This window comes from Euprymna scolopes, chromosome 41, assembly GCF_053919585.1.
Source record: "Euprymna scolopes isolate OS-2025 chromosome 41, ASM5391958v1, whole genome shotgun sequence".
NCBI classification, from domain to species: domain Eukaryota; kingdom Metazoa; phylum Mollusca; class Cephalopoda; order Sepiida; family Sepiolidae; genus Euprymna; species Euprymna scolopes.
The window spans coordinates 45,665,983-45,738,071 of record NC_136522.1 but is presented as its reverse complement, the minus strand read 5'-3'; the positions used below and the strand labels follow the sequence as shown (position 1 = coordinate 45,738,071).

The window sequence follows — 72,089 nt, the reverse complement described above, 5'->3', positions numbered from 1 at the left end:
TTAAATTCTGAAATGTTTTTGGGGTGTTCACACGTACTCGCCTTAAAAAAGTATGATCGCATTTTTGGAGGGGATAGCTAAGTATCCTCATCTACTTTTAAATATAGATAGAATTTATTTTTTTAATTTGACAAACTTTATATATTTTTGCCAAGATTTTTATAAACTCTGAAGATTTTCATCTTTTGTGATTTTTTTTTTTTCTCATCCATACACTTGTGCCATTTTTACATACCCTCCCCAATACCTTTTTCAGAACGGTTCTGAAATAACAATTAATTCACATGTAAGTTTGTTGCAGAGAACTCCTTTGACAATATTCAATATTTAGATGCGCCATTACTGTAATGCTTAATTTGTAACATGTTTTGATTAATTTTTAATAAACATTTTTTTTTTTGTTTATTGCAAAACAGAATATACTCTTCTACAAAAACTGATACAATTTGGCAGCCATATTGAGAGCTAGCCGCTTCAATATAATCCTAAAAAAATAGAGAAAGCACTGGATATTTTGTATCTTCATATCTTTATGTAAGGCATGAAGTTAAAAGTGTTTTTTTTTTTCTTTGTTTTTTTTTTTGTGGTGGTGGTGGGGAGATTATTTTTGAAAATCTCAGTTGGCAAGACTGATCAAAGTGTGGTCATTCACATGTGAGCAGTTAAGTGTTGACCTCATCTAGAGAGTTTCATCTGAAACAAGGACTCCTGTTGACCCTAACTTTAAGAACAATTTATCTTACATTTATGAAAAATAAACTGGAGATAACCCCACCCCCCACCCCGGCCATAAATGTCCCAGGGGATTAATAACTAATTAAATAAATTTAAAAAAGGTTAGTGTCTCACACACATACACATTCTGTCTGTCTCTTTCTCTCTCTCAGGCACACACTGCATTTCCAATATATCACTTTTATCAACTGAACATAAATATGGAGAGCTGATGAACTTTGACAAACAAAAAAGTGATTTTGCTTTTATGAAATTCATGAATTTAAAAGTAAATAAATTTGTTTATCAACAAATTGAATAATTATTTTCTGTATTTTTTGTTTATTATTGATTTATTTATTTTTAATTGTTTTTGTTTTGTTTATTCAATAATGAAACAAACATTACTCTAACACTGTAATTTCTTTTAGTCCCCACAATCCACCTAACATTCATTGTCTTTAATCCAAATGTGTAGCATGCGCTCCTTCCATCAGCCATAAAATCGCAATTGTCTGTACTGACGATTGAACCTTCGAGAAGATTGTCATTTTTAACTGAATTTTATCCGTTACGCCATTGGTCCTTGTGTACAATTTTAGTATTTATTTTGTAAGAAATAAATGCTCCCTAACTGCTTAATATATCATGCCCACATTTATAAGTGCTAATTCCCCTTGATTCTTGTCAAAATTGCTGATAGCTTAAAGGTCCTAGTCAATGGAGTCAAAGGTTGACTTTATGACTGGATTTGAATCTCTTGATTAGCAGTAATTATCATTTCCTACACTGATTATGAAAGTATGAAACAATAGTGTTGTAGGTATTAAATTATATATTTATGTGTGTGTGTGTGTGTGTGTGTGTGTGTGTGTGTGATAGGTAGTTGAAATGCATTTTATCTCACAATTCCTTACTTGGATGAAATGTGAAAGATTTTGTGTAGCTTAATTGCTATATATTTTCATAACCCTCTCTTTCTCTCTCTATATATATATTAGTATAGGTTTTGTGAAAACGTACACTCTTGTGATTATTTTTTACTCTTTTTGGGTACCAATCCCCCCTTTTTTAAATCAGAAGTTCTATGTTTGTTAAATATAACAGCATATATAAATGAACAATTTTGTTATAACCCATTATTATAATGATCATCGAAAGCAAGACTAGATCAAAGGAAGGTCACGCTAATATTATTGTCCAGATTTGCCAGACTGGCTTTTTAAAGCCAAATTTCATGAATTTTGCCTTTTTTTTTTAACGTAAGAACTAATCAAAGAAGGAACACAGATTATTACATAGATAATATTATATAGATGATAATATGTATGTGGGATAGTGCACCTTATCTCTAAGAGAGACTATCATGGGTGCCCGGCATTGCCCGGGTGTTTGGAGGTGTGTTGAGCAAAAAAAAAAAAAAAAAAAAAAAAAAAAAAGGTAGTAGTCAGGCAGGCTTGAATCTGTATGATGAAGAAAAAAAAAATGTGACGTCTTTGCCATTGCGTCCATTGCCAAACCAGAAGTGGCGAAGGTTTAAATTAAGGCTAGTCAATCGAAAAGAGGGGATGACTTTCGAAATTATCGGCGAAAAAAAAAAAAAAAACGACCCCTCCTTGTAGACAAGTGCCCAGTTGAGGGTGAAGGAATTGATGTTTTTAGTCAATTTTTTTCAATATTTGTCATCTATTTTTTAAAAATAAAACTACTCGATCATTTTTTTTTATTGTAATTTTTGGAATATTATATTTGTTTCGTCACAAGATTTTTCTTGTAGTTTTTTCCTAACATTAAAAACTAACCTTGTGTTTAATACTGGCCGTGTGTGAAAGCAATTAAATAGGAACTATAATTTTAAAAAATTCATTAAGAGAAATCGAAGCACGACAGAAGGAGTAATTGTATTCAATTACTTCTTCCTTTGTGCTTCGATTTCTCTTAATGGGAAAGTGGGGGGGGGGAGGGGGGTAGTTGGCGAGGTAGAGATTTAGTCGGAAGTAGAGGTGTGTTAAAAAGGGAAGGGACAGGTCCTCTATTTTGATATCAATGAACCCCCACCCACCGCTCCAGCTGGCGTGGTCTTCGTAAAGCACTTTAAGAAGGGCATGCCTTGAGAGCGTCCCCCCCCCTAGATCTGGAGAGTTCGTTTGAAATCTACCGTGTAAATTTTGGATCTAGCTGCTAGTGGTTTTTTCCTCTAAAATCTGGAGATTTCGTTTTGAAGAAATTGAAATTGGCTTATATCATTTTTTTAACTAGCATTTTTTATTTTTAGCTAAATTATTATTTTTTTTTTTTTTAAACAAGATTTTAAAAGTTAAATTACCTTGGGGGGTAATCATGAAGAAAGAGAGAGCCTGTTTCCTCCCTTTAACTATAGGTGGCGTTACTGTCTATCCACCCAGTTACGGAAGCACAAAATGTATATAATGGCAACCTTGAAATAAAAATAAATGTTTTTGTTATATTTTAATTTTAAACTTTTTTTTTTTTTTTTTTTGCAAGCATAAACTAAATGTTTTTGCTATATTTTTCTTTTAAACATATTTATGGGTACAACCGTTTTTCCGCGAGTATTTTTTACGCTGTTATAATAATAAAAAAAAAAAATCAACGTTTTTTTCTTTTTTTTTTTTTATTGACACCCCCCTTTTTCTTAATTTTTCTACACTTATTTTACCTTTTCCGCGAGTTACATATATATATATATATATATATATATATATATATAAAATAGAGTAGAACATTACGATTACAAGAAAAAAAAATCTGTCGAAAAATGCAGTTTTATGTTTCTTTTATTGGAGTCAATACCGACTGATTTTTTTTTTTTTGTTTTAGTAAAAAAAAAAAAAAAAAAAAAAATGCTTAAAAAGATCTAAAAGTTTTAGATCTTTTTAAGCATTTCTTTTTTTTGTCATTTTTACTAATTTCGACATGACATGTAATTAGGTAATGTTTTTAGTTAAAATGTATTTTTGAGTTTTATTTGATTTTTTTTTTTTTTGTTATTTTTATTATGCAAATATTTATTTGAATTGTATTTTGCAATTTCTCCGGTGATATTATGATCTTAAATTTGTAATTTAATTTTTTATAAAAGTTGTGATTTCATAATTTGTTTCTTACACAAGCAAAACCTCTCACTAACCAAATAGCAACACATTAATATTTGTGAAAAAGTAATATTTATTTGCAAAAGTCAGATACATTAATATTCGCAAAATGATAAATAAAACAGACAAATTCATATCTGCACATATTTCCATAATTAATATTTTATCCTGTTACTGCTGTGAAAAAAGTTATTGGTAAAATCTGACAATCATTTTGGGAGCTAATTAAAACTTGTTTCTTTTTTCTTTTTTTTAAAAAAATCTTAAACTCTGTAAATTAGAATTTACAATTTATTATTCAACAAGGAATATAATTTGAAACTTATAATTTAGTGTGTGTGTGTGTGTGTGTGTGTGTGTGTGTGTGTGTGTGTGTGTGTGTGTGTGTGTGTGTGTGTGTGTGTGTGTGTGTGTAAGTAAGTAAAAGGGAGCTTCCATTCTGTCTCCACTTGGATCTTCTGACCACTCTGTTGTATCAATTAGGATAAAAATGAAATGTAAAAAGTCTTCAAACGTACCTCTTCATCGTACAGTATATCGATACTCTATGCCAGACTGGGATAGCTTCTGTACATTTATATCAGATCTACCTCTGCATTCCATGTTTAAAAAGGATGTGTCCTCTATAGTATCAGTCCTGATAGAACGGTTAATTGTAGGTATTGACAGTTTCATACCCTCAAAAGTTCCAGCAAAAAACCTAACAGCCAGCCGTGTTTCTCTCCAGAATGTGCTGCTGCCATTGCGCACAGAAATCACTTTTTCCATTGTTTCAAACGTAATAGATGTACTGAGACTAAAGCTGCTTTCAGAACTGCCACCAACCATTGTAAAAAAAGTAATAAAGTACGCAAAGAGTTGTATGCTCAGTCCATCAAGTCCAAAGTAGCTGAGCAGTGGCTTGGTTCCCACTAGTTTTGGCAAATAGCAAACAGAATCCTAAACAGAAACGTGTGCTCTATCACAACTATCATCAATGGACCTGAGGTAATCTCGTCAGCATCATACAAAGCCAAACTCTTTGCCAAGAACTTTGCAGCTAATTCACAGTATTCAGGGTTCCATCTTGGGCCCAACTCTCTTCCTGATTTACATTAATAATCTTCCAAATCACATCCTTACATCATTCGTAGACATTTATACTGATGACACTACCATCTATGGTAGCACATCTAAGACGGTAAATGACCACGTTCTCTCCAATTCTCTCTCCTCTGATCTTGAGCACGTGATACAATGGGGAAACGAGTGGCTGGTTACTTTTAATGCATCTAAAACCAAGCTTATATCTTTACATCATCAACGCTCTGATCCCCCATCAGGCATCAGTTGAAATGAATGGGTCTCATGTTTTGACAAGCTTCTGGGCTTGACCTTTACTCCTGATCTGAAATGGATCATGTACATCAAATCTGTTGCCAAGGCCGCTGGAAAAATGGTGGGATCCTTCTATTGACCCAGTAAATACCTCACTGCTGATGCAATTCTCTATCTATATAAGAGCCAACTTCGTCCAAGGATCAAGTACTGTTGCCACATCTGAGCAGGAGCTGCTAGAAAGGATTTATCCTGCCTTGAACTTCAATCTATGCCCCCCCCCTGTCAAACTTTCACAAGAAACACTCGTCTACCTGAAAACACTATCAATAATCCCCCCCCCACTCTTTATCTGTGTCTAAACCTAAACGTAGATTCCATGAACAAATCTTCTTTCTTAGAACTGCACGCCTGTGAAACTATCTTCCGTTTTCCTGCTGGCAACAGTATGGTTGTCTTCAAGTCCAATGTAAACAAGTTCTTGATAAGCCGTTCACCTAAAGTTAACAAATTTACTGAATTTCCATTACTGACAATTACTATATTGTCCAATTGACTACTGTACACTATTTAACCCTTATCCTCGAGTGGCCCCTGGGCTTGGATAAATGGTGATGCCTATGAAAAAAAACGAAAAAATGTATGGTACTTATGCAGAATACTGATTGAACAATAACTTTATTATTTAGAAACCTATTCTTAATGTGGGAGGATGGGCTTTTTTGTTAATTATTCTGAACTTTTACCTAACAATTTAATAAACAAAAGCTACCGTAAAAATTGAATTTAACTTGAAATTTATGTCTAAAAAAGCACGCTCCGTACTCTGCATAAATTAAACTACATTGATCGCTTTCACACATTCATTGTAAAGCTTCCTTCCGCGAATAACCAAGATCGACTCGTCTTTTTATTTATTCGTCTAATTCTTATGTGAGTATATATTGTTTAAACCCCCTTTTTGTTTTAATACTGTTTTGTTACCTTTAAATTCTCGGCATTGCTTGGGGTATTTTAACTCTTATTTTCCTTTTTGCAATTCTTTTTTAAATATGAATTTTTGAAAACGAAATTTAATTATCTTTTTTTTTTTTTTTTTATTAAATTATAAATTGAATGAAATTGTTGCAATTAATACTTTTTTTTTTTTTAATAAATATTGATTTAATGTTCATTTATAAAATTATTGGATAAAAACACTGTCTGCGGTTTGTAAACTACACAGATTCAAATAGCGGAGATGGGTCTAAAATTCGAGCCTTGATCACATACCATTGACGGTATCACAGTAACTAACATAACCTCCTCTGTGTGCGGATTTTCAGCCCCCCCCCCCCTTTCTTCCTGTTATTATTTTTTTCGTATTTATTTATCCATTTTTGAACGATTTCGGGAATCGCTCAAAAATGAACCAGAAATGAGAATGGCACTATTTTTTTACCCCCTCCCCATCTCTTTCTCTCTCACACACAAGCACGTGCGCACTCGCAAAACAGTTCAAAGAATTTTCGAGCAATTATTATTATAGATAACAAACTGAAAAAGTGGTAAAAAACAAATATCTAAAAATAAATGCCAAAGTCAAGATAAGTTACTGTTTTCCCTACCTGGATGAGTTTTTAGAGTGCTTAACATGTAGGTACGTGAAAGAAAAATTCAGAGTTAACATATCTCAAAATGGAACAGCTCAGCAGAAAGAGTATGCAGAGACCATTCTAATGATACTTGAACCATCTCTGTAGGACAAATAATAAAGTTACAATTCTAAAGGTGAAATTTGAGGCTAATTTTGGACAATAGAATCAATGGATTTCCTTAACAAAGTTGTGACCGATATCAAGATTTTTCTCAGTTATTTTGTCATAACTTTCTTATTTCTTGTCAGATTTAAAAAAAAAACAAATATCACTGGAGAGCTTATTGAATGGAGAACAAGAAAAATATATTTTGAAAGTTTATTAATCAATTATTTACAAGATTAAGAGGTGAAGGGAGATGCTGGGGCGGAAGATACAGTCAATTTCTAAGGCAATATTACATACCCGTGTTGCAGGGCCGATCGTCCGGAGACAGTCGACCCAACAACTAGAAGATAGACACGGGTAAAGAAAACGGTGAACAAGGCAAAGAAAGAATGACTGACAAGGGATGCTCGTTTTTAAAGGACAAAAATCGTCCTTTTATTTGTTAAAAAAAAGTGTTTTTATATATGCAAGGTAAGTGTTGTTCTCATTAGTTGGATGTTGGTGTGCTCGGGACTGCTGGACGTCAGGAACCGGACCGGTTAGATGGCGGAAACGCAATGCAGGAACAAAATGGACCAACAGGAAAGTTGGATGTCAGGAACCAGAGCCGCAGCAAACTGTAGCAGGAAATGCAAGAAAAAAAGGACCGCTGACAGGTGTCGCAGGCTGCTGGCAGGCGTCACAGGCAGGAAAAGGTGCTGGCAGGCATCGCAAGCAGGAAAGGCCGGGCCGCAGGAAACTCTGGGAGAGCAGGAGGCGACAAGCAGTAAATCAAAGGGGAAAGGTCTTTCGAAGTACCTAGCCCTGAAAAGGGCTCTTTGAGTTGCTGCTGCATGAGATCCTTCGGCAAGTGAAGTGGATCTCCGATTTGGGGGACTCTTAGCCCTCTGCCGAAGTTGGAGATTTTTGGTCAAAAAGACGCTGGCTTCATAACGAAAGTGTCTTATCAGTGACGTCGCTCCCGAAAATGAGATAGACGAAGGTCATTAAGTTCTAGGCGAAATCCCTACAATCGAATTACGTTTTTGGGTACAACGATTGTATTTACATGGATTTCGCCTGATACAGAAAAACCATCGTTCATTTAGTTTGTGTTTATTTGTCAAAAACACAAACAAGAAAGTTGTAAATAAAAGGAAGTTGTAGAAAGAGAAACCGAAGTAGGTCAAACAAAGCCTCGCTTTTTCGCTTTGTTGTTGGGAGTTTATTCGTCCGCGTCCCTTCTTTCTCTCTGCTGGAAAGTCGGTCGGTCCTTCTGTTGTGTGAAACCGTGGAGTGGGGAGAAGACGAGAGAACAGTTTTTTTCGGTATTTTTTCAGATTAGGTCCACCTCCACAATTTTCTTTTAAATGAAGACTTTTATAGGTTTCCGACTATGCTGAATACAAATATCACATTGAAATTTTGCAGAAATAAGTAGTTCTCAAGATATAAAAAGTTGTATTATGCATTGTGTTCCTCGACGGCCATTTTTGTTGCGCGCGCGCACCATAAACAGATCTACTGAGACAGCCGCCTACCGGAAACACATTTCTGGAATTGCCCCTCCCCCTACCACGTACCGGAAAAATCCACTGTTCTGAAAGTAATAATTCCCCCCCACCACCACCACCAAAAAAAAAAAAAAAAAAAAAAAAAAAAAAAAATTGTGTGTGTGTTTTTTGTTTTTTTTCGAATAAATAAATAATTTAAATGAAATATTGAAATTATAAATTCAATTAAAAAATGTTGGAATTAAAAGCAACACTGGATTTTTATGAAATTGAACTGTTTTGTGGGTTTCCCCCCCCCCCCCCCAAACAAATAATTTAAATGAAATATTGAAAATATAAATTTAATAAAATTTTGGAATTAAAGCAACATTGGATTTTTTATAAAATAGAATTTTTTTTTTTTTTTTTCCAAACGAATAAATAATTTAAACGAAAATCAACACTGAAAAGCGCCATGCGTTACTTTACTGCTCATGGTTCTCTGAACCATGTGTATACATTTTGGAAGCGTGACTGTAGTAACTTCGACTTATCACTTTCACTTCTGATAAAGAGGTATCTAGCCAAGTACTGATTCATGTATTGTGCTCAAATGCCAGGCCTTTTCATCCACTCTTTTAGGTCTTGCCACAGGCGTTTTAATATTCTGTGTGTGAATATTTGGGTTTTCTTTATCAACGAAATTTTTCGAATGGTTAACAATGTGGTGCGTATAATTCTGGCTGAGGTTATTAAATTTTGTTTCTATAGCCTACCCCTATTGTAAGCTTTCCAGAAGTCGCTGTAGATAATTGAACCTGGCAGAACAAATTTTCTTATTAACCGACCAAGCGTCTCCTCATTTCTTCGTTCATTGGGGCCTGTCAAAGCGACCACAAAACTCTTTTTAGACTTTCTTTCGATGCCCCCAAAAAGCCAAATTTGACTAAGCGTTCTACCTCGGTTGTATTTGCTTCTCACGATTAAGGTTTCGTCAATTTCAATATCTTGGCCTCCTATTGGGTCTTGATTTTGCAGCCAGATATCGCAAACTTCAGAGCAGAAAGATCTCCAGTCAACAGCGGAACAGCTAGAGATGTCAAGATTTTCCATGATAGTTTGGTGATCCCACAGGTTACTTAAGAAATGGTTAACAAATAGGATAATCTTCCAGCACTCCATGCGTGTTTGGTCCAGAAAAGTTCCTTTCGCATCGCTTATACTGAAGCCACAGTATTTTCTTTTTTTTCTATATGGCTCTATACAATAATTGGTGCATCGCCATAAACATTTATCCTCCCTGTATGAACAAGGTTGCTTACATTTAGGGTATGTTACACTTTTTGGTAACACACTATGTTCTCTAAGGAAATTTCTACTCTTTTCTTCTTGTAACATGAACCCATAAATTGTAAGAAAGTACTTGTTACAGCACATGTCACAAGTTTCTGTGGTAGAACTCATTGTCAGCTATTATTTTTATGAAAGAAAAAACAATGAAATTCTTATGATAATATGTGCAAAAAAATGAACTTTTTATGATAAATTATGTGCAAAAAATGTCCTGCGATTTTTTTTTTTTTTTTTTTTTGTAAGTGAACAAAAATGAAATTCTTATAAAAAGAAAATGTGAAAAAGTGTTAGTGGTGTTCTGTATGAAGCGATGTAACTGTTCGGGCCAAAAAATCTTTGGGGCTTGTTTACACACGCATGCGTGCGTAAACAAGCCGTATCAGACATTCTTGTGCACATTGCCATGTGAAATTCTATAATACAGGTCTTTTTTATCTCGCAAATTACTTTTTTCTGTAAAATTTAAATGAGATTTTCGTCTTCAGCATAATCGAAAATCCAATTAAGTCACAATTTTAAAGAAATTTGTGGATTGTTCCTATTTACAATGCCTCCCCACGGGGCAGAGTCGTTTTTTAACGTGGAGAAGGGACACAAAAATTAAAATTGTCTTAGTCATGAAGGATTTCTCCTCCACTGACAGAAAAGAAATAGAAATGCAGCACTTTGATCTTGACCCGAAGGACAAGGAGAAATTTGTGGATTGTTGGTCGCGGAGAAATACATTTGTTTGTAGTGCTTTTTAGTACCCAGTGGCGCCAAAGCGTGTTTATTTTTTTTGGAGCGAGCACTGAGAGGATTTCCAAACGGAATTTTGTGAGCCCTGTTAGAAATTCGCTCAATATATATTACCGTGACATAGGTTGACATATATTCGGTGTTTTTTTTTTAATAATATTTTGTCTAGTTTATTATTTATAACACCTTTTCTCGAACTTACCGTGTTTACGAGAGTCGGCCGCCATTTTGAATTGTCGAATACATCGGTAAACACTGCATGTTTTTTGAGCTGAATAAATATGTTACATTGAATAAAAACATGAAAAATATATCCAGTTTGGTAGAAAAGTAACTTATCTTGCCTTTGATAACATTTATTTGTTATATATTTGTTTTTTGACAACTTTTTCGAATCTATGTGTACAGTAATACAAACCCGTTGCTTTAATTCCAACATTTTTTAATTGAATTTATAATTTCAATATTTCATTTAAATTATTTATTCGAAAAAAAAAAAAAAAAAAAAAAAATACACACAAACAAAAGTTATTTTTTTTTAATAAAAATTCAATGTTGTTTTAACTCAAAAATTGTTGTTTGTTACTCATTTGCCAGTTGAATCCTTTTATTTATCTTTTTTTAATTTTTATTTTCTTGCGAAACTGAAATATTATTTAGTAACACATACTTAACAGGGAGAGGGGGGTATTCTCAGTTTCAGAAAAGTAGAACTTCATAACGAGAAAAAGAACCCCCTTAAAAGTCATTAAATTTATTTGTTTTCAAAAAATTTTTTTTAGTTTTTTTTCCCTCAGTTTTGCGGGCACCATTTTTTTTTTTTTTTTTGTGCTGGTGGTGGGGGGGAATTATTACTTTCAGAACAGTGGATTTTTCCGGTACGTGGTAGGGGGAGGGGCAATTCCAGAAATGTGTTTCCGGTAGGCGGCTGTCTCAGTAGATTTGTTTATGGCGTGCGCGCAACAAAAATGGCTGCTGAAGAACACAATGCATAATACAACTTTTTATATCTTGAGAACTACTTATTTCTGCAAAATTTCAATGCGATATTCGTATTCAGCATAGTCGAAAACCTATAAAAGTCGTCATTTAAAAGAAAATTGTGGAGGTGGACCTAATCTGAAAATTTACCGTTTTTTCCTTGCCCCCGCGACACCCGCATATGAAGTCTGATCAAATTAAATGATTTTTTCTGTATGAATACTTTATCCCATGACGAGTACGTACGATGTATATTTTTTTTAATATTTCCATTTTTTTAATGTCATGAAAACTGCAGAAGCACCTTTTTTTTTTTTTCCTCATACAAACACCAATATATTTTTTTTTTTTTACATTTCTCCTGAACCCAATAAAAGTAATTTTAAAAGTGAGTGTTTTCAACTAGGCTGAATATGAAAATCACACTGAAATTTTACAGACACAAGTCCTTATCGAAATATGTTATATCATAAACCCTTTTTAAGAATTCAAAACTCAACAACCAGTCCGTTTTTTTTATTTCTCCTGTTGTTCTTGCTTATATTCATATATGCTTATATGCATATAAATTAAAAGTTCTTTTAAATTATTAAAACTTTTAGAATTTAAAGTTTGCAAAATGTGCATCACAAAAAATATATTAATGAAATTTTTAAAATTAAAAATTAAACTAACTCTTGTATTTTAATTGTAAATTGGTTTATTAGTTTATTATAGAAAAAGCGAAGTAACAAATGGAAGAAAAAAAAAAGCAGCTCGAAATGATAAAATAGAAAAAAGAATACATTGACGATTGATTTTGCCGGGGAGAAATGTTTTGGTTTAAAGAAATTAAAATAGTTTAAATCCTAAAAGTTCATTATGCTGAAATAAATTTTTAATAATTTATATGCTAAAAGAAATTTTATACTTTTAGCCAGCCGTAGTCTGGTGTTATTGCCGTCGGAAAATATTTGTAAACAAAGTGCGTAGGTTAAAGATGGCGTTGATGAAATTTTGAAAATTTTTGTAACGGCTTCACATTTTAGGTAAACTCAAAACCAAAGAAGGTAAAGTCATATAGGCTTCATATTTTGCACAAATAAGGTTTAATATCTATATTAACGAATATATATAGTTTCAAAACTATTACAACTTGCCTTCAGGTCGAATAACGATGACTTAAATGACACAAAACTTCACTTCAAAAATTTTTTCACTTCTACTGAACGTATGAAAATAATTCAAATACCAGCATGTAGCGAAATATGTGTGCTATGTCATCAGTATCCGTGCTGTGTAGTTAACCCCCCCCCCCAATACAGATGCTAAGCCCAAATCTATGACACATACCCCAGTGCACAGAATTACGGCTTACTCAAGTTACCAGTGCAACTTCACCCTCGCAAAAGCCTTGGCATTTTCACATACCTAGAGCGGGTTCTAGTAGTTCTGCTGGAGCATCGAGACACACAGTCGAACTCGGTGGGAAAATTTTGGTCCGACATTGTGACTGATAGCTTGGAATGAAGTAGGTCCCAAACAAACCAAACATATAACATTAAAGACTGCATAGGGTTGAGGATCCACGAATACAATAATAATTATATAAAATTCTATGGTATAGAGGATATAAAGTTAACACTAAATGGCAGTATTGTACTCTGTCCCGAAAATGTTCGATAACTCTTGGCGGTTCACAATTTACTATGACACCGTCTAAGCAGGTGCGCGTTCATATTAATTTGATTTTACGCAGACGAATTTGAATAAATAACCCGACGCTTTTTCATTAAAGTTTCGATAAATTTGCACGTTTTTTTTTAATACGCACGTTAAAGTTATTTCAAGTTATTACAAATAAATTAATTTCGAACAAACAAAATATTGAATAAAATGATAATTGTATTCAAGTTTTTGAATAAAAATTATTTAACACGAACAAACAAAATATTGAATAACATGAAAATTATTTAACAGGAACATTGGTACTGGTCGCGATAAGAGTTCCCTGCCAAACACCCTAAAAAAAAACAAAAAAAAAAACAACGACTTCTCCCCACGCATGCGCAAAGGACATGTTTTAGTTGCCATAGTAACTAAACGATCATGAATTTTTATCAACTTTGTTTTACTGTTTATGAATATTGAAATAAAAGATATTACTACACATTTATTAATATCTCACTTTTATCGACTTTTTTTTTTTTTTTTTACTGTTTTACTGTTTGTGTCACTTTTATCAACTTTTTCTTTTCTTTTTTAAATATGTTTTTAGTTTTGTGTGTTGAATGAAACTTTTTTTCATTACAACAATAGTTATCAACCCCGGTTAGCTAATTCCGTAAAATGAGATTCTACTTTTTTAGGCGAATTTGTACCCTCCCCATGTTAAGAATGGCTTTTTAAATAATTTCTTTTTAAATGACGACGTTTTTACTGTTTATGAATATTAAAAGAAAAATAATTACTAAACATTTATTAATAAAAAAATGGGTGCTAGTGCACTTATGATCCGTGCTATATTTTAAATCGTATTTCTAAGCTTAATTAAAGTTTAGGGTTTGTATTACTGTACACAGATTCGAAAAAGTTGTCAAAAAACAAATATATAACAAATAAATGTTATCAAAGGCAAGATAAGTTACTTTTCTACCAAACTGGATATATTTTTTGTGTTTTTATGTAACATTTATTCAGCTCGAAAAACAGTGTTTACCGATGTATTGGAAAATTCAAGATGGCGTCTGATTCTCTCTTTAACACGGTAAGTTTGGTAAAAGGTGTTATAAATAAAAAACTATACAAAATACTATTAAAAACATGCCGAGTATATGTCAACCTTTGTCACGGTAACATATATTGAGCGTGTTTTTAACAGTATTTTATCTGGGTTTTTATTTATAACACCTTTTCCCAAACTTACCGTGTTAAACAGAGAATCAGACGCCATCTTGAATTTTCCAATACATCGGTAAGCACTATGTTTTTCGAGCTGGATAAACATGTTACATTGAATAAAAACACGAAAAATATATCCAGTTTGGTAGAAAAGTAACTTCTCTTGCTTTTGATAACATTTGTTATATATTTGTTTTTTGACAACTTTTTCGAATCTGTGTGTACAGTAATACAAACCCAAAGTTTAATGTTTTTTTATTCAATTGTAAGGTTAAAGTAGAAACACTCTCCCCATGTTAAGAATGGCTTTTTAAATAATTTCTTTTTAAATGACGACGTTTTTACTGTTTATGAATATTAAAAGAAAAATAATTACTGAACATTTATTAATAAAAAAAATGGGTGCTAGTGCACTTATGATCCGCGCTATATTTTAAATCGTATTTCTAAGCTTAATTAAAGTTTAATGTTTTTTTTTTATTCAATTGTAAGGTTAAAGTAGAGAATAGGTACAAAACTCCCTCCCCATGTTAAGAATGGCTTTTTAAATAACGTTATTTCAGCACGGATCATTAAGTGCACTAGTACCACAAAATGGTGATAGAATAATAAATTTACATACGTTTGTTTATTTAATCAATGTTATTTTCGCACCATTCAAAATTTATAAATTATAAAATTAAAATAAACTAAAAAGAAAAGTAACTAAACAATTTTTCGATAATCTTTAACTACAATATTTATTTACAAACAAAATTGGAAAAAAAATTTTATGGGTCGGAATATTTGTTTCATCATTGTTGTAATGAAAAAAGTTTCATTCAACACACAAAACTAAAAACACAGTAATAATAAATGATTTATTTTATTCATTAAATGAAAAAAGTTAAAAATAAAAAAAAAATAGTTGTTTATATGCGCATGTAAAATGTTTGTACAAGTGGGAAATTATTTTAATATTCATTTTAAGAAAATGCTATTAAAAAAGAAAAAAGTCGATAAAAGTGAGACATAAACAGTAAAACGTAGTCATTTAAAAAGAAAATGCTATTAAAAAAATAAAAAGTCGATAAAAGTGAATGAATGGTGCAAAAATAACATTGATTAAACGTAAGTAAATTTATTATTCTATCACCATTTTGTGGTACTAGTGCACTTATTGATCCGTGCTGAAACAACGTTATTATTTTAAAAGCCATTCTTAACATGGGGAGGGTGCAAATTCGCCTAAAAAAGTAGAATCTCATTTTACGGAATTAGCTAACCGGGGTCGATAACTATTGTAGTAATGAAAAAAAAAAAAAGTTTCATTCAACACACAAAACTAAAAACATATTTAAAAAAGAAAAGAAAAAGTTGATAAAAGTGACACAGACAGTAAAACAGTAAAAAAAAGAAAAAAAAAAGTCGATAAAAGTGAGATATTAATAAATGTGTAGTAATGTCTTTTATTTCAATATTCATAAACAGTAAAACAAAGTCGATAAAAATTCATGATCGTTTAGTTACTATGGCAACTAAAACATGTCCTTGACTTCTTTGCGCATGCGTGGGGAGAAGTCATTGTTTTTTTAGGGTGTTCGGCAGGGAACTCTTATCGCGACCAGTACCTGAACATTTTTATTAAGCATCTTGCTCTCGAAACAAAATATTGAATAAAATGGTACTTGTGCAGTTTCGCATAGACATTAAAAAATGAAAAATATTGAATAAAATTTAACACGAACAAACAAAATATTGAATAAAATAATTATTTAAGAACATTTGTTTTAAGCATATTGCTCTCGAATGCATTTAAATAATGATGCGAGGAAATGCGTGCTCCTTCAGTCCTTCTCGCGTCGTCTCCACAACTCTTCCATGAGATGAGTGGAACAAATTCTCATTTGTCGCTACTCTCCTAAGTTTTCTTTTTATGTGGGACCAAAATCCCTCCACAGTTTGTGTGTGGACTGATGAGTCTACTGGATTTACGAAATTTTGTTCGTGGAGCACCTTATCGTGACTGGGCATACTTCCGTAGGCCGCCCATCCGTCACTGATGATCCTGGTCCCTGGCAGAATCCAAGATCTTATAATTCGAAATAGTGTGTCCCGATCCCTTCATTCTACCACTGTAAGGTTGCATCGACTACTTCCTCTTTCTACGGCTCCAAAAACCCACACTCCATTTTTTGCTCTCCCTCTATTATATTCCCTCCTGAAGAATAGAGACTCGTCGATCTCAACTTCTTTTGGTACATTTGTCTCTATTTGTATTCCACCCAGTATCATTGGGTTGTCTATGATATCTTTTTCACAGACTTCTCGGATGAAAGACATCCAGTCAACTATTGTGTTCCGATACACCGATTTCATCTTTTATCATTTATGTCAGCAACTTACTTATCGGCAAGCGGCTTCTTTCGAAGGAGCCTTTCCTGACAGTGGCTGTGGATTTGCAAGAATCTGGGGGACAATTCCACACATATCCATCAGAAGGTTTTGACCGTTTATGCAGAACCCTACGATTGTTGCAACTTTGGCATACGCTGGTATTCCGTATCAGGCCTAAAGAAGCTGCAGCGTGTAGCTGATCTGTCGGATTTTAACCGACTGAAGAGGGGGGGAAGGCGTTTCTGCAACTCAACGGCTAAACTTGAACTCGACGTAGAAGGAAAAAACAATGAAACTCTTAACTTGTGGAGAATCCTTCTCGGCTAACTGGAGTTGCAACGTATTGCCTCGTTGCTTACAACGACAAATTGTAATAGTAACTGTGAAACGTGTAACTTGACTAAACAAAAAAGTCCAACTAACACATCAACGATAGGGGTGTTTTATAACCCACAAGTTGATGCTATGCAAAGTTCAGTCCGACCCACGTAGTGGACAACAAACTACTACTATAAAATCAGTCGACCAAGCACCTTTCTTTTTTTTTTACACCTTTTGCTTGAACGACTGCCTCCCCCCTCCACATAGAGTTCCAGTCAGTAATAATTACCACAGATCAGTTCCAATGACTTCCGTAAACTTTGCAAATGTCCAATTCGTTTCATGTATTTCGGCAATTGTTAACACACGGTTAACAATTTCTGTTCTCATATTGAACAGATAAATAAAAATAAATAAATAATATAAAGATAAATTAATTAATTTGTAATAACTAGAAAGAACTTAAATTAAAACGTGAAAATTAAAAATAAATTAAATAATTGTGTATTTGTAATAACTTGAAATAACTTTAACGTGCGTATTAAAAAAAAAAAAAGTGCAAATTTATCGAAACTTTAATGAAAAAGCGACCGCGTGCTTTTAGACGGTGTATTTTATTCAATTTCGTTTGCATAAAATCAAATTAATATGAACGCGTACCTGCTTAGACGGTGTCATAGTAAATTGTGAACCGCCAAGAGTTATCGAACATTTTCGGGACAGCGTACAACCAAGAACGGGGTTTGTATTACTGTACACATAGATTCGAAAAAGTTATCAAAAAACAAATATATAACAAATAAATGTTATCAAAGGCAAGATAAATTACTTTTCTACCAAACTGGATATATTTTTTGTGTTTTTATTCAATGTAACATATTTGTTCAGCTCGAAAAACATGCAGTGTTTACCGATGTATTCGACAATTCAAAATGGCGGCCGACTCTCTCTTAAACACGGTAAGTTCGAGAAAAAGTGCTATAAATAATAAACTAGACAAAATATTACAAAAACACCGAATATTTGTCAACTTATGTCACGGTAATATATATTGAGCGAATTTCTAACAGTATTTTGTCTAGTTTATTATTTATAACACCTTTTCTCGAACTTACCGTGTTTAAGAGATAGTCGGCCGCCATTTTGAATTTTCCAATACATCGGTAAACACTGCATGTTTTTCGAGCTGAATAAACATGTTACATTGAATAAAAACACGAAAATTTATCCAGTTTGGTAGAAAAGTAACTTATCTTGCCTTTGATAACATTTATTTGTTTATATTTGTTTTCTGACAACTTTTTCGAATCTATGTGTACAGTAATACAAACCCCAAGAACGTATTTGGTACTAGTGCATGAGCTGGCCTGGGCGTGGCTTATCACTCGCTCGGATTTCTCCGTAAAATGACGTCACATGCTGCCATCTGACGGAGAAAATGGACGAAGGGTGGGGGTGGGGTGCGTACAGAGAGAGAAAACGCAAAAAAATAAATGGCCGACAGGGGGAGGGGGGGGGGCTAGCAGCGCCAAATACAAGTTTCCAGAACATTTCGACATGAAACTACTTGAAAAATTAATTCTAGCATTTTCTTTAATTACTATAAAATTAATATAGTGGTAAAATTATTTAAAAAAAAAAGAAAACAGAAGCCAAATTTGAAGCCAAATTAAAAAAAAAGAAGGCCAAACCATTTCAAAAAAGGTCAAATTCACGAAATTAGCCATTAAAAGAATAATAAATGGTAACAATAACATTATGAATAAAAGTTACTTTCCAACTTATCTGCATCATTCGTTGGTATTTTTAAGTAGTTTTAAGTGCTTTTTATTCCATATCGAATGTTAGAGCGGTTTCCGCTAACTTTGCCAAATTTTAAAATGCCGTAAAACATACCCTGTTTTTTTTTTGTTTTTTTTTTTTTTAATAATTACTACTTTTTTAAATAGAAAAATGAATGATGCAGGTAAGTTGCAAAGTAATTTTTATTGTCAAATAATAACAGAAAAACTTACCGTAATTATTTTTCACATGCATGGGAGTCAAATAGAAGAAAACTTGTAATGTTTCCAAGGAAAAAAGCTAAACAAAAAAAAAAAAAAATGGACGACTCTAGCAGCAGCAGAAGCGCCAAATACAAGTTTCCAGTGCTTGAAAAATGAATTGACGAATAACACCGACCACTCTAATTTGTTTTTTTTTTTTTTTTTAAAGGTAATTGAGGTCGCTGACAACGAATCTGATAGTCAAACTTGGTGCAAATTTACCGTTTGCATGGTATTTACCCCTGAACCCACGAACTACTTTTGACCATTTTGCAGCTTCCGTTTATGCTACGCGCATACAGGGGGGGGGGGGATGTGGTGTTGGGGCGCGCGCGCCCCAACACCACATCCCCCCCCCCCTGTATGCGCGTAGCATAAACGGAAGCTGCAAAATGGTCAAAAGTAGTTCGTGGGTTCAGGGGTAAATACCATGCAAACGGTAAATTTGCACCAAGTTTGACTATCAGATTCGTTGTCAGCGACCTCAATTACCTTTAAAAAAAAAAAAAAAAACAAATTAGAGTGGTCGGTGTTATTCGTCAATTCATTTTTCAAGCACTGGAAACTTGTATTTGGCGCTTCTGCTGCTGCTAGAGTCGTCCATTTTTTTTTTTTTTTGTTTAGCTTTTTTCCTTGGAAACATTACAAGTTTTCTTCTATTTGACTCCCATGCATGTGAAAAATAATTACGGTAAGTTTTTCTGTTATTATTTGACAATAAAAATTACTTTGCAACTTACCTGCATCATTCATTTTTCTATTTAAAAAAGTAGTAATTATTAAAAAAAAAAAAAACAAAAAAAAAACAGGGTATGTTTTACGGCATTTTAAAATTTGGCAAAGTTAGCGGAAACCGCTCTAACATTCGATATGGAATAAAAAGCACTTAAAACTACTTAAAAATACCAACGAATGATGCAGATAAGTTGGAAAGTAACTTTTATTCATAATGTTATTGTTACCATTTATTATTCTTTTAATGGCTAATTTCGTGAATTTGACCTTTTTTGAAATGGTTTGGCCTTCTTTTTTTTTAATTTGGCTTCAAATTTGGCTTCTGTTTTCTTTTTTTTTTAAATAATTTTACCACTATATTAATTTTATAGTAATTAAAGAAAATGCTCTGTACGCACCCCACCCTTCGTCCATTTTCTCCGTCAGATGGCAGCATGTGACGTCATTTTACGGAGAAATCCGAGCGAGTGATAAGCCACGCCCAGGCCAGCTCATGCACTAGTACCTATAAGTTATATGCGTATAAATTAAGTTCTTTTAAATTATTAAAACTTTTAGAATTTAAAGTTTGCAAAATGTGCATCACAAAAAATATATTAATGAAATTTTTAAAATTAAAAATTAAACTAACTCTTGTATTTTAATTGTAAATTATGTGTACAGTAATACAAACCCCAAGAACGTATTTATAACGAAGGCCACGGTACAACACTGCCTCCTAGCTTGGATAACGTGCACCTGCACGACTACGTAAATAATGTTCATAAAATTTGTAGAAAATATGTTCCCGAAATAAAGTCACATTTGTTATTTTAGCGAGGATATTTTCGCACGCAAGTTTTTGAAACAGTTCGTTATATATATTAAAACAAGAGTTCGTAAGAAGAAATATTTTTTTTCTTAAAAAAAAAAAAAAATTTAGGCCGTAGCAATTTGACTGAAAGTTGGCCCTTGCACTTCGTAGGGCTGCCGTTCGCAAATATAACAAGGTGGTATCGTTTTTTTTTTGTTACTAAAAAAAAAAAAAAAAAATCGCAAATATTTTACCTTGTTGCAAAAAGAGTTTTCACTGTAACGGTAGCACAGGGGCCAAAATGAGGACTAGAGGACAACGGATGAAGAAAATATAATTTTTATTTTCCACGTGGTCGCACCGGCGCACCGCATTCGCAGTTTACAATTCTTCAACGTGAAAACTGAAATAAAATAAATGCAAAGAGTAGAGAAGAATACCTAATAACAATGTCCAGTAAATTTGAGAAATGATTTGAATGAAATTCTTCGTTTCCTCATCTCTTTTATGCCTCAAGTTGACCCACACGCACAAGGATGTTTTCTAAAAGCGCGCCATTCTAGAGTCTATGCGTGAAACGGTGTTTACGGTGATTTTTCCCTTACGTAGATTTAGGCCGCGAAAAACTACTCGATCATTTTTTTTATTGTCATTTTTGGAATATTATATTTCTGTTTCGTCACAAGATTTTTCTTTATTTTTGTTTTTTCCTAACATTAAAAACTAACCTTGTGTTTAATACTGGCCTTTTGTGAAAGCAATTAAATAGGAACTATAATTTAAAAAATTCATTAAGAGAAATCGAAGCACGACGGAAGGAGTAATTGTATTCAATTACTCCTTCCCTTGTGCTTCGATTTCTCTTAATGAATTGATAATGGGAAAGTGGCGGGGGGGGGGGGGTAGTTGGCGTCGCAAGCAGGAAAAAGGGTGCTGGCAGGCGTCACAGGCAGCAGCAGCAGCTATAAGGGGTCTTAAAAAAAAAGAAAAAAAAAAGGGAAGGGACAGGTCCTCTATTTATCAATGAACCCCCCCCCACCACGCTCTAGCAGGCGTGGTCTTCGTTAAGAAGGGCACGCCTCGAGATACACTTTTCCCATAAATTAAACCACATTGACCGCTTTCACACATTCGTTGTAAAACTTCCTTCCGCGAAATAACCAAGATAGACTCGTCTTTTTATTCTTTCGTCTAATTCTTTTCATGTGAGTATATATTTTTAACCCCCCCCTTTTTGTTTTATACTGTTTTGTTACCTTTAAGTTCTCGGCATTGCTTGGGGTATTTTAACTCTTCTTTTCCTTTTTGCAATTCTTTTTTAAATATGAATTTTTGAAAACGAAATTTAATTATCTTTTTTTTCATTAGATTATAAATTGAATGAAATTGTTGGAATTAATACTTTGTTAATGAATATTGATTTAATTTTTATTTATAGAATTATTGGATAAAAACACTTTGTCTGGGGTTTGTATTACTGTACACATAGATTCAAATAGCGGAGATGGGTCTAAAAATCGAGCCTTTCAGTTTCTGAAAAGTTAGATCGCATAACTAACATAACCTCCTCTGTGTGTGCGGATTTTCAACCGCCCCCCCCTTCTTCCTGTTATTATTTTTCCGTATTTTTTATTTATCCATTTTTGAACGATTCTCGGGAATCGCTCAAAAATGAACCAGAAATGAGAATGGCGCTATTTTTTTACCCCCCCCCCCCCGCATCTCTTTCTCTCTCGCAGACACGCACGTGCGCACACGCAAAACAAAGTTCAAAGAATTTTTGAGCAATTATTATTATAGAATAACTGAAAAAGTGGTAAAAAAACAACTGTATTAAAAAAATATATCAAAATATAATTTTAATGTGTTAATATAATTTTTTTCAATGAGTGATTCATAACTGAAAATAAAATAATAAATGTGATAAAAACACAAAACATAGATTGTTTTTAGAATTACTTTTTTAACGGTAAGGTTGTATAAAAATATAATTTAAAAATCATCAAGCATTTATAGAGGTTTAATAATCTTTTTTTTAGTACAGAAAGATTGTATAAAAATTATCAAAATATAATTTAGAAAAAGAATTTTCTTTGGCTAACAAGCGACATCTTGAAACTAAAATCTACATATTCGCCTCATGTTGACATGCAGAAGTGCCGAAAATTGTTTTATTAAAATTATATTTTCTTACGCAAACTTTTCAATATTAATACAATTATATTTTTATACATTTTTATGCAATAAATGTTTTGGTTTTCAAATATTTTTGTGTTTGGAAAAAAAATCTTGTTTGTGATTTAACCAAGAAATATCCCTCGCCCGAATACTTTTTTTTATACTAAAACACCAAGAGTAGTTCTTCTTCTCGATGAATTTTTTTTCGTAACTATTTTCGACATGATTATTGTTTTTGCTTGAAACGAAATTAAAAAGAAATGTGACCGCCATGTGGAACTTCAACAATTGCTCATAAATAAAAACTGAAACAAAAATGCAGTTGATAATTATTACCAATTGAGCGAAAATTTATTGTTCAACCAAACAAAATATTTTTTCTTATTAATTTTTCAATTTTTGGGCGATTAATGAGGTTCCACGAGGCGGCCTAATGTTAGCCATTTTTTTTTTCTTTAACCACTTTTCATACCACTGAGTATTGTAAAACAAACCGATTTGTGTTTATATTTCTTTGATTTTCACCCCCTTTTTGTTCTGTTGAAAATCTATATGAGAAAGCTATTTATAATGGTAATTTTTATGGAGAATTGGGTTGGAAATTGTTAAACAAACTGTTTTAATAGGTACCCCAAAAGAAAAATTTATATCTGAAAGTGGTAATCTTGACATGTCCCGTCGTTAGAAAAATAGAAGGCCGAATAGTTTTATGTATGAACGGAACTGACTTATTTGAAGCATTTAATTAAGTAGTGTGCTTGTTTTGTATTTCGTTTTACCTATAATCGATTTCCATTTTTATATAAAGGTCTACCCTGCCTTCCATTTTATTTCTGACGATGTGGATATGAATTAAAAAACATTTTTATTTTTTTCAGTTGATTTTTCACAATTTTATATTTGTTCTGGTCAAATTCTTGGCCGTTCTGCATGCTCTATATCTGCTAGAATGTAAGGATTTTTTTTCTTTTACTGTAACTATAAGAAAATCTTTCCTACCTTCAATGACCTCGGGTTTTGAGAGATGGATGCGAAAGCGTCTTTCCCTTTGTGATTGTTTTTTATACTAATGGATAAATCATGTGACCCTAGACCTTCTATAAAATTGTATGGGTTGACTAGCTTGAGTGTTATATTTTTACCCCCATCTTTACAATCGGTTCACACCGTGTCTGAAGTTGTTCCTTTTTCTTCTCTTTCCTTTTCTTTTTTTTTCTTCTTCTCCTATTTACAATTGGGACACCGTCTTGGTAGTTCCTTTGTTTTTTCTTTCTCAATCAATTATTGTATTGATAAAGAATTATTACGGGACCACAAGGACTAATACCTGAGGTCGCAACCGACGGCATCTGTTGCAAGAGGTAAGACGTTCTTTTTCTCTTTCTCTCTCAGCCAGTTGTCATTGATGTGTTAGGATAAATTTCTTAGCCTCAGACCTAGGTCCTTGATTATACCTTTTTTATAGCATCCTATTAAGAATTCGCTATACATTGCAACAGATACTGTTTTTTATATTAAAATGAATTCCTTACAAGTTGAACAATCATCACGGTCATCCTTATTGGAAGATCAGAGAGTCACTCGTACGATGATAGACTTAACACTAGAAAATCTTAGTGGACTTGAACCTCTTGAGAGAGATGTATTAGAACTTCATAAACGAGACATTCTCCAGTGGCTCCAAGAGTTATTGCATATTGACAAGAAAATAATGAAGGAGACACCATCGATTGAGATGAGGAGCTGTTTGACAGACAGTTTCACTTACAAAACCAGGGTGAATAAATTATTGTCGCAGTTAGATGCTTCCTTACCGGTTCCAGAGATCCATTCCCCTTTACTAACCTCAACTCCTCCCACTCTGCCTTCCCCAGCTCAATCTGGCATTGAATTAGCGAAGCCTAAAATAACATGTCCAACATTTACTGGCGTTGATAAAACCAATAAATTTGCCCTGCGGGATTTCCTAACCCGTTTTGAGTTTTGCACATCTGGAGTGAGCTCAAAGAAGGAAAAACTCATATGCCTTAAGGCATATGTGATAGGTCGGCCATTTCATCTGATCCATCACCTGTCAGAAAATGACCATAATTATGATGTGGCCATAAATATTTTAAAGGAGGAATACTGGGACAGAGAAGCCATTAGGGAAGAAATTTTTAAAAGAATAGTGCAGTCTACACCTAAGGTGGACAAGTCTTATGAACAACTAAAGGAATATCTTTCCCAGGTTCAGTATGAACTTGGTGAGTTAGATTCAGACTATGGTTATGATTTTTTAGTTGAGGACTCCGGAAGTGGATGTCTGGTGGCTCATATCCTATTTGATAAGATCCCTGATGAGATAAAGGCAGAGCTCATTAGAGGCTCTAGCACACCATATCCTGGCTTGAACTGCATACTGCAGTATAGTCACGAAGTTATTAAAGCATTACTCCGGATTAAACCTATTTCAACTCCTAAGACAGAACTGATTCCACGGTTTAAGCCAAGGTCAAATGCTGTTTGGACGAGAAGCCCACCTAAAAATTCTGCATTACAAAGTTTTCACGCAGACCTAGACTTGGAAGACAAGATTCCTTATTGCAATTTTTGTGCAAGAAATGGACACACTAGTTCTCAGTGTACTACCTATCCCTCATACAATGAGCGCCTGCAACGCTGTAGGCAACTTGGATTGTGTGAATTCTGCACAGTTGCCAGCCATGATCAGAAAGCCTGTCCAGGAGTCAAGGGATTTAGATTCCCTTGTAGGTATTGTAAGTCTCGGAGGCATTATGCTTCTATGTGTCCTCAATTTGTACTAGAGGAAACAGAAATAAATACTAGCATAAATACAAAACTTGGGGACATTCAAAACCTACTGCCAATGGTCAACATCACAATTAAAAAGGGAGCCTCCTCAGTTTCTCTGAATTGCCTTATTGACTCGGGCAGTCAGAGGTCATATTTCTCTGAAAGGGTTCTTCAGCACCTGAAGTGCGATCCAGACTCATGGGAGGAGGTGGCCATGGACGTTGTGACCTTTGTGGGGAGAAAACGCCGCATTTTCAAGCAGTTAACTGCAGTTGTAGAGGTCTTGCCGGGAGTAGCCCCCCAACTACCTATTCTAATTGATTGCGAATTGAATCTGTCTCACAAAGTACCAGACCTTCCTCTGGTTTGGGAAAACCTAAGAAAACTGAATTATACCTTTGCTGCAGAGATAGAGAGTGGCAGTGTACAATTGTGGGGTCTCATGGGAATTGATTTGATTCAATATATGCGTCCCATGAAGATAACACGATGCATGAATGGTGCGGCTTGGCAGACATCCGCTGGCATTATCCCCATAGGAAATACAAAACATTTTTTGCATGAGAACCAAATCAGTAAGATTGCTATAACTCCGGGAGCCTTGAGCTATGAAATTGACAGGCAGTACTATTGTAACGATTCTTTGGTTAATAGTATTGTGAATCCTGTTCCGACCTATGTGGATCCATTTGCCGACATTTTTGAAGGAAGCACTGTGGATCGGGGCTTGGAATGGATGTTTAGTCTAGAATCCTTGGGACTGCCTGACATAGAATCGGTTTCTGACTATGACAGTCAAAAGATGGAAGAATTCATGCAAAACATAGTTTATAAAGATGGTCATTATTTGGTTAAATTGCCTTGGCATAAGGACAAGTTATCTCAGGTTCAATCTAACCATCATATAGCACTTAAGGTGCTGGACAGAGTAGTATTCAATTTAAAGAAGAAGGGCTTATATGAGGAGTATATTAAGGTTTTTGAAGACCAAGAAAGAGAAGGGATAATTGAACCCCTAGAATGCTCCCCTCAGGAATACAAGCATTATGTGTGGGTTCCACATAGACCTGTGTTCAAAGACGAGCATACAACTACAACTAAAATTCGCCCAGTTTTTAACTGTTCTTTTAAAACTAAGAACTCTGTCTCTCTAAATGATGCTGCTTATCCTGGGATCAACTTAACAGGGGACATGCTTGATTTAACTCTGCTTTTCCGAACAAATAGGTATGTATTTTTAGCAGACATCAAGAAGGCATTCTTGATGATTCGATTATCTAGTGAATCTGATAAGAATAAATTTTGTTTCTTTCTGCGAAAAAATAATAAGCTAATGTGTTATCGTTACACAACAATCTTATTTGGGTTTAGTGCAAGCCCATTCATCTTGAATTGCATACTAAAATTTCATGCTGGGCGTTATCCTTTGGATGATTGCACTGGGATGTTACAGTCTAATTTTTATGTAGATAATCTGATTAAAACAAGCAATTCCTTGGATGAGTTAACGGGCTTGTATACACGAGCAGTAGAAAGATTGCAAGAAGGAGGATTCATACTCCAATCTTGCAATTCTAATCATACAGAATTACACGATTTAATGAGGAGAGATGGTACTCTTGTGAGTCACAGCTGTCCTTGGGAGAAGGTATTAGGTTATCGTTACGATCCTCTTGCTGATACCATCAATATTGCTTCCTATAATTGTAACCCTGAGGCAGCAACTAAAAGGCATATACTGTCTGAAGCATCAAGGATATTCGATCCACTCTCATTATGTTTGCCGGTATCTATACAGGCACGTACTCTTGTTAGTGAGTTGTGGAAATTAGGTTTTGAGTGGGATGAAATTGTGCCAAGTGAACTTCAATCCAAATGGGCAGTCATCGCTCATGAATTGTCAGAACTTGGTTCTGTTACCTTCCCTAGAAAAACCCTTGATGAAGGGAGGGAAGCTGAATTATTTCTGTTTTGTGATGCATCCAAAAGGGCATATGGATTTGCAGCATATGCAGTCCAGGGGAAGGTTTCATCTCTGGTTTTTTCCAAGGCAAAGGTGGCGCCTCTTAAATCGAAGAGTTTACCAACACTGGAGCTTTTATCGGCCTTCTTGGCCATCAAGTGCCTTCCGACTTTGTTGAAGGCCTATTCTAATGTAAGTTTCAAAAAGATATTTCTTGCAGTTGATTCACAAATAGTATTATCCTGGTTGGTCACAAGGCGGACTAATAGCAAGAATGTTTTTGCCATGAATAGATTGAAGGACATTAGTCAATGGGAGGCTGAATTGATGTCTAAATTTGGTGTGGCCATTCAGTTTAAATATGTGCCTACTGCACAGAATCCCGCTGACCTTATCACCAGGGGTATTCCTACCTCTAAACTGAGGGCCAATTTGGAATATTGGGTTTCTGGACCGTCTTGGCTAAGAGACCAACCGATTTCTTGGCCTGAAAATCCTTTGAATTGTTTGAGCCCAGAAAGCAAAAAGATTGTATCTTCGATGGTTTGTGCTGTTTCGCACAGCCAGGAGGAGCCAGTTGTGCAATATGATAGATATTCTTCATTGTCTAAACTATTAAATGTCACCACATGTGTGTTCAAGTTTATTAATAGGTTGAGGAAAAGAGACTCCGACTTTGGTAAGATGGCTCGGACACACTTGATTAAAGTAATGCAGAGACAATCCTTCTGGGAGGAATTAGAATACTTACAAAATCCTTCAGGTAGGTCAATACCACCGAGAGTGGGAAGTCTAAACCTTTTTTTGGATAAGGAAGGATTAATTCGATCCAAGGGAAGAATTGGGAAGGTCTCTGTATATGAATACGAAATAGTTAATCCCTTGCTTATTGCTAAGGATCACCATCTTTCTAATCTCATAATATTGGACTGTCACCACCAGTGTAAGCATCTGGGTGTTCCTGCTACCTTGAATAAGGTCAGGTTATCTGGGTACTGGATACCCCAGGGTAGGCAGGCGGTAAAGAGAATTTTATCAGGATGCTCCTTGTGCCAGAAATTTAACTCTATTCCATTTACCTACCCCAAAATGACTGATTTACCTAAACATCGGGTGAATATGATAAGACCATTTTTGCACACAGGAGTAGACTATACGGGTCATCTGTGGGTTCTGAGAGGTGGGGAGAGGGTGAAGATGTATATCCTGGTCTTTACTTGTTTGGAGGTACGGTCAGTTCATCTAGAACTGATTGAGGATATGTCTGTTCACTCATTCCTAATGGCCTTGATTCGATTTTCAAATATTTATGGGATTCCTTCGCATATTTATAGTGACAATGCTAAGTCATTTGTGGCTGGATGTGACATGATTCATGAGGTGATTGCTTCCAGTGAATTCAGGGAGAAATTGGGGACATGCCAAATCAAGCATGTTAAGATCCCTGTACACTCTCCTTGGTATGGAGGTGTATGGGAAAGACTGATTAAAACCATCAAGTCTTGCTTGTATAAATTAATTGGACGAGCTAGTCATGATTATTTCGATCTCCTGACAATTATTTCTGATGTACAAAATGCCATAAATGACCGTCCCTTGACTTACAGAAGTTCATCTGACTCAAGTTTGGAAATAATAAGTCCAAATCACTTTTTACGCCCTGTAGTAAACCCTCGTTTGATTTTGAGAATGGATGGGGAGGGTATTTATCAACTAGAACCTCCCTCTCGGAAACAACTCTTAGAGTCCTTAAATTGCAGGAATGATGCATTAAAAAGATTTAAGAAAATTTGGTATGAAGATTATCTGCTTAGTATAAGAGAGCATGCCCAAAGACAACAAGGAGGGACTTCACCAGTTGTTTGTGTGGGAGATGTAGTCACAATCAAACTCCCTAACAAACCTCGACCATTTTGGGCATTGGGTAGGGTCACACGTCTATTTACAGGAGATGACGGATTGGTGAGATCTGCTCAGATAAAACGAGGAGATGGCTCCTTGCAAGTTCATTCCCTGAAGCACCTCTATCCCTTGGAGTCGTCTATTCAAGAACCCATTGATGGACTTGATTCCTCGATGGGGAATGCTGATGACAATCTGAATGGCTGTACATCTGTACTTGAAGACCCTATTGAAGAGGGCACAGAGCTTGGTTGGATTTGCCCTGATTGTGGTGAACCAGACAATGGCAGTGCCATGATATGTTGTGACTGCTGTGATGACTGGTACTATTTTTCCTGTGTTGGTCTATATCGACCTCCACCAGAAGAGGAGAGTTGGCGGTGTGGAAGTTGCCTCAACCAGGATCCTTCATTATCCCATGATATGATGGTGGATAATTTATTAAATGATGCTGAACATGCATGTATTTGCCCAGGATGTGTTCTACCGGATAATGGTAGTCCAATGATATGCTGTGATGAATGCAATCAATGGTACCATTTCAACTGCGTAGGTATTCAGCAAGTTCCCCCCGAGGGTGAGAATTGGTACTGTTGGAATTGCCTACATTCAATTCACTAACAGTCCACTCTCAGAAAATAGGTAATTATTTATTTACCTCTCCCATTTTTTTTTTTTCTCTTCCCTTTCTCTTTATCCTTTATTTTTATTTATTTACTAGCAGTTCAGCCGGCTTGGCAGTCAAATTTTGACAAAAACCGATTACGAAGCTTGCCCTATGTCTGAATACACTTTATGTTGGTTTGGAATGTTTGGACCGGGGATTGGCTGAAGGTTCAGTTTTTTGGGGGGGTTTTTGTTTCGACCCCTTAAAACTTATTTTTCTTGGATTTGTTCAATTTATCAAGTTGGATCCATGTCCCGGGAATCTAAATTTAGAATTTTGAGTGTTTGGACCCAAAATTAACAGTTATTGTATTAAAATGTACTCAGACAACTTCACTGTTTACTATTTATTTATTCATTTATTTTTATTTTTTTTTCTCTTGAGACGGGAGTGTATAAGAAAATCTTTCCTACCTTCAATGACCTCGGGTTTTGAGAGATGGATGCGAAAGCGTCTTTCCCTTTGTGATTGTTTTTTATACTAATGGATAAATCATGTGACCCTAGACCTTCTATAAAATTGTATGGGTTGACTAGCTTGAGTGTTATATTTTTACCCCCATCTTTACAATCGGTTCACACCGTGTCTGAAGTTGTTCCTTTTTCTTCTCTTTCCTTTTCTTTTTTTTTCTTCTTCTCCTATTTACAATTGGGACACCGTCTTGGTAGTTCCTTTGTTTTTTCTTTCTCAATCAATTATTGTATTGATAAAGAATTATTACGGGACCACAAGGACTAATACCTGAGGTCGCAACCGACGGCATCTGTTGCAAGAGGTAAGACGTTCTTTTTCTCTTTCTCTCTCAGCCAGTTGTCATTGATGTGTTAGGATAAATTTCTTAGCCTCAGACCTAGGTCCTTGATTATACCTTTTTTATAGCATCCTATTAAGAATTCGCTATAACAATAATAGAACAAATAATAGGTGGAAAAATGCAACAAATAAATGTTACTAAAGACAAAATAAACTTATCCAGATAAAGAAATTTATTTGGTTTTATTAATTTAATTTTTTTTTTAATTTAAAATAAAACTATTGTCCACTCTTAAGTTAGAGCAAAAAAAAAAAAAAAAAAAATTGTTGTCCATAAGGTTTGTAACGAGAAACAGTTAATCGCTAAAAATCGAAAATTAAACAAAATACTGACAAAAGATTACATTTTTGCATGTTTGGTAACATTTATTGTAATACTTTTAATTTTCGATTTTTGAGCGATTATTAGTGGTCCTCGTGTAGGTTATGGAGTGGACATACATATTTTTTTCTAACTTAAGCGTGAACACTAGGTTTGTTTTGAACAAAACCAAAGAAATAAAACGCCTTCAAACAAATATTATAGACAGGGGTAATAGTGACTCGACTTGCCTTTAATTACATTTATTTTTTGCACTTTTGTTTGTTTGTTATTTAAGACACTCTGATTAAATATTAAACTAAGGGAAACTACGATATGAAATTCATTTAGGTACAACAAAGGTCCAATTAAAACCTTAATCTCAACGGTCCAGACTAGCGCTTGGGGGGGGGGGTCGTTAGTGTAAGGGAGATAACTAGCATTGACTAAGAAAATAAGACTCAATTTAGGATGTTGCGATAATCAATCGAACAATAAGTATTATGATAAATAAAAATGGAAACTTTTAAAAAGTTGTAAGCAGATTTAATATTTTTTTATTTTGCCAGAAATGCTAGTTTTATAATCGGATAAAACAATATTTAATTAAAGTAATGACATTTTATTTTTATACTTATTTGTAAGTGATAAAACCAGCTATTAAGAAAATGCATAGATAACATTTTTGTATTTGCAAGACATATTTTCACTTGAGTCACTTCCAAATATTGGAGAATCCATAGCTTAGTACTGGAAATTGAAAACCGTAAAAAATATGTAAAACGGCAGACAACACTAAGCATGTGAAAGGTTAGGTTAGGGTTAAAAATATTAGTCTCTACAAATGATTTCTCAAAAAATTATGGTTCTAGTTTATGATTGTCCAAAAAAGAAAAACTACTCCACTGCCAGAAAAAGTCGACTTTCGTAAAAAAATGTACACTTGCCCCCAAATATATTTTAATTGAGTATATAGCAATATGTGATACTAGATTTTTTTTGTCCTTTAAAAATATGCAAAAATTATAGTCTGTTGATTTAGAATGTGTGCTTTATTAATCCCTAACTGTGCATCAAACGGGTTAATTTGCTGTATTGTATCATAGAAAAAAGTCCTTACAAAATGCCAGCTAGATCTCCAACACATGCCACAGTTTTAACCCCCTGTATGTAACACGCTGTAACTGTAATTTAATTTAATATCTAATTTTTTTACCATTTAAAAAAAACTTCAAATAAACTGTTAATATTTAAAAAAAAAAAGGTAAAACTATACAAACACCGTGACAGCGAATTAATCCTACCCCTAACCCTAAACCTAACCCTAAACCCTAACCCTAACCCTAACCCTAATCCTAACCCTAACCCTAACGCTGTCACGGTGTTTGTATAATAATACCAAAAAAAAAAATTACTGCATACAAAAATAATGAAGATGTGAGAGAACATGTGTTTACATTATTGACACTGTAAAACGTTTTGGAAGCTGTAGACGTACCCATGTTTTAAAAATCTAGCAAAAATCAAGTCATATTTTTCCTGAAATTTTCCATATTTATTCATTTGTAAATAAACTTAGATAAAAGTAGGTTTTGTCTAATATATTAGAGGAAATATTATTTTATGTGTTCTACCCCCCCCCCATATTTCATGTCATGAAAACTAAACAAAAAAATGTAGGTCAATAAAAATTTCAACATTTTTCTTAAAGCTGAAAAGATCAAATAATAAAGATTTCATATATATATATATATATATATATATATATATATATATATATATATATATATATAAATCCCGTTATTTTATTCATTTACCTTTAAATTGTAAATAAAATTGGTCATAAAATCAATATTATGTTAAAAAAATAAACACTTTTCTTTATTTTTTTCTAGAATATAATTTGAATAACAAAAAAAAACAACATAATTCTAAAGTAATTCTTTTTTAAAAAGTTTTAAATGATATTTAATTCAAATATTTACATGATATGAAGTTTAAACAAAGATTTTTTTATATAACAAGTTTTCAATAATAAAAAAACTATAATTTATATAATTAAAATTGCAAATGCAAAATCTACGAAAAAAATTTTTTTAATATAAAATGAAAGAGGGTGATTTTTTTTTTTTTTTTTTTTTTTTGCTCCTTTTTCTAATGCCCATCCATAGAAATTGATCCAGAAAATAGCCGTGTGTAAAACGCTGTCCTTTTACATATGGCTTTGGAGGTGCCTTTAGATCTGCCCGATAGTTTCTGAGAAAACTTTTAGAATAAATATAATATTGTAATAATTAATCCCCAACTGTGCATTAATAAAATTTTATGTGAATTTTAAACTTTCTATTATAACTGTTTAGTGAAAGAGAAATGACACTCATGGAAATGTGGGGTGGGGGTGGGAATAACTAGCATCAATTAAGTAAAAATATAAACATTTTGTAAAGAATTAAGAATATTAAAAGAATTCCTCAAACAGGGAAACTATTCTAGGAAAAAAATAAGGCCTTGTCTCCACAAGAGCTGCATGAAGCTAGTCCCAGAAATTGTTGAGGCAATTTATGAAAGAGGGAAAAATTAAAAACAAAAACAAAGAAAACACTAAAAACTGAAATAAATTAGCGATCCTAATTATTAGGAATTTAAATAACCAAAATGAATACACCTATACCTGAACAATGATTTCCAGAAATGTCCTTTTTGTAAACTGATTTGGCAATTTCAGGGAGTAATATTGTCTTTTGTAGAGATTAGGTCTTTTTTACTTAAAATTGTTTCATTGTTCGATGCATTATAGCGTCTTAAATTATCTCATGCAAAATATGCTTATTTTTGTTTAGTCTAATTATCTCCCTCTAGAAAATCCATAAGCGTCATGTTTTTTTTATTTTTCTTTCAAAACAAATTAACATTTTTTTTTTTTTTTTTTTTTTAAATTGCAAAAAAATCCTTTCCTTTTTTTCTTCAGACTCTTTTTGTAAAGAAGAAATTACATCAGCTATTATGAAGCTTGGTTTAGCGCGAGTATATGGTTCTTCTGATGAAGAAACACCTGAACTCCCAAGACAGCAAAAGGTAAGTAATATATATATATATATATTGTGAAAGCTTTTTAACCTTGAAAATTATATTGAAAAATTTTTTTAATAAAAATTTCATTTTAGTTCTTATTTGGAAAATTTATCATTATGCCATTTGATCTGCAATCACAGAACCAACCTGCTTTCTCGAACAAACAATAGTCATAAGTTTTCAAGGATCATCAGTTGTTTACCATGAAATGCTGTTTCAGGGAATATATATACACATTAGTGTCTATAGGTATAAAAAATAATTAATATTTATTTGAAAAAAAATAAAGCCCCTTTTAAGAAATTGAAATTGTACTCTGTTTGGGGAATTAAGAAAAAGCAGTTAACTTTAGAACAAGTGCAACATTTTCACTTCCGGTTGTCAAATGCTTTCGTAACTATATACTTTGTTCGCTGCCTACATTGTATTCATAAACACTTTATTTCCTGGAGGAAAGATACTAGCCTATAGCGTCAAGGATGTTTTTATGACAGTTTAAATTTCCTGACTTGCAGTAAAGTGTCCAATTTATTCCAAACTCCCTGTACAAACTGCATTCTCACAGAAGAGATGTTATTAGTGTTACTCTATTCTTTTTATGTTCATGAAATGTTCTAGGCTGAGCTTCAATCTTAACAGCAAAAACTTTTTTTCATCCACCACTGCAAAGAATTTTCCCTTTTACTTGTGCCTAACATCAAATTGAATTTTCATGAACAGAATTTTCTTCCCAAGAGTTTTCATCTATGGAGCACATTGCTGCAGGGTTGCTTCCCTCCTTGCTAACACATGTTCAAATCCAATGTCAATAGATACTTGCTATAACTCGTCCTCATAAGCCATCAAATTTTAATTCATTATTGCCAAACTTATGTTCATGATTTAACTCATTTGACCATCGTATTAGCTTTTATCCATGAGTGGCTTCCAGCCTTGATAAGTGATGACTCATTAATAAATACAACACATTTTTCACTCTCTTTGTAGGTTTCCACTGAAACGTCAGAGCAATCAAACGGTAAATATATTTTCTGGAATGTTCATTCTTTTCCCAGTATTCCACTGAAAAGAATCCAATTGGATTTTAACCCAACATAGCCAATTCCATATTCCAAGTTATTTACATATTTTTCATGTTTTTTATTACCTATTAGTGTTGCCCGGGAATATTTATAATTTAATTTTTTGTATTGTCTGTAAAAATTAAAGTTTATTGTTAATTTAAAATCTTTCTGCTATCTTATGAAATAGTGAAAGTGCAGTCATATATTTGTCTGTCTCTCTCTCTCTGATTTTTTTTTTTTTTTTTTTACTCTTTCTTACTTTCTTTGAATTTATTTTAGTTCTCCTCCCACTCTCTCAATCTTTGATCTTTTTATAATAAACCAATTGTACCTACCCGATGTTGCCCGGGATATAGTGAAATCATCTTAGTTTTTAAATTTTGTTTGTACTTTTAAACTTATACAAGAAATAGAATTTTAATTGACAAGTTTTTTGTTTGTTTTAGGGGTGGTATAATTATATTTTTAAATTGTAGCCAATAACATGGTACAATGAGAAAATATGAAAATTAGTTGGACAGAATCAGTTTGATATGTCAACTTAAATGCTACTTAGGTCCAACTTTCAAAAGTTATTTCTCTTGAGTTTTGTTTCTGGGGGGTATATATTATTTTCGCATGTATTTTTAATTAAATTGCAGTGAAGTGTGTTATTATAGTGTAAATAACTGGTAAAACAATAAAACATGAAAATTAGCTCAACAGAATATCTGTTTGATATGTCAGCTTAAATGCTACTTAAGTCCAACATTTAAAATCTTGCAAAATAACTGCATATGATTACACTAAATGTGAAATTCATCAGCATTTGTTTCCATTAGTCTTTTTCTATATACTTTAACACAAACTGCATGCGAAAATATTTAGTTCTGAGATTGAGTTATATTTTTTAAAAATCGATTTTAATTGGTCTCATTAGCCATAATTTATAATTAAATGAAAATATCCATCTCCCTTTGTTAGTGGTCTATGTATTTCTCTCTCACCAGTTACTTTGCATTTTACGCTTGTTCAACCATTTTTGCATGACTCAATGAGCATTTTGAGAAAGAGTGACGTATAAACATTATGCACCACAAACACATATGTAAATTAGATGTCATTAAAGAGGCACTCCAGATTGGGACAAAAATAAAAATTGCCACAGTCTAGAATGATTTCTTAATCATTGACAGGACTAAAGATAAAGTATAGTATCAAAACAGGTACTACACTTTAACATTAATTTTATTTGAAGTGTAAGAAAAAATGATTGCAAAGTTAGCAAATATTCAGACACCAGTTTTTATTTAATTATTCAAGCAGACAACTTTTCTTTAATTTCAAATGCTTGCAATTGATTAATTTTTTGCTTTTCATTTCTTAAAAACTTAGATTCATCGGACCCTGATTCCAGCAAAACCGTGGCACTGCCTAACAAGGCAGAGAAAAAACTAAAGAAATCAAAATCCTCAGGTACGTTTTACAATTACATAATTTTTAAATTCCTTTCTTTTAAACAAAACAAGGTCTTGTGTAGATTGGTGATCTTTTCAATTATGACCAATTCAAACAATGTAATTAAAAAAAAAAAAAGGCAAAAATTTAATTTATTTAAAAAGAAAAATAAATATTTTTATCTTTGAGGAGGGAAGAAAACAATATTTTATTTCTAGTCTTTAAGCTAAACAACAATTTTTGAAAATAATTTTTTCATTTAGTGAAAAATATAATCTTTTTGAAAAAGAAAAAATATTTTTATAAAACATGTTTTTTTTTTATTTTGGGTGGGCTAGAAAGCAAAATTGATTTTATTTTTTAAAATAAATTTCAACTTTTAAGGGTGGGGGCAAAATAAATAAAAATAATTGATAAACTTGAAGTTTAGGTGAGAGATGAGATTTTTTTAAAAATATGCAGTAGCTCAAAAATAGTATTTCTGCTGAATTTATTGGTTATAGTATTATGAAATAAAACATTATGAAATAATAAAACATTATGAAATAATTATAGTATTATGAAATAATTATAGTATTATGAAGTAATAATACATTATAAAATGGAAAAATCGGTTTGTAAAGTTTTTAGTAGCTTTTTATAAAAATGATTTACATTAAAATATGTTTATAAAAATATTTATTTCAAAATATAATTGCTTTCACAACACAAAGAAAAACAAAAAACAAAACCATGAGAACATTCTAAAGTCTTAAATAAAGTACAGTGTATATATATATATATATATATATATATATATATATATTTCTTACATAATAATTGTACTTTATTTCCCAAATAAACCCAGATTCTATTTTTTTGGAGGGCGATTACATGTAAGTAGTGTAAGTAACATTCTCCAAATAACATTCTCCAGAGCTTTATTATTTATTAACAAATAAAATAATTTGAGGACAGTGGAGGGGGGGTCCTCTTAAATATTGACACACATAAAAATCACTCCCTTCTGATAGCAGGCATAAAACAAAAACTTTCTGAAATAATCAATAATTGACACATATGCAAATGAAAAGTCAATAAGGCCACCTCCAATCACAAGTAAACAAATAACAAGTAAGCCATTTAACGTTTTCAAATTTATTTCAATATTTTTTCGTTATAGAAGCAACCAGAAAACTTATCCATTGGTTGGATTTTTGGGGGAAGGGGTCAATTTCTTTTAAATAAAAAAAAAAAAAAAAATTGTGCATTAAATAGAAATGTAACACAATTTTTAAAAATATTACACATCCAATGTTGAATATTTTTATTTGATGGCGCAGGGAAATTCTTTTAGGAGATTGTTAATTAATGCCAGTGTTGTTGCATATCTAATCGTATTAATCCACCAAACTGCATATTATTACACAAGTCTCTCAACAAACATGGATTTGAAACTCCTAATGACAAATAATTTCTAGCCTTTGGCTTAGCAATAAATGCAAACCTTAAAAAACACCAAACAGATTTTTGGATTGATGAAAGTTATTGGTTATATTTTTAATTTTCGATTTTTCACCTGTAAAACATAACATTGAATCTTCAAACTAAGTAAAGAAGCATCTGTCATGTTTTCTTCTCACAAGACTCCAAGACAATCTTGAGAAAAATTATGTATAATGAAAAATCTTTTTAAGATTATTACATGTTGCAAGAAACATTTCAAGTTAAAACTTGTTTAATATTACGCATGAAATCTGAAGAATAATATGTGACTGAGTTAGCATAATTGAGGTTTTTATATTTTATTTGTTAGAAACCGACACGGATTCATCGGACTTGAGTGATTCTGATGAGATCTCAACAGTGCCAAACAAGACAGTGGAAAAACTAATTGAAATCAAATCCTCAGGTATGTTTACAATTCCACCATTTTTAAATTGTTTACTTTTATGAAAAAATAAGATTTAAATTATGACAAATTCCAAAAATAATGTAATTTTTTTTTTTAGGGTGTGGAGGAAAGAAACTAAATATATTTCTTTATATTGGGGAAAATGGTAAAGGAGAAAAGGAAAGCATTTTTTATTTTTGTTTAAATTATATATAATTTTATTCAAACAATATGGCGAAAACGATCTCTTTAAAAAAATGTGATAGTTTTTTAATGTTATAAAGAAATCAAAGAAAATAGTTGTGACACGATGGCTCATGTTTACATCTAGTATTTGATTTACCTCCTTGTCACATTAAACACAATGTCAGATGTGGGCGTGAAAAGCCAGCATACTGAAATTAATGCCTAAAACAAAAAATGCCTGAGCTCCAGTGGTATTCCTAGCAGGGGGTGCATTAGATAAACTAACCCCGTTCTCTGTTAGAAAAGTTACTAACCTGCATGTGCATTGACACATGGAACAACAACAACAACAACCCTCATGAGTGGAAGTTCTGTTCCCAATTAGGGAGAGAGTATTTCATTTTTATTTTAAAAGCTATGTTGCTTTATTTTTTGAAAATCTTTCCAATGAATTTTATAATTCTTTCCAGAAATTGCCAGAGATTCAAATGCTTCCAAACAGAAAAAGAAACCAAACAAGAAATCTGCAGGTATGTTGTCATAGATGACATTTAAAGAATCAAGTGTAAATCTCTCCAAAAATCTGGCATATATAACTTGGTAATGATATGCTTTTCAAGTTCAGTATAGATGTATGTTGTTTAGATGTGCTTAATAAGTGAGGTTTAACTCCAGGTTCATCTGTTACTTTTTGGTTGAGATCAATTATGAAAGACTGATTGCTGCCAAAATGACTTTCCTTATTTGTCTGTAATTTCTTTTTTTTCTTTGTCTTGCTATTTCTTCTCTAATCCTTTGTGTTGTTTTGGCTCACCTTTTCCCTTTTGTGACAGTTTTGAAAAACTAAATTTTGTCTTCAAATGATTTATGAAGGGAGTAAAGGACTAATTATACAGATTTAAAATTGTTTCAGAATTTTTGAGATCTGAATTAATAATGAATATTCAGATTACTGTTCTCATCTTGAATCGTATGTTCACATTGGATGGTAACTCCCAACCTTCAGAGTTCGACAAGATGAAGAAGGTTGAAAGTTACATTGGCCAAAACATTGTGAGAATAACAGCCAAAATGACATTAATTTGATTAATCCAAAATGTTCAAATTTTAAATGTAACGTTACATATCAGAAGCACCATATCGAATTTTTTTTCTTTTTGTACTGTCTCCCCTTAAGAGAGACACTCCCCCTTCACAGATAAGACTACTCCCCCCCTCTCCCCAGGTTGGAAAATAATCTCGATTTTGTTTTTATCATACGTTACTTGCATCCCACTTCATGTTTTAAAAATTTGTTTTTATTTTTCACAGTTAAAAATAAATCTCAGGCAAAGATTAACTCCAACGACCTCAAACTTGCGAAAGAGTTGAGCTACATAAGTTTTCCACTCGATGCGGATTATGATTTCCATCTCGTATGCACTCGGTGCCTCGTTAAAGAGAAAGAAGGTGTCAATGCTTTCTGTCTCAAAAAGACGTGCCCAACCTGTGCACGGGATAAGCTTGCGATTAAAAAGAAATCTAAAAACAGCTGGTTATCGGTTCGCAATCGCCCACTATTTTGCAGCATCTATGAAATGTGCCCAGACTTTAAACGCTGTGTCCCCTGTAAACAAAAACCATGTACTTTTGCTCACGGGGAAGGAGAACATCGGCTATGGACATACGAACTCGAAAAAAAATTCAAATTGGATACGTTCATAAAAGTACTGCGGAAAAATAATGTTGGTAAGTAAATGTGCTTTTCTACTTCCATAGGGTCCATGAATTCTACTTGTTTTAAAACGTGGCATAAATCTATTATATAAAGGACGAATGTCTGTCTAAAAGCCAAAAAATAATTACAAGTAAAACTAGAATTTATTGAATTATCGAATTTTATCATGTTTTAATGTGAAAGTGTTGTGCAGCTAATTCAGTATGACAAACAAGAGAGATAACTCTCGACTTCAATTTACTTAATGGTCTGCCATTGTTAATGCATTTCACAATTGTGGCTAATGTTTCCTTTAAAATACATCTACCATATCTTTTAATGGATCATTTTTGTAATTTTTGAAATGTAATAAAGTTATAACCAAAGATTTATACTGTATTTGTCAAAATAGCTTAATTGACTGTCAACAATCATAAACCCAGACCATATTGGTACATAATGTTTCTTTACCATAAACTTACCATATGCACAGTCATTAAAGAAAAAGTATCTTTGTTAAAAATGTCAATTTAAAAAATTTTTAACTCTGAACCTCAAAAACATGTTGAGTAATTCACATCTATAATTTATATTTTATGTCTTTTCCTCCATAAATCGAATAAGAACTATTTTCTTATTAGATATTAAAAGGGTGTATTTTTTTTTCTCCTTATATCCTGGAAATCTTAACATAAATTTCCCAAGTAGGCATAAAAATCCAATTCATGGATCCCAAAATAAATCACTAAATAAAATAGCAATCGGTATAACCATAGATGGTATAACAAATACAAGTTTTGCAATTTTTTGTTTGGGCTAGTGCTTTCATCTCAGATGTTGTTCTTGCAATATTTCAGCCAATGTAACTTCCAACCATCAGGTTTAATAGCATCATTATATATAAATAAACTTTATTTTGACACAATTAAAAAAAAATAATAAATAAGAACAAATTGATAAAAGCAACAAATATGCATAACATTCAATTACACAATATTTTTGCTTCTACCAAAATTGCACACTAAAACAATGAAAAAAAAAAACCCCTGAAGACTATCATCCGGAAACTTGCTTGCCGAGTTGAGACAACGATTAAGAAAATAGCGAAAAGAGGAAATTTTGTCATTTAGAATCGGACGAGTATTTATAATACTTTTTTTTCCATTACTATGGTTCAATATAAACTATGAAAGTCTCACCTGAAATGTAGGATATTTTGTTGGACTTTAAATGTTTTTCTTTTATGGTTTTTTAATGATAGATTATCCTCAGCTGACTTAGAGAGGTACATATCTTATATGCAGGAGTTACTTCTCTTACTGTCCTAGATGTGTGTGTGTATTTCTGTATATCCATTAATTAGTAAACTACACATCTAATAAACATAATGTTTAAGACCCCTAAAATTCATGGTAGAAATGTCTGCTAATGTGTTCAGTCATAACCAGTTCCAAGTTATCTAGAGGTGGAAGGTTCGATTCTCAATGCACGTGATACTAAGAATACAATTACAAATTAAGATTTCTACTTGGTCATGGCTGATGGAATGAGAATAAGTTACCCCTGTGGATTAACTAAAAAGTTGCCTTCAAAATTGCATACAGATTTACAAGTTGAATAAACGATTCCAGAGTTTGACAAGACATACCTTAAGTCGGGTTACATTGTCTAAAACAAGAATAACATTTAAGATGAAAACTGTTGCTTGAATACAAATAATATAAATGAAAATATCTAATTTATTTTTTCTTGGTTTTAATTTCAGTGACAAGTCAGGAGTTACTGGAGGTGAAGTCGAAAACAACATACATTCCTGGTCTGACAAATTCAACCACTTTGAAATGTCTTCCAGACAGATGTGTTGAAAACTCAGCTTCGAGCAGCACCCATCTGACCGATAGAGCAATTGATGTAATTGGACGCAAACCTATCGTGCAAGCATCTCTTGACTCTGCAGCTATAACTAAGTTGGATGGTTTACCACCCCTTCCCGACTTGGTTATGGAAGCCATGAAAAGTGAATCCTCCAAACTTGAACTCTGCAACAGTAATTCTGCTACTTTACAAGAATGTGCATCATTGGATCTATCCCTAAAACCCGTCTCTGTTGAATATTGGCCGATAACAAATGAAAACCCACTTCAGAAGACCCATGATTTTCGGATGTTTTGTGCCGAATGTTTTCCTCACACTTTCATGACAACCTCACCCCATGAAAACTGCTTAAAAAACATTTTAGCTTTTGCCGAAAAGGGGACTTCTCATTGGTTGGAAGTCAGAGAACGAAAAAAGTTAGCTACTTTTAATAGGTACTACACTCTCTGTAGATCTCTAACAGAAAAGCGCAGCCTGTGCACATCTGGCCAGAAACATTGTTCGTTTGCTCACAATACCATTGAGCTTCTTTTATGGAATGCTGACAAGGAAGAAAAATTTGATTTAACAAAATTTTTTTATTCTGAGTTTAGTGAGAAACATCGTTTACTTAATTTCACCGCAAAATATGGGACATCCTTTTCATTCATCTGTGGTGCTTGCTTTGAATTTTCACGGCTGATCGTACACCAAGATAAAAGTGGAGTCGTCTGTGAAGGTTTAGAGGCCCACTGCTGGAGTTCCCACAAGACTCTTTTTTATGCTGCAGAGAAAACAATAATTAATAAAGTCCATAGGCTGTGTCTTTATAGAAAATGCTTCGATAAAAATTGTAAGCGAACGTGTTCTCTGGCACACAGCACTGTCGAAAGAGAAGTGTGGATTCTGTTGACTGTGGCAAACATCACAGAAGAAAAGTTCGTTGAGGAAATGAAATTTTACTCACGTTGCTTTGTGGGGAAAAAAGGGAGATGTCCGTATGAACTTTTGCCGTTATGCGAAAGATGTTTCGTAAAGTATCCAAACATACCGGACAAAGAATGCAATTACTGGAGGAAGAGTTACTCCAAGATATATATAACGATCCCAGGGTTAAAACGGGTTCGTAGTTTACCATCTACGAACCCCCAAAAATTTCAAATTGATCACGAATGCAAATCTGAAAACAATTGTATTTCTGCACATTCTCAAGAGGAGTACGATGTGTGGAAATGGATGCTCATTAATAAGAGTAAGTATTTGTTTTGAGGCAATTTTAGTTTGTCAGTGCAAATGTGACCCAAGGCTGATAATTGAATGATTGTATTGCAAAAAAAAATTTGTAATAAAAATGAAAAATGTTAAATTCTAATATTATACGAATCCCATGAATCATATTGTTTGTTCAATTTTTAGGTGAGGGCTAAATATTTTGTACTGGCAAACTAAAAAGGAGCCTTTGCTTTTTGTCTTTTTTGTGCCCAATTCTACTATCAGACCATGTAATTAAAATGTCCACATTATAAATGCGTGACTTTTACACAGTACAGCTTGTTCAATTTTTAGGTGAGGGCTAAGAATTTGTAAACTAAAGGAACGCTTTAGTTTTTGTCTCTTATCCCATACATATAGCACTTTTTGATTAGAAGGACGAATTATATTTGTTCAACAAAAAAAAAACTTACACTAAAAATCTGAGGAAGTCTACAAATATGTTGTATTAATATAATTAATCCGGGTGAACACCAGTTTTACAGAGATTTTGCTTCTTGTCCAAAATTCCTTCTATATTTAAAACAAAAAAAGTCTGTGATGTACATACTCCTCCTGACTGAACGAAAACATATTCCAAAAATCACATAAATTGATCAAGTATATTTATTTTTAAATAAGAAAATCAAATTTTATGAGTATTTGAGACGTGACTTTCTTGCTTGCCACTTTGAAAAAATGTCAAGAAACAAAAGGAGATAACTCAACAATAATTCATACTAATTTATGTTGTAATGCTTACGAATTTACATTAATTACCTAGAGAGGTTTTTCTTTATAAAAATAAAACTACCTGATTGATTTGTATTTTGGAATATATTTTCATTTTATCACAGGTACATACATATAGATTTTTCTTATCTTTTTAATATCAATAATATTCTAAACAAAAACTGCAATCTTTGTGCAAGGTGTTTGATCAAATGCATGGTCAAGCAACATCCAGAAATGCAACAGAGCATGCAGCAAAAAATTGCTTCAAAAATCTCGCATATCTATAGAATTGAAAGATGGTCTCATTCCAACATTTAAAGCAACTTTATCTTTGTTAAAATTTATGAAAAAGAGAAATGAGAAAAAACTGTTGATAAAAAATAATTCCATGATTATGGACGAAGACAAAAATGGTTAGGAAGTCCTGTTTGAAGAGAAAAGACTTCATGTATGTGTACTGTACACAGGTGTTGATGTCAGTGGTAGCCTTGATAAGATTGTTTCTTTATTAAAAGTCGAACCCAGGGCTAAAGATTAAAATTTGTAAACCGCAAACTGTCCCTGCTTCAGTAGTCATCTGTAGTTACTGCTGTTAGTGAAAGGGAGTGTTGTCAATTCAATTATTGTGTTAACACATCATCTTAACTAGAACGCATTTAAGTTTCTTAAAAAAAGAAAGTCATTTTAACAAAATACTTTGTAGAATTTCACATTTCTAGCTTTATTTTCTGTTCCTCATGTATTAATGTAACAGAATTAAGTCAACTCCAGGAAATGCTGGTCAAGAAAAACTATCTAAATGATGCAACAATATAGAATTCCTGCTTTGAAAAATAAGTCTGACTGGTTAAGCTGAGTAGAAGTATTGAAAGGTAATGTGAAAGCCTTACACTAAGGATATACCAGTTCCTACAATGAATACTTGTTCATTAAGGTGACTTGAATACAGTAACCAATATTACGAAGCTACTTCAAACAAATACACCCCTTTTGTTGTAGGACACTAAATGAATAAATTGTTATAGGACACTAAATGAATAGATAAAAGTTGAGCCGATTTCTTGCACAAACATTAAAGTCAAAATGACTATTTACAATTAATTCAACTTTGCACTATGGACTTTAGACTTCTTTTGGATATGCGAATCACAAGTTAACTAATTTACATGTTGGTTTTGAAAAATTTAATATTAATAATTACTCGTTATTTCTTAATTCGGTGATCGTTTTATTCCGTGGACCAATTTGTTATAATGTTCCTTCTTTAGAGGGTCCAGCTTGATTTTCATAAATTACAATCTAATTACTTTTTCTTTCAGTACGATCACATTAATATTTATGAATTAATGATGTTTTGTTTCATGTTTACAAAGTTATAAAATGTTTATTTTAAATTAATATTCACATACAATTTACAGCTCATCAGTACAGATATACGAAACCGAGACCCGAGTAACTGGAGTCTATTGGTTTTATTATTGTGAAAGCTTGCTAGTATATAAGATGTATAACTTGATCATGTTATGCTTTATTTCAGTCAAAAACCTGGAGAAAATACATTCATGTCAAGCATCCAATGAACAAGAGTTGCCCCCCCTCCTTCCTGCTGAAAAAATGTCGGAGTCCTCCTATACATGCGCCTATTGTGGTGTTTGGTACGCTAGCAAAATACAATATAACGAACACTGCACTACAAACCATCACCACTATAGGCGTGTGACGAACGATCAAGAACAACAGTGGAATTGTCGGCAACCACCTTTGTTAGAAATCTGTAAAAAACACCTTTTATATTGGGAAAAAGAAATCCAAATTGAATTATGTGAAGCGTAAGTTGTAAATTTGTTGGATGTTCACTCGTTTTTTGTTTATATTAGTTTTTTATATTTTATAAATTAGCTTCTTAGAGGTTGAGTTATTCTTGGTTTAATATCTTGGCAAAACAATACAAGTCAACCATGGACAATTAGTCACTCACAGACGAACACAGCCCGAGACACAAAACTTTCTTTGAATTCTAATTAAAAAAAAAAAAAGCTCGCTTTATTCTTCTAGATCTTTCAATATGTCTGAACTCTCATAACTTTAAAGTGTGGAAGTCATTGTGAAAGGTTGAATTGCTGAGTTCCACTTCCAAGCAAAGTGACTGCCTCCATCAGTTCTTGTATAGTCATAAGGGCAGACAACTCACCGGTACTCCCTATATAAGGAGCAGATAACTCGTTCACTTCTGGCTGTTCCACATATTTGGGCATATGATTAGTTAATGATTATTGCTACAAATTTAACATTTGTTTATTTGTTTCCGTTTTATTTTTATTTTTTTTACAGACATAAGACAAAAGAATGTCTATATTCAGACACCCCAGACATTAGCAATATGTGCCCAAATGCTCATGGGCATGAAGAATTCAAGGAATGGAGAAAACGGTATAAACTGCATTTGTTAAAGCTAAATATGGGCAAAATGCCACATATGGCTTATCTTGTCAAACTGCAGAAAACCTATCAGGAGTCTCTGATACCTTTCAATGTGGTAAGAAACTTTTAAAATAACTTTTTCGTTGTACATTTTACAAGGTTGAAACTGGAAAGAACTAAAGGAAGGCGGGGGAAGAGGGAGTAGGAACTATCCTCAATGACTAATGCTGGCAAGCATACCTCTATCTATAATAAAGATTATCACATCAGAAAGAATGAACGTTTTCTTTTGCGATGTTTAAAGAAAACTTATTTTATGATAATTGTAATGAATTTTCTGGATGCTACAAGAAATAGTGTTAGGAAGGTGTTGTGGTCCCGTAAGGGTCGAGAAGACACAACTCTATTGTGGTGAAAACGAAATATATTGAGCAGAAAAGCAAATACCACAAATAGTGTGGTTGTATGTCAGTTCGATTGGCAGGTATACATGACTTGTATGCTAATGCCAAGGGACATGTTCTCCCCGCCGGTATAGTAAAAGGAAGAATTCATTTTATCAGTAGGGTGGACACCTAGCAAGAGTAGGTCTACCAGGATGAGAGTTCTTTCTTTCTTTTTTTATGTTAGTTACTGGTGGAGACCTGTAAGACTGCTAGAACAGTCTTTGTTGACAGTGTTCGAATCTCCTGACCAGCAGTAATTAGCACTTCTTACACTGATGATTGCATAAGCATGAAGCACTTGTGTCTGTAGATATAAAAATTAATATTTATTTAAAAGTATTATAGTCATATATAAGGCTTTGCACAGATTCAATCCTAATGTGGATATTAAAAAATATTAAATGCTACAACTGGGAGTTTTTTTTTTTTTCCTTGTTATACACAATTTTTTGAGTTCTATTATATTTGTTATGGATTTTATTGCCTGCATTAGATGGGGGAAAACACAAAAATTTCATCTGTTATTTAAATATTTTTTTTATTAGATGAGAAATAATATTCCAGATGTCCAAGTTGAAGTGATTGGTGACATGACTATATTATCAGTAGAATCAAAATTCTCCTACATATGGAAAATCATGGTGACCAGTGAGGTAAGGAGCTTTGTTTGATTGCAACACAAATAATTTTGAATTTTTGGCACTTTCAATCTGTCATAAGTTTGAAGAAGATTTTCGTTTTTATTTGCCACGCTCCAGTTGTAAATAAGTTTCCTGTGTTTGGGCACATTTTTCAAGTGCATCTATTCTCATTTCTTGGCTTTCCTTCTACATTGCAATGGAAATAATTTATGGTCATGGATTTTTCAGACAAAGATTGATTATTGTTAGGATTCTTTGGACTACTGTTCTCATCTTGAGTTCTATATTAATGTTTCAGTCGATGTAACCTTCAGCCTTCTTCAGGTTCTTGGATTTTGTTAAACTGAATATTTTTGTTGAACTCAAAGATCTGCATGGAATTTCGAATGGAACCCCTTTTTTGGGGGGTTTGTAGATCCAATCCTCAGTGTGGGTGACACCCATAATGCAATTGTGAATTGGAATTTCTACCACATCATGACGGATGGAATGAGAGCATGTTAAATAAAGGGTTTGTAGTTCAAAATTCCTTGCAGATTCTAGAGTTGAACAAGATGCACCTGAAAAAGGTTGGAGGTTACATCAACCGAAACCTGGTGAAAATAATGTTGAAGATTGGAATTATAGTTTGAAGAATTCAAATATGTGGAATTAATTTGTGTTAAAATGTGAAAGAAACAAATATTTATTTGAAATGCATTTTATAAGTGCGTTTAAAATAAATATTTTTGTTTCTTTCAAATTTTAGTCTGGTGTAGGGATCTCTCTGCACAGATCTAAAACAGTTTTTGTAATACTTGTCAACCTCGTCCTTGCATGAAAACTATTTTGGAAGTTAATTTCTTAAAGCAGGTCAAATTGGACATTAGACCAAATATGATGACTAAAATAAAGAAACATAAAAAAAATACTAATAAAATATAGTATTGAACATTTGTAAAATATTTTTATCCATTTTTAATGAAAAATGTAAAAAGTAAATAATGCATAGTTGTCGCATCTTTGAAAACATTTTGATTCGTGGAAAATATTTGATAAACAAAAGGTTATGAAATATTTTATTAAATTAAAATCATCTTATTTTTTTTTTTTTTTTTTTTTCTAAGACTTTTGGCATAATACATCTTCAAAGAAGACTTATTTAGTTTTCCTTTGTTCTCTTCATTTTCTGGTGATATGAACCCTGAAATGTCAGCCCCTCCATAAGAGATCTGTCCAATCTTGTTGACATTTGTAAGCCTGAAGTTGATGTTGAAGTCCCTACACCTACTTGGTGCAATTTTAAAAAATCGTATTTTAATGTTTAAGAACAATTTTTGGTTTTTAAATTAAACTTTCATAATAAGAACGGTCAATAACATTAGATGTATACTTTCTCATTCCAACTTGTTTTGATATATTAAAATTCTATCACTAACATTCTTAACCTTCTTCTCACCAACAGACAAAGGAATTGCAAAAAGTTTCCCTTCTCCATGACAAGGATCGATTGCATTTCATGCTGACGACTGATTTCAACAAAAGTAAATACCAGATTTTGGATGGCCATCTCTGCAAACAGAAAGGAGCGATCAATCATTGGGAAGTAACAATCAGTTTCAATGCCAACATGCACGGGTCATTTAGACAACGAGTCCTTTTTGATTTTGGAGACAAGCCATTACTTTTTCAAGATCTTAAGGTTGAATTGGGAAAGCATCATGAAATACAGCAACTATTGACAACATATGAGAAGACACAATTTTTAGTGTGGACACCAGAAAACCGTGAAGTTATCCTTCTGGAAGAAGAATCAGATTTAATGAAAAAATACAAACCACCAACAAGTATCGAAAATATTCTGACCCATGAGGTGACTTCAACCAAGTTAAATAGGCACAATTATGTGCAGAAGATGCACAAATTACTTTACTTGGAAGAGTTTGCACGTCAGCAAAAGATGGCGAGGTAATTTTATTTTATGATAATTGGAGGTGTGTAGCAAGCTAGAAACAAATCTGACTGGAACAATTTTGATTTATGTACCCGTCATGGGTTGAAAATGTAGTAATCCAAATATTACTTGACTACTTTTAAAAAAATTTCTTTTATTTTTTTAAACTCAACTTTTAATCAGATCTTTAAAAAATCTGACTTTCATGAGTGGCCCAAATGGATTCAACATGTTTTAAAAATCAAGGCAGACAATGCAATTCAACTGCCTAGGTTTTTTGCTTGTTTTAATCAGCCTTGTAATATGAAACATTGCTAAAAATCATAAAATTGAATTTGCTTAGTTTAAAAATTAATCAATTCATGTGGTTTTTGGACTATGACACTTTTGTTCTGTGATGAGTACATATACCATAAAGATTTTTCTGCATTTTTGTTATTTTTATTTATTTTTTTTTTTTTTTTAAGTTGAATTCTGGATAAGAAGTACTTTTTTAAATGACTTTATTGTTTTACTCTTTCTCTCTCTCTCCTCAATATGTTATATATCTCTTTGTACTTGCTTTCCTCATTTCTTTTCTGATATTTTCCTCTTTAGGTACAGTTTGAGTGGATCCATGTTTGTGACGGACGTCATTCATGAAGGACCATTTTACATCCAGAGACCTGGTGAATGTTTCGCTAAGATTTGTTTACCAGAAGAACTATCCGAAGACACAGACCTCGGCCGGCTGATACTGAACAACTGCACATCTGTCTATATTGCTTTGCCCACAGCTGACAGCAAAGTCTATGAAATGGAAATATTTAAAGAGGATTCAGTACAATTCAAAGGTCAAAATCGAAATTTTATTTACCTTACCTTAACAAGGTCTTGCATGTTAGATCTTGGACTGAGTTGTAATTCCTACTGCCCTATAGAAACACAGTTTCAACTCAACCGGCGACCATTCTGTCAGATGCATTTTGCACTTGACAACATAGACATAGACCACATTAATATGCTCTTTCCTAATCCTATAATGTACCCCTTAAAGTATGAAAGGAAAGCAATCAAATACGGGTGAGTTCATTCAACTGCTTTTTTCCTCTTTTGACTTATTTAATGTTAAGACTTTTAAAAAAAATTTTTTTTTACTTTTTCTAGCGTGTTGTGTTTTGCAAATTAACTCTTGACCCTATTATCTCACTCACTGGGTGCACTGGATCTATTTCAAGTTTAAATGTAATGTGAACAGACATCCTGCTTCTCAACTTCTTACAATCCTTGGTTTATGATAATCCCAAATAGTAGCCCCTTATGACTAAAGTAAGAATACACTTTGTTTGGGGTGAAAAAGAGTAAAATGAAAAGTTGTTGTTTAGCAAAAATTACATTTTACCCATTTCAAAATGAATTATTCTTAAATCGAATAAATTGTCATAAATAGAATTCTGTCAGTCTCAACTTAAACAGTTTTAAAACTTTTTGCATCCTAATCCATCTAAATGTTACAATTTTAAATAAGTGAATTATCTTAAAATGAATTGTTACATGATAATTGACCATGATCATGCAATTGTTCTGTTAGTCCGAGGATAGCTCATCAATTCAATTCGAGCTTTGAAGTATCACCCGCATGTGGGACACATGTGAGATTATTCAGTAGCAGAGGTACTGACTGCTCTGCTTCATTTTGTGTTCTTCAATGCAGATTCAACAACTGTAGCTCCTTTGTGGCTTGCGATACTCCAGGAGTATGTTTCTTGGGTTAGGTATTCCCATGAGTTAGAATGCAGACTGAACTGGGGTTTCCCCCCCCCCCCCCCTTTTGAACAGCTCACCATAAAGGTGTCTTTGGTGTCTTGAATCTGCTATGTGGCATATATGCCAAATTGTTACATGTAGACAAATTAAAAGGTGTAATTTAAAAAAAAAATATATATGATAAGTATTTGTACAGTAAGACAAACAACAAGGAGTTAAGCATCTCTGGAATTCCCACTAGGTCTTGTTAATAAATCTTTAATGGGTTTAATTTCCAGAATTAGCTCTGAATCAATAAGTTCAAAGGTTAACATTGCAAATGTAAGCCAAGCAAACTTATATAAGTTCTACCTAAATATATTGAGAAAATTAACGTGTTGATACCATTCTATTTTTGGTCTTTCATGCATTTTTTGTTTGATAATTTTTTCTTTAGCTTGATATTTAAAAAATAAGAAATATTAAAAGAAACTGTTTTATTCTCTACACAGCTCTAACTTTTTAAATAAAGAACAAATGCATGCCGTGAATTACAGTGTTAACCCACAGAAGAATGACCCTGTTCCATTCATACTAAATGGTGCTTACGGCACTGGAAAAACGGAAACGCTTGCACAAACCACAATGTTGTTGCTTGACGAGCAACCAGATGCCAAGATTCTAATATGTACCCAGTGTAACAGGTAAGTTGAAAAAAATCCGTTTGAAATGATTGGAAACTTTGTACATTTTTATTGTTAATGAATTGAACTATTCATCTATTACATCGCTCACATTCTCCTACTATCAATCATTTTACTTTATGGTTACAGCATGTTATGTACAATAAAAAAACGTAATAGCTTCAGGATTTTTTTTTTCCCCTTAGAAAATAAATTCTTTGTCAAATAATATTTTTACAATAAAGATAATTTTAAATGGCCTAAAAAAAAAAACCCCCCAAAATGTAAGGGAGATAGTTCATATTTTAAGTTAAGAACAACTTGTCTCCATTACATTTAGAGATTTTTTTTCCCGCGTTTTTGTTATTTTTAATTTTAAAATAAAATGACATTGATTAATCCCAGATATGTATATATATATATTGTTTTTCTTTTTTTTTCTTCTAGTTCTGCAGATCTTTTTATTCTTAAACACTTGGATGATTACGTGCAGCAGCGAAGCGAACCAAATATATTATTGCGTATATATTATGCTGGAAGACGGATCTCGTCAATCCCAATAGAAGTGCAGAAATATATATTAAGGTCACCCAGACAAGACGAGTTTATCAAAATTATTAAACATCACCGTGTCGTCATCTGCACACTTGAGAACTGCTATGAGTTGATAAACCTTAATATCAAACACTTTACCCACATTTTTATTGATGAAGCCGCCCAAGAATTTGAAGCTAAGATTTTGCTTCCTCTATGTTTGTCCTCAAGCAGCACCCGTATTATCCTTTCGGGTGATCGTTACCAAATGGGCATTAAGGCAAGTAATCTGAACAACTCTCTGCATTTTGTAGACCTCATATTGTCATTATTTATAACTACTGTGCTCCTTAAAAAGGGGTTTTCATTATTTTACAATTACATTTTCTTTTTTTATATTTCAGTATTGTTTTTATCTGCGGATATATACCATTATTGTGGGTTCTACAGTTTTTGTCAAAATCCTCTTATATATAAGTTGATTTCTGCCAAATTGCTAGGGCTTACCTGATTATTTTATCGCTACTGTTTAATTGGATTTTATTTCTTCCCTGCTCTTGCTTTATCTTGCCATTTTCTTTTTTCTCTTTTTGTCGATCTGCATTTCTATACACCATATTGTTTTATTTCTAACTACTGTGAGTCTTTAAAATAGACTTTTATTATTTGCAACTCTTGTATTTCTTCTTTTTGATCTGATATAACATTTTAGTATTTTTATACGGACAATACTTGTTGCTAAAATATCAGTAATCTGATGTTCTTGCATAATGTAAACAGTATTGCTGATTCCTTTTAACCTTTCTTTAAACCATGAACAAAAAAGTATTTTGAGGCATTAATTCCAATCTGGCCTTTCTCTAAGTTACCATAATGGATTCAAGTGGTCCTGATATTGTGCCTAGACAACTGAATGCAGAGTCTCTCTTAGATCTGTGGTAGTGTGCTGGGAAGCATCCATTTGGTATTGTGTTCCACAGATGGGTAGTTTTTGAAAATTTGATTCATGGACGTTTAGTTTGGGGCAGAGAAGCAAAATTCCTTACAGCGGTTGTATCTAGACAAATTTTTGTTAATGTTTTACTGGGAAGAACCATAGATTGGAACTTGGAGCATCTACCATGAAAATAGTGATAGAGATTAGCAACCTCTGTCTTGTGAGAAAGAGTCTGTTGGCAAGAGAAACAGACATCTTCCACTAGACTTTGATTTTGTAAACCTGTGTTATTTTTTTCACTGGTAAGTAGAGGTCATTTCAAAACAAAGGACAAGAAGGACAACTCGGCTTGTTGTATAATAAAAACAAGATAATTATTCAGTGTTAGTTACAATTGTTGACCATTTCTGACTCCAGATACTCTGGGCGACCAACCCTAAGTCTGAGGGGGCCTGTCTCTTCAGTGTGGGCTCAGTGGTTTGGAGCAGAGTGAGATCCAAGTGTTTTCTCTCAGGTCTGGGTCTTCTGACAGTCAGGCAGGTGTCCTCGAGGCTATTGTTGCCTTATATTCAGAACCAGGTTGTCTTAGCCCCGCCCATGATCAACAGAACTTTATTCCACTATTCTCCATAAACCATCTCAAAAAGGATTGTTCTTAAGCTTCAAGGAACTTTTTCGCTTTCTTCTCTCTCAATCTATACCTCTCATCCTCACTAAAATGGGAGGGCCCCAGTGCGTTCACCCTAACTCCCGTTAAGGCTTTACCTTTTTTCTATCACTTATGAGATAGTTTTCCAAAGACCATCTGTATAAGGTAGGATAAGTGTTGACCTTCTTTACAAAGTGATTTCACGGTCAATCCAATAATTAAAATCCACTTGACAATTTATCTACTTGACTGAAAAACATTTTATGATTCCAACTTAGGTCTTTCAGCTATCCAGCTTGTGGAGGGGGGGGGTCATTTTGATTATCTGTTAAAGAAGACATTCTTTTGGGCATCATGATCACTGTTACATCCAACAATGTGAAATCCCCGCCCCAACTTGTGTCAAAAGGACCACCCAGATGCTATTTCCTAACTCGGCAAGCAGGGCCACTCAGCGTTGCCCAGTATAATTGGAAATTGTTTATTTTTATTTATTACAATTAGTCAGAATCATTTTTATAATTGGAATGCTTTTGGTTTAAACTTATTTTTACTCTGCAAACAGATGTAGATCGTGCTTTAGTTAATGAATCTGCATAAAGTCTCTTTGTTGGTTGCATTTATTAATTGGGAAAATTGCAAGTTTTTGTAGTAAAACAGTATTTAATAACTAGGGCTGTGACACCAGAATATTCTTTTCATTGTTTTGACTTTTGAGCATTTAATATCTTATGTTTTTATATAGACTGATGTGGTTCTCAGTTGATTGTCTGTGTCGGATATATAATCAAGAGTCAAAACAATGAAAAGAATATGCTGTTGTCACAGCCCCATTAATGACAGATTTGAAATAGAAAATAGACCAGTGTGTTTTTTTGTTTTTTTAATAGTCTATTGGTGCAGTGGATAAAGTACAGGGTAAAATTTGGTCGCAAGTTACACTCTTCTGGAGATTGAAAGTTCAATTCTCAGTTATGGGCGATACTCAAAATATAATTGTGAATTACTTTGAATCCAATCATGGCTGATAGTATTGCTACCTCCATGGATTAAATAAAAGGTTACATTTGAAATTCTGTGCAGATTCACGAGTTTGACAGAAAGATTCCAAAGTTCAAGAAGATTTCTTTATAATTTTTTTTCTCTTTTATTTATTTATTTTTTTTTACTTTAATTTATTTTTTATCCAGATCCATTCTCCTGAAGCCCGGCGACTTGGTCTTGGAATATCCATCATGCAAAGACTTTTTGACCACTATGAGAAACATTATCCTTCGAATGCGATAACTAATTCACCTCTGCACACACTTTTGATGCAAAACTATCGCAGTGTGAGCGAGATCACTCGCTTCATTTCCACCTGTTTTTATGGCATTACGATCGAGTCAAACAACGTACCGGCCATTTCCAATCTAAAACCTTTACAGTTTTATGCCGTGTCTGGTATTGAGGACTATCACTCAAACATCCCGTCCTATTTCAATATAAAAGAAATTCAACAAGTTGTCAATTGTGTGATTTCTGTAGCGTCAACTTGGCCGGATATGCTTGGACCTTTTGAACCGAAATCTGTTTGCGTTGTGTGTTCATACAAAGAACAAGTAAGTTGAATCTTTTTTTTCAACGAGTGAAGGCCACTCGAGGGTTAATGATCAGGTCAGTAGCTGTAGAAATAAGATAGAATTTGATTAAGAGGACATCTCAACAAGAACTTGTTTATATTGGAATTGAAAATGATCCTGTTGTTAGCTGGAAAGCAGCCCTGCAGTATAGAATTCCACAGGCGAGCAGTTCTAGGAAAAAAACTTGTTCATGTAATTTGCAGGAGATAGATAGTAAGAAATTGACATTTGTTTTAGCTAGATGTGTTTGTGAATATTTTGCAGGGTGGGGGGGGGGGTCCATAGATTAAAGCTCAATTGAGCACTCGCTATAAAAATGATAGAGCAGAGATAGACTAGCAATGTCTCTTTTGTAAGAAAAAGGTTGTGAGAAGAAAACGACATCGCTTACTAGATTAGGAAGACCTTATTTTTTTTTTTTTTCATCTTGCCTCATGTTTGAAGTTAGACATGTCGGAAATGACTTCTAACTTTTCCTGTCTATTGAAATCTTAAATTTGAAATGTGTTCAAAATCATGTAATGGAATTTGTTCAAAATTGGGGATTTTAAAGGTTTCGTTTAATATTTTGATTTTCATGTCTTGTAAGAGGACAAAAAAAGTCGTGCAAAACTGGAATTCGATTTTATGACATATCTTTAAATGCTTAAAAATTAAAATTTGGAAATCTTGATTTTAATGATTTAAATATAATACTATTATATAATGATTTAAATATAATACTATTATATAAAAGGAGTTTGTTCCCTATGGACTCCAAAATGGCTGAACCGATATTTATGAAATTTCACATAAATGTCCTTTGTGTCTGATATTTATCAAAGACACTTCAATACAAAATATAAGAACACTACCAATCAAAATAATCTGATGAAAGAAGGAACAGGCAATTTTGAGCAAATTTAACACCTTACACAGCCTAACATCACAAGTGCATTTGAGAAGTTTTATCACCACACAATCCAAAAGGCCAGATATAAAAAATCAATAGTAGGCTCTTTGATATAATAGGGATGCATTCAAAATGAATGTTTCTGTTTAGAGCACAATTGAAACATGATACTTGACTTTTGCATTTTAAGCTTTAATGCAAGGCATTTTATACAAAAATAATTTTATAGAATCAACAGTAGGTTCTCTACAGTGCAATGTAGACTGTATAGTGGACTGTCACTGGAGAGGCATGTGAAGTTTTCTCCTGGTGCAGGCCACGATTTGATTTGATTGAAAAATGGTCAAGTTGAAATCGGTGAAAATAAAACTATGGAAGTGTGAAACCTTCAATCCTAGGCCGAACGTCAGGTCTCCCTGCTAGTAAAAAATAAGTCTAGATTGGCTCAGTTATGAATGTCTCCATGAAATTTTTAAGTATTTGCACTTGCAACATTTTTGTGAAAAAACAAAAACCCGCAGAAGATATTTGCTTTACTGCTGAAATTTAAATGAATTTTTCTCACGTTTACTAAGTATCAGGCTTAATCTAATGTTTTAATTGTATTTTTTAAAAATCCGATTTCAATTTCCTGCATGTTTATTCTTTTTGACCAAGAGCAAAAAATCTACACCTGCAGACAAACACCGAAATTGAAGATTATCACGCAAAATCTATTTTTTCAAACTTTTTTCAGATAACTCAGATCCGCATTTGTTTGCGTAACCACTCGGAAAACCTAGCCAATGTGGCTGTTGAACATGTTGAAAATCTTCCAGGTAAGTAATCCCATATGTAGATGAATTTTTTTCTTCATTTTAAATTTCAGAAAAAGCATTTCTGATTTTACTATTTTTACATAAAACTAAATTATGCATTTGTTGGGATTTGTTTATAATATAAATTATTTTAATGTTTTAAAAATGTTTTGAGGCTAATCAAAATAATTACAAATCATTGTGGAATTATTGTCTTAGAGATCTTTGAGATCTGGGTTTTGGTACTATCATAGAACCACAAGTTATGTGTTTGGACGAATTCTTTGATTTATAGTCCTAGGCTCATTTTGTGATTTGGATCTTCAAGACTTTTAGTTCACTGTGTCTATAATATGAAGCACAGTTGCCTGCATATGATGTCCAACTAGAGAGGAATGGGCTGAACAGAGGAGAAAGAGAGGGGTAAAATAGTCAAATGGAAAGAGACGTATAAAGAGGCAACTAGAGTGATAAAGTTTTAATAGAAATATTTTACACTTTTGCCTTGGGCAACACCCTGTAGTCTTGCTAGTTGTATTTAATATCTTGTACAAATATCATGTTTAGGTCTGAAATAACTAAAAAAAAAAAAAAGGTGTAAAAAAAACAACCAAACAAACCATTTTACATCTGTTGTTGCTACTGGCAATTTAAACTAGAAATTATACTGAAAAATCTTAAATCCATGAATAAATAAAACTTTTTTGCAGAAAAGGCATTTTTCCCATATTTTAACAAATTAAAATCAATTGACCAATTAATTTAAGGTTTTTATTATGCTGCAATTCATGACACTTGGATTGTTGATGTTTCGATTTCAGATTCTTCTTCTGGCTTCATGGATCACCGTTTCAAAAATGAATTAACTGGTTGATTTTAATTTGTTATTCTATTGAAAATGCCTTTTATTTTTTGCAAAAAAAAATATTTTTAAAAATATATTTTCAAGGGATGCATTTTTTTTATACTCTGATGAAAATGGAAAACTCTTTCATTGTCATAATATCTGGTTTGAATTTGATGAGTGAATGAATATTGTAATTTAATTTTACTTTCATTTTTTTTTTTTTTCTGTTTGTGCTGTGAATTATTAATGCATTCTCTGGATCTGAAATATAGCTAAAATGGTATTCTTAAAAGGCTTCATTAATAATTTCATATACATAAACAAAAAATAGAGTGCTCTGCCAGCAGTGCAATACCAAATTGAAAGGTTTATTTGGAATGTTAAAACTTACACAATTGAAAAATAATCTTAAATCCAGTCTAATTCTTTGAGTACATTAAATATACATTTTAAAAACAATTTTTATCATTTAGTTAAATTCAATAAAAGTGAAAAAAAATTTAGTTATTTTTAACTCCTTGACATAAAATTTAAGTTAATGGTGATTATATTAAAGAATTAAACTTGATAGTTAACTAATTTGTATTTTCTTTCTTTTTCAGGAAAAGAATTCAATGTGATTATCATTAGCACTGTGCGTACCCGGAGATTTTTTGATATAAGCTCGGAGAATCTTGCCAACTACTGCGATGAAACAAATGAGTTTGGATTTTTCTTCAACAAGAAGTTACTTAACACAGCTATGACACGGGCTAAATATGCCATTATTGTTGTAGGCGACCCTGTTGCTCTCATTGGCTATGGAAAATGTTCTACAATTTGGCGGCTGTTCATGCATCACTGCAACAAACTGCGCAGTATTCATCCACCACATCTCACCTCTGACGCTATACGACAGGAACTAAATGATTTCATTCTAATTCGAGAGATATGTAATGAGAAGAAGGATGAAGTTGAACAGATGGCGAGCACTATTTTAGCAGCATAAAAAAACATAAAGTGAGAGAGAAAGAAATAACCATTTATGATTTCTGATGTCTGGTCACAGAGATAAACAGAAAACATAAATTTGTATTATTTGGGTATCCTGCCCACAAGAACCTGTCGTGTAATGGATAAAGTACTTGGTAAAATTCAGTTGTAAAGAGAGGTTGAAGGTTCAATCCTTACTGCAAATAATGATAAAAAAAACAACTGCAAATTACTTGTAAGATAAATGAAAAAATAATCAGTGTATGGCAACCAAATACCCAAATACATGGGACAGTAATGCTCATAACGTATTACTTTTATTGTTTTATTTCATCATATTTTTCTTTGAGGGTCGTTGAATGACTTAGAGGAACCGATCCATATAAGTTGCCATTGTGAAGAACACATTTTAAACTTCTTTTCGACTGTCTATAAAAAGGCACCATTTTCTATTGAATGTTATGAAAGTTCCAGGCTGAAGTAGTCTTGAGTCAAGATTCTTTGGAAAGGTTCAAATCTCTAGTCAAGTTCTTCTTGAGATAAAATTAGTAATGAAGGAGGAAACCAGACTCAAATTTATTGTCTCTTGAATTTCAGGTTTAAAACACTATCACAGAAACTTCTGATCCCGTATCCACTAAAGCTCTTTAAGTTTTATCCTAATTTAAAGGGAATTTGATGTGTCCATATTGCTGATTATGTGTATCGGTAACCTCTTGTTCCATTCGTGGCCCAGTGGATAGAGGCGCTGAATCTATGGGTGAGCATTGTCTGAAGATAGCAGTTTCAATTCTACCCAAAGCAGGCCAGAGCAATAGCTGGCCAAAACGTGGTGAAACAACTATGAAAATGAGGATAACAGTCCGCAAATAAATATTTAAACATTACTCATCTCAAAAAATTCCAATAAAATGTATAAATAAAATCAAAGTTTGTTTTTCTTTTTCTTCATTTAGGAAGATTAGAGGCAGGGCTTTTCTGTTTATAATAAAAAGGATCTAATGTTTATTTAAGATGAGTGGGGAGGGCTTTTACATTTTTCAATGTAATACTTTTCATTATGACCAACAAGAAATTTAGTTTAAAAGTAAATATTTACAATTATTAAGAGAAAACCTTTATAATTTTTATGCAGAGTTTCTTTATTTTTTAATAAATTCTTCCAAAGTACAGGATGGAACGATCGATGAAAGTGTTGTCCTTAAGAAAACAACACTACAGCTTTATTTTAAAACTTTTATTGTGAAAATCAATTCAAGTAACTTGATTATGTAGTAGAGCTATTCTTATCCTTAACCGGGAGAGATTTTCCACAATTTATGGAGACCCATTAGCTGTTCTTAAATTTATTACTGTCTCTTATAGTTCAAGTCCCTGTATAAGTGCATTTAAAACACTATTTACTACAGAAATTTCTGTCCCCATATTCACTAGAGTTTTATCCTAATTGAAAAGTAATTTGATGTGTCCATATTACCGATTATGTGTCGGTAACCTCTTGTTCCATTTGTGACCCAGTACCCAGTGGATAAAGGCATTGAATCTCTATGGGTAAGCATTGTCTGAAGATAACTGTTTCAATCCTACCCAATGCAAGCCAGAGGATTAGTTGGCTAAAACATGGTGAGACGACAACTATGGAAATGAGGATAATGGTCCGCAAATAAATATACAAATTACTCATCTCCAAAGATTTCAATAATAAAATAAAAATAATCAAAGTTTGTTTTACTTTTCATTACGACCAATACCAACAAGAAATTTAGTTTAAAAATAATAATCATTAATAGAAAACATTTGTTAGTCATTGGATTTTATGCAGATTTTTTTGTTGTTTTTTTCATAAATTATTCCAAAGTAATTCAAGTTCTTGTATGTAAATGTACATAATGATTTTATTATTGTTATCTCTGAATCCATGCAACACGTCCTCTACCCTCAATAACCAGTTTTCAATTCTATACATCATCACACTGCATTCACATACTTGGTAGACTCTTCTCTTGCTCAACAGTGGTAACACACTGCTGGTTAGTAATGACAATAATTCCATGAACTTCATCCAATCTTAACTCTTGCAATCACATTAGCACTTGCTCCTCCCTGTGCTTCATTGGTCACAAAACTTCTCCACAGCCTAGATATACATTCTCATTATAGTTTATCCTTGAGTAGCTTTTGGCTTCGATAAGTTACGGCACAAGAGTTTAAAAAAATGAAAATCAGGAGTCAAGTTTCAGTTTATAAATTTTATGAATTATTTACATTAATGGATTTATTGAAAATATTTCATCACATTTGACAATTATAATACAGATTTCATATCGTAACATCATGATCATAAAATATTAAACTAAAATTCAATATCACAAGAATTTCATTTAAAAATTATTTTTGAAAATAATTTGAAAAAAAAATGTTTAATAGACCCTTTTTTTTTAATCCTGAATGTGAGTGATCCAATGATCCCACCTGTATGCGTTTGTGAAAAAAATGAATAGCATAAAAAAGAACTAAAAACTTGTGATAAGTAGCAAAAACATTGAAAATAATTTGAAAAAAAAATGTTTAGGGAAATTAAAATCTTGGTTAAAACAAATTTATTAATCATCAGATGGAATAAACTGATTGGTCAATTATTCAGATTTTTTTTTTTTTTTTTTTTTTTTTTTTTGAAAGGAGAGGAAGCTTTGTTTTTCTAAACATGAAAAAAAATAAAGAGAAAAAGAAATAACCTTTAGGCAGATAGCATAAGAAAAAATAAAGGTAAAACTTTAAGGAGAGAAGAAAATGGATCTTTACTTTCAGCTTCCTCGTAAGTTATGCTTCCCTTGTTTTGTCGTTTAGTTCTTACATTCCATGAGCAATGTTACTGACAAAGGGGAAAGAATTTATTACTACTGGCTACATTTTGTGTTTTATTTTATAGCTACTTACATCAAGTGGCTTCATGCCTTGTCTAGAATGACTCCATAAAAAACTTTAAGCAAAAATTTTTTTTTTTTTTTTTTTTTTTTTAAATGGATTTCAACTAAAAAGTTACTTAACACACATCTTAAGTAGAAATCTGCTTTTGCTGGATCAAGAAAAATCTGCTAAAAAGTGCCAAATTCATATCCCTGTAAATTTACAAATAAGTAAATCAGTTTAATTCATTGAACTGACAGATCAATTTTCCAAATTTGTGTGTGGAAAGGTGGGACTTGCTTGAATGGATTTTTCTTCCATGCATCAAAGAAACTTCGAATTACAATAAAACTGAAAGCAAAAGAAATTGATTTAAGATCTCAATTTGTAAAGGAAAAACAAATTTCAGTTCTATGAAAACGGAAATTCCATGAGCAAAGTTTATTTCCTAGAACTGTCCATCTGTGGTACACAATACTGTGGAGCTGCTTTCTAATTGACTATAATACTGTCATTTTCAAGTCAAATGTAAATAATTTCTTGCTGAGCTGTCATCTTATATAATCAAACCCTAAGTTCTACTATTGTCACTGTGTCACCGTCTACCTAACACCCATTAACCCTTATCCTAGACAAGCATTGAACCCTCAGTAAATAAAAAAAAAAAACATAACTGCTGGAAAAATTAAAGTGGCTTGTACTGCTTTTATTTTCTTATGAATAAAATATCTTAAAACTACAAGATCATTGCTCATGGCGCCACGGGGAAAATAATACGAGCAAGGTGAATGTCAAAATAAGAATGAATTAATAGGGGCGGAGGTGGGAGTTGATCAAAGTAGGTAACTCTTAAGTTAAGGAATATTGCTTCACCTATCTGAACATCTAATGCATAAAAAAAATGATATTCTGAACATCTTTTTTATTCAATTATCCATTCATGGACTAAATGGAGTTCATGAAGAATTTTCATGTAAACCTTTGATAAGGATGATCTTTTTAGGAAAGTATTAAAATGTTTTTATCTAAAGTTTTTGCTATGAAAAATAAATACAACTCTGTATGTTGTACATACCTGTGAGGCAAAGAAATATCGTACACCAAAAAATCATGTAAATTGATCAAATAGTTTTATTTTTAAATCAAAAAATCAAATTTTATGGCTAAATAAGTGACGATATTGCGACACCATCTTGAAAACAGTCCGAAGGAACAAGACAGATAACTCTAAATCGAGATTCTAGAAAGCCATTCTTAACACTGAGAAGGAGGGTATTCAAAAAATTCAAATCTGCTTAAAAATGGCTTTCTTTGTTAAAAAGAAAACTATTTGATCAATTAACGTGATTTTAGGTGTACAATATTTTCTGTCCATCATGGTTACGAACATCAAAAAGATTTTCTTTTATTTTTGTTTTTACAAGGAAATTTTGGACAAGTGCCAAATATTCAAAACATTGTTTATATTTCATTGGAATTTTCAGTTTAGCCTCACACTAAAATGGAACCATTAAAAGCTGGGACCAATGCATTTGTTGAAATCATGTTACCCTTTCATTGCCTTTTAGAATGGGATATGAAAGATTATTGGAATTTTATAAAAACCTTAAGAAGCCTGTTTCCAGATTGTATATTTTGTACAAAAGAAAATGTTCCTCTGTAACAATACTTATAAATGTGATCAATAATTTTTTTTGGAAAATTAAAAATACAAAATAAAAAAATATCAAATCTGCGATCAATCATCTTAAAAATAACTGTCACCTCCATGATTAACTGTTGTTTAATTGTTGTGGACTTCCATTTCTTGTAATAAATAATTTTATCAAGAATTCTTAAGTTTTGGCTTTAATTATAGCTGATAGCACTCAAGTCATTTATTTTTTTATAATTTTACCAAGAATTCTTCATAAATTTTGGTTTCGGTTTCGATTCAAGCTGATGCATCCAAGTCATATGGATATATTTTTTTATTTTTGAAATCACAACTTTATTTTTAAAATTGCAACTTTTAATAAATAAAAATTGATAAAACATTAACTATAATATATATGAAATCTGCAAGAATTAAAATATCATATTCAAGCGTACTTTACAACCAGGTTATGCTGGGCGTCCTTGCTAGCTATGATAAATACTTTTGCAGTTTTAACAAAAGAGCTACAATAAATATCAAAACGTCTCCATTTACACTGAACATCTACAGAATGCCAGCATCAATATATTACATACGAATGAGTCTGTGGAATTTCCACAGGTCTCACTATTCTATATTATTTAGACTTTTTCTCAAGAAAAAGTTTGAGAAGGCTTGTAAAAAAAAATTATGTTTTTGCAAAAACCTCCAAAGAATTGCATTTTTCTTTATTGTACTGTTAACTAATTAATAATAATGGTAGGCAAGGGTAGAGATTTTGGTGTCTATTTATGATGAGAAGCCAGTCAAAATGATTTATGAAAAAAATAAAACATGCTAATGACTACTTCCCATGTTAGCAATAAAGGGTGGTTTAAAATTTGACATATATATATATATATATATATATATATATATACATACATACACATACTTGGAGTTTGATTTTGAATCTTGCTAGATTCAACCAAGCTGATGAGTCCTATAATGATGAAACGTGTTGAAATGTGTCCGTGGATAATGAAATTAAAAAATATGCACATATATGTTCACATTAGGAATGATTTTCTCTTCACTAATCAGCAATAAAAACATATACAATGCTCTTTTGAATGAATTGAAAGGTATTGCAAGAAAATCCAAATAAATGATGTGTAATGGAAAATATGGCAATAATATTCCAACGTGATGGAGAAATGAAAAAGGAACAAACCAAAATTATAAGTTTATCAATATTTCGTCTTTATTTCAACACTTCCTTGGGATGATTGAGTTAAAGAAATAAAATACCTGTTCAATATTTGAAAATATACTTGTGTTTGTAATGTAAAATGGATGTTTTTGTTCTATTTTCGAACAAGAAAAAGCCGTTAGCATTCAAAATGTATATAGCATTTATAACATGGAGTGAGTGCGATTTTTTTTTTTTTTATTTTATTTTTTTATTTTTTTAAAATGTTTTGGTAGGTAAGTATGCCTCAAGGGTTCGGTCCTCAAAGTTGGAAATTAAAGTGTGAACAAAAAAAGAGTGCGACGTTAACCAATGGGTTTGAATTTATTTAATTACTTAAATTAGCAGGTGCACGTTTTAATGACTTAATGAGGTCAACTTTTGACTGCGGGGTAGCATTTCATTTAGTGCGGGAACGCTTTTTTTTTTTTTTTTTCCCCAAGATGTTGGGAGTAGAGGGAAACAGCTCCACTTGTCCAAATTTAATGGCAATTGTCTTCTGATATAAGGAAATAATATTTTCACATTGATCAAAGCTGATTGCTTTCGGACATTTCCGCCGATCGAGACCGGAAAAATACCTAGAAAATTAGCGTCGCTTTTATTATAGGAAAAGGCCTAACCCACATGCGGCGAGCGAAAGCTGTTGAATATTTATCTTCCTGTAGTCGACAAAATTAAATAGACAGGTGAGCTCCGTTGTTAACTCTGAGATATTACGATTTACATGTGATATAAAAAGTTGTTAGGCGACCGACCGCTTCTCTGAAAAAAGCCTTTCTTGGACATACACAAAAAGAGAACACACTTTCGCTTTTATATATATAGACTAGCGAGGGGTACCCGGCGTTGCCCGGGTGTTTGTAGGTGTGTGTGAAAAAAAAAAAAGCCTTGACGACGCGCAGTTGGAAAATAGTAAAGTGTGAAAAAAAAAAAAACAGGTGCGCATTTTTGATTGACGTGACGGTGATAGCTATTCAGCAGTTAGCATTTTGTGCGGGACAGTTTTTAATGAGGTCAAATCGGTTTGTTTGTTTTTAAAAACCCGCTCCCTCGTCTCGAAATGAAAGCTACCGTCTGATATGACGAAGTCGACATTGACCAAACGTTACTTAGCTCTGTAGAGACCACTGGCTCTGGGCCTGTGATTAGAGTCGAGTTTCGCTTTTTGTTTATACCGAAAACCGAATGTAACGCGTGCCAATGCAGGAAATGTGGAATAATTAACGTTTGAAAGTCAATAAAATTAAATAGACAGGCGAGCTCCGTGGTTAACTGCGAGATATTACATTTATAGATGATATAAAAAGTTTTAAGAAGTTGTGAAGCGAGCGAGCGCTTCTCTGAAAGAATCCTTTTGTGGACATCGAGGAAAAGCGTACATACATACATTTTCGCTTTTATATTTATAGATGAATTTAATGAGTTTAGTTTGTTTTAAGTCAAAAGAATGACCATGCTACAATGAATAAGAGAATAATGTATTGAGGGAATTTTAAGTAGTTTTTTTGGCTGCAAGATTTTGTTACAATAACTTGCTGCAAACATAATGGTGTTTTTCTTAATAGCAAATGAAAATAAATATATACTAGCAAGCTGCCTGGCATTGCCTGGTCATAAAATACACTTATATATAATATTTTAATTCATGCAGATTTCATATTTATTATTATAGAGTGAATTCTCTATTGATTATTATATTGTACCCATTATATATAGAAATGATTTCAAAAGTTAAAAAGAATTACTTCAGTGCCATCAGCTGGAATCAAAGCCAAAACATTCAGCACTCCAGACTTCAGATTTGGTGTTTCAGTCTTCGTCATTATCGTCTGAGCGATCACCAGGTGGATAAAAATGGTTAAAAGATTAGGTGACTTCAAGATAAAAATGTCTAAGCATATTTAAAGATTAGTTGATTTACTCTTGCCAAGGTCAACTGTTTTTGTTTTGATTTTGACCTCTTAATATTTTTACAGGCTAAAAACAAAATCAAAAGTGTTCCTGAGGTCCTAATACCCTACATATCAAGTTTCAAGTCTGTACACCAAATATTCAGAGAGGAGTTTAGAAGAGATGTTTCACACACAGACAAGGCGACTTATGATATATATATATATGTGTGTGTGTGTCCATGTGCTAGAACGTCTTCATTTTAACTTCTACAGAATTATGCACAATGTAGAAATTATGCATAAAAAGAATTAAACGTAATAGTAAATGAAACCAATCTAATAAAAAACCTTAATAAATGAATACTCGTTTTCCAAAAGAAAAATGCAAATTAGTTAATCTTCATGAAATCTCTTGCATGACTGGGTATATTAAGAATTCATTGTAATAATTTTTGGCACTTCTACATGACAGTAACATGAGGCGAATGTGTGTATTTTAGTTTCAAGAACGGCTGATGGAAGGCATGTGTCAGCCAAACAAGGGTCGATAACTCGTACCTTTCTTAAACTATCCCTTGTAACTGTGCAAATATACTATATTCTAAAAAGGTTTCAATGAAAATCACTCATTGAAAAAAACAAACAAACAAAAAAACAATATTATTAAAAACTTTCTATAAATTTTTATAAATAAAAACTATATTAAAATTATATTTTGCTACATTAACAAACAAAAATTATATTTTCATGTTTATACAATCTTACTGTGAAAATAAAAAAAAATATCTTTGTACAAAAAAAAAATATTCTTAAGCTTCTATAAATGTTTCATGTTTTTAAATTTTAAATATGCTTGTACAATCTTATTGTGAAAAAAACAAACAATTTTTCTGTAAAAAAGAATTATTCTTAACCCTATAAATGTTTTATGTTTTTAAAATTCTATTTTGCTACATCGACAAACTAAAATTATATTTTGATACATTAAATCACTCACTGAAAAGAAATTATATTAATACATTAAAATTATATTTTGATACATTTTTTATTCAATAAATGTTTCGATTTTCATATATTTTTGGGTTATTTCGTTATATATTTTTGTGTTATCGTAAACATTTGTTTATATTTGAGGTTCACATAATGGCTGCTAGATGTCATTTCTCTTTCAAAGAACAAGGGTTGATAACTCGTTTCTGTTGCTAATATGTCACTGTCATGCAGAAGTGCCTAATTTTTAAATAGAAAATGTAGGTTTTAATATGTACTCATCAGTAGAATATATTCAAGCTCAGAACTTGAAAAGTAATATGGTTAAGCTTAAACATGGAAAAGTAAAGGACTAGTTGTTAAAACTGGAAAGAAAAGGACAAGATATTCAAGTAAAAAATATAAATTTATAACTTAAAATATTGCAGCATTAAAAATTGATTATATAATGTTAAATTGAATTAAAAAAAAAAAAATTCTTAATGCTGCAATATTTTAAGTTATAAATTTATTATATTTTTTACTAGAATATCTTGTCCTTTTCCAGTTTTAACAACTAGTCCTTTACTTTTCCATGTTTAAGCTTAACTATATTACTTTTCATGCTCACATTTTTCTATTGTAATCCATGATTTTTCTAGGCTTCCAGTAAATTCACTTGTTCTTTTTTAATTTCAGTCTTATTTTTTTGCCCTCATAAACATAACATACACATATGTAATAACAATGTACGGCACTCATCTGCTTTCAATACCCCCCCCCAAATTATCTCCCTTTAATTCTTTCATTCTGTTTCACTTGTTACTTCTCTTTTCACGAGAACAGTGAATTGATAGCAACACTAGTCGCTGAAGCGATGTAGTTGCTATGGAAACCAGTCATAAAAAAAGTGGCTCACCTCTTTACGTTTTTTTTTACGATTTTGAACACCAGTAAATTCATCATAACTTTTGTTTTAAAGAACGAAAATTAAAAAAAATTTTTTCACAATATAGTTGAGAAGGTGATCTATAAACTGTAATAATTGTTTGAAAGTTGGTTGAAAAATTAGTGAACGGTGAAGCTTTAAACAGTTCTAAATGACTAAAACTGCCACTTAACCATATATTCAAACATTATCGTGTTTGAATGATACAATATAAACATTTTCTGAAACAGCATTCCAACAACCACATGGCATCACTAATCCATTGTAACTTTACAACATTCCCTTCCGTACAAAAAAAAAAAAAAAAAAATACCAGTTTAATGAAAATACTCATAAAAACAATGATAAACCAGAGAAATATGTGTTGAACTAAAAGTAAACAGCATTGATTTAAAAAAAATATTTCAGTGTAGACTTTAAAAGGATTTCATTTCAAATATCAGAAAAACTGTTTAGAGGAGGTGATTTCATGTAAGATGGAGGGTCAGAAAGCAAATCTTAGTGGTTGATCTGTTCAAAATTGTCTTCCTCGGAGGAAGAGCTGTCACCAAGATAATCATCATCATCATCTTGAGATGTCTGTGAGATGTAGGGCTCCAAAAATCTCTGGATTACATTGGCAATTGTGGAGTGGTGACTAGATGAATGAATAAACAAAACTCAAATTAAAAATGAAACGTTTATAACAGAAAGAAAATAACAAACGGGCAATATTTTTGATAAAATAGTTATTATCAAGGTAAGTCAAAGAAAATTTGCCACCTTAGCAGCCCCAGCTAGAGAAAATTTGTTGTTTTTCCAGCTAGAGCAAATTCATTGCCTTAGCAACCCCAGCTAAAGCAAAAATAAATTCATCTCATCAGTTCCAACTAGAGAAAATTTGTCGCCATAGCAATTCAAGTCAGAGAAAATTTGTGGCTTTAACAATTCCAGGCAGAGCAAATTTGTTGCTTTAGCAATCCCAGCAAAATCTAATGGAGAGTAGATAATACAGTGGATGTGTTATCGGCAGCTCCAGTAACTCTCGCTTCTCCTATTTTGTCATTCAGTCCTCATTCAATGAGTGATTTTTCTGACAAAGGGTAAAGAAAAAACTGCTTAAAGGTCGGTAGTACTTGGTGACCAGTAGTCTTAGATGTCGGAAATTTTTCTGACTCTGTCTGTCCTTGTGGCCATGTCACTAGTAAGGGTGCTGGAGGTAAACGTTTTGTCTGGGCTGACGTTATCCGCCTGATAGTCAGGGACCCGAACCTTGGATTAACCACTAAGGAGGCTGTCCTATCAGCAGGCGCAAAGTACTGGGACTGCTGTATTGCCATTTGGTGAGTGGATCAGGACCATGCAGTAGTCTCTGGTGGGGCATCTCGATGCCATACTAGTGGGTAATTGTTACAGCTTTACCTTTTCGTGTGCTACAAAAAAAAAAAAAAAATTTTCCTGTTTTTTTCTCTCTTACTTTCCCCCTCTGTACTGCTCTAACCAAGTATGCCGACCTATTCCACAAATCCCAAAACCTCAACATGAAATATCTCCAGAATAAAAACTCGATTAAACCTAGAACCCCATCTTCCAACGTAGACCCCTACTACCAGGTCTCCTTCTCCAACATCAGGGGTCTATGTTCCAACCTTCCAGAGGTTGAAACCCAATTACAGGAGACGAAACCGGACATATTATTTCTAAGTGAAACAGGAATAGGGCCGACCACTTCCTTAGATGAGTTCATAATTAACGGATACTCTAATTTAACAGCTAAATCTGACACCCAAGATCGCCATGGGCATGGAATATGTGCCTACATTAAGGATGGCTTCCCGTGTGGCAGAGATATCTCTAGAGAAGATCCTAATTTACCCTATATGTGCTTCAGGGTTGCACTTACTAACACCACTGCATTTATATTTGCCCTCTATAGGCCCCACAACAGCGGAGTTACTATCTTTAAGAGCATATCTGAGAAAATAGACCACATACTGTCTTCACATCCCTCGGCTAACATCCACATCTGTGGTGACTTCAACGTCCATAACGTGGAATGGCTGACCCATTCAAATAAGACAGATGATGAGGGGAGGTTTTGTCATGATTTTGCCATTGCTTATGACCTCACTCTGATTGTTCGCAAACCCACCTGTGTGCCCGATACACCCGGTCAATATGAAAGCCTCTTAGACCTTTTTCTCTCAACTTCCCCTGAGCTATGTTCATGTTCCGTTCATTCTCCTCTAGGATCCTCCGACCACTCCGTCGTATCAGTTAAGATAAAAACAAAATGTAAGAAGCCCTCAGACGTACCCCTCCACCGTACTGTATACCGATACTCTATGGCTGACTGGGATAGCTTCCGTATATTCATATCTGATTTACCTCTGCACTCCATGTTTAAAAAGGAATTGTCCTCTATAATATCAGATCTGACCGAATGGTTAATTGTAGGCATAGACCAATTCATACCATCTAAAAAATTCCAACAAAAGCCTAACAGCCAGCCATGGTTCTCCCCAGAAAGTGCTGCTGCTATCGCGCACAGAAATCACTTTTTCCATAGCTACCAACGTAATAGATGCACTGAGACTAAAGCTGCTTTCAGGACTGCCAGCAACCACTGTAAAAGAGTAATAAAAAATGCAAGAGAGCTATATGCCCAGTCTGTTAAATCCAAGGTAGCTGATCAGCGGCTTGGATCCCACCAGTTTCGGCAAATAACAAATAGGATCCTGAACAGAAGTGTGCGTTCTATCCCAACCATTATCAATGGACCAGAGGTCATCTCGTCAGCGTCAGACAAGGCCAAACTATTTGCAAAGAACTTTGCAGCTTATTCTACCCTACGCGACGAAGGCCATCAACTCCCCATATTTCCTCCTATAACACAGAACAAGCTAGGTAACATACAAATATCCGTGCATGAGGTCCCCAAGCTAATCAAGAACCTAGATTCCAGTAAAGCAACTGGCCCTGATGGCATACCAATTATAGTGTTAAAAAAGCTTCAACCAGAACTTGCTCCCATACTTACGAAACTATTT

The 72,089-nt window shown here is 32.9% G+C and overlaps 3 protein-coding genes across 3 annotated transcripts in view; 2 read left to right on the top strand and 1 right to left on the bottom strand.

Moving 5' to 3' along the window:
- The first annotated feature begins 24,475 nt into the window (after positions 1-24,475).
- Positions 24,476-30,046, top strand: LOC145266676 (uncharacterized). The gene is made up of 3 exons (XM_080122603.1): positions 24,476-25,924; positions 26,042-28,286; positions 29,325-30,046. The coding sequence occupies exons 1-3, from the start codon at positions 24,476-24,478 to the stop codon at positions 30,044-30,046; spliced, it is 4,416 nt and encodes a 1,471-aa protein (XP_079978729.1).
- Positions 30,047-34,155: 4,109 nt separating this feature from the next.
- LOC145266498 (3'-5' exoribonuclease HELZ2-like) lies at positions 34,156-60,395 on the top strand. Its single transcript, XM_080122226.1, has 17 exons — positions 34,156-34,281; positions 35,266-35,296; positions 36,717-36,797; positions 38,575-38,670; positions 39,309-39,368; positions 40,150-40,566; positions 42,300-43,640; positions 45,912-46,203; positions 46,706-46,910; positions 47,787-47,894; positions 49,327-49,829; positions 50,413-50,877; positions 52,053-52,244; positions 52,671-53,037; positions 55,534-55,944; positions 57,594-57,675; positions 59,104-60,395. Exons 1-17 carry the CDS (start codon positions 34,210-34,212, stop codon positions 59,487-59,489), a joined length of 5,109 nt encoding a protein of 1,702 aa, XP_079978352.1. The 5' UTR covers positions 34,156-34,209; the 3' UTR covers positions 59,490-60,395.
- Positions 60,396-68,240: 7,845 nt separating this feature from the next.
- Positions 68,241-72,089, bottom strand: part of LOC145266497 (cytochrome b-245 chaperone 1-like) — a 12,517-nt gene continuing 8,668 nt past the window's right edge. Inside the window, exon 3 of the mRNA XM_080122225.1 lies at positions 68,241-69,697. Within this exon, the coding sequence (XP_079978351.1) occupies positions 69,559-69,697 (139 nt within the window). The 3' untranslated portion in view covers positions 68,241-69,558. The remainder of the gene's footprint in view (positions 69,698-72,089) is intronic.

Coding starts and splice junctions, on each gene's coding strand:
- LOC145266676 (XM_080122603.1), top strand. CDS start 24,476: ATGAAGGAGACACCATCGATTGAGATGAGGAGCTGTTTGACAGACAGT. Junction 25,925..26,041: donor AAGTACCAGACCTTCCTCTG/GTTTGGGAAAAC, acceptor CGTCCCATGAAG/ATAACACGATGCATGAATGG. Junction 28,287..29,324: donor ATACTTACAAAATCCTTCAG/GTAGGTCAATAC, acceptor TTTGGTATGAAG/ATTATCTGCTTAGTATAAGA.
- LOC145266498 (XM_080122226.1), top strand. CDS start 34,210: ATGAAGCTTGGTTTAGCGCGAGTATATGGTTCTTCTGATGAAGAAACA. Junction 39,369..40,149: donor ACCAAACAAGAAATCTGCAG/GTATGTTGTCAT, acceptor TATTTTTCACAG/TTAAAAATAAATCTCAGGCA. Junction 49,830..50,412: donor CGTCAGCAAAAGATGGCGAG/GTAATTTTATTT, acceptor TTTCCTCTTTAG/GTACAGTTTGAGTGGATCCA.